General features: G+C 34.9%; 1 protein-coding gene across 1 annotated transcript; it reads left to right on the top strand.

Moving 5' to 3' along the window:
- The first annotated feature begins 18,367 nt into the window (after nucleotides 1-18,367).
- On the top strand, nucleotides 18,368-66,435 carry l(3)mbn (lethal (3) malignant blood neoplasm). The gene is made up of 7 exons (XM_074173940.1): nucleotides 18,368-18,514; nucleotides 39,290-39,410; nucleotides 50,405-50,536; nucleotides 50,786-51,223; nucleotides 51,364-51,702; nucleotides 58,891-59,229; nucleotides 65,825-66,435. Exons 1-7 carry the CDS (start codon nucleotides 18,497-18,499, stop codon nucleotides 66,301-66,303), a joined length of 1,866 nt encoding a protein of 621 aa, XP_074030041.1. The 5' UTR covers nucleotides 18,368-18,496; the 3' UTR covers nucleotides 66,304-66,435.
- The last annotated feature ends 5,654 nt before the right edge of the window (nucleotides 66,436-72,089 follow it).

The following is a 72,089-nucleotide window of genomic DNA, read 5'->3' as shown; positions in this document are numbered from 1 at the left end:
TTGTTAATTCAATCAACAAGAGATGTGAAGAAATTAACAATTTTGAAAAATTTTCGAATTATTTACGACTTGTCAGATCGGTCGCTTGGGAGATGAGATTCATTCATCTCATGAAAAAAATTGATCTACCAACTCCTCAGATTTTCTCAGGTGAGCTAACGGTTGAAGAATTTGAAAAGGCTGAACTGGAAAAGATTAGGCAATCACAAGTGAGATGTTTCTTCGAAGATATTGAGAGACTCGATCGTATGAAGATTCCTAGAAAACAAAGTCGTTTTCGAAATTTGAATTTATTTATCGGCCAAGACAATATTTTGAGACTAAGCGGACGATTGGATGAAGCACAACACCTAGATATCAATATGAGACAACCAATTGTTCTGGATTCAAAAAACTAGATGACCACGTTGATAAGACATTATCATAAACTGAATCATCATCAGGGAAGAGAAAAAATCATAAACCATTTAAGGGAAAGATTTTGGATAATCAAGGTTAGATCAGCAGTTAAAGCTTGTATACCATCCGGCATTATGTGTAAGAAGAAAAACGCCAGGGTTGTAACTCAGCAGATGGAACTAACTCTAGACTTCAGTACAGTACAACAATGCAGACCATTCTTGATTACAGGCATGGATTATTTTGGCCCAATGATAGTAACAATTGGTAAAAGTAAGGAAATGAGGTACGGTGTTATCTTCACCTGTATGTCAACGCGGGCAATTCATCTAGAACTGGCTTCTTCCCTCACTACGGATTCTGATATGATGTCAGTTCATTGATTTATTTTTAGAAGAGGTAATCCATCAGAAATACACTCTGATAATGGATCAAACCTCTGCGGAGCTGAAAAAAAAATGAAACAAGCCATCAAAGAACTAGATTCAAACTGAATTCGACTGTTTTGCTGCATTCGTCATATAAAATGGTTCAAGAATACACCATCAGCAAGTCATATGGGAGGAATATGGGAAAGAATGACTAATTCTGTTAAAAGTGCCTTAAAAGTAATTCTTGCAGAAGGAGACATCGTCATCATTGCGCATGATAGTTTTTCCAGAAACTCATGGCCAAGAGGAAAAGTTACGCGAATTTTTCCTGGTCCCGATGGCAGAGTACGGGTTAGGTTAGGTCCAAAGTGAGTGGGCCTATTCGACCCTCCCCGTAACCCGCAAGGGTTTATTGTGGCTCACACTTATTCTCACTCGGCCAAACAAACCCAGCTTCTTAACGAAACCGATTAGTTTGTATGGTGAGTGGTCTTTCAGGTCAGATGGTAAGTTGCAAGATTCCCACATTGATACATACGACAACCTTCCCATATGAGGGTTTTTACACTTCAGCTACACCTGACGATGCCTTATATTCAGCCATGCAGGGCTTTTTCCCCTCTGGTTTTAGTGAAACCTCACTTGAGCGCAAATGTTTGCTAGCCTGATAAATTTACATTGAGGTCAGTTGGAGTCGTAAACTCGACATCCATCTCCTCTGTTGACTCGCTCCTGAACTAAATTCACAGTGAGGTCTGTTGGAGTCGTAAACTCGACATCTATCTCCTCTGTAGACTCGCTCCTGGATTAAATTTACAGGAAGGTCCAGAGTACGGGTAGTCGAAGTGACTACAGAAACAGGAGTTTGAATTTCATTAGTTCGGACTTCCATTGTCCAATATTATAAGAGATTAAGTTAAGAGATTCCAAGCCAAGTTAATTCACGACATTTTGATTGTAAGGTATCCACAGTCGTCTTCGGGTTATGACTGGACCGATTCCTCCCTGAGCTGACTATTTATAGGTCATTTGAGTACTTTCACTTATCTCTGCTTTCCTTTTCCGCTTCACTGGTTTAGTGGGAGATGACCGTTTGGCGGGAGTTGGTCATTTTTCGCTTGATTATGGGTTTCCATATGTTGTGTACCTCTACGCTAGCTTGGCTGAATACATTGTTGGATAGCATGTATGCGGCTTCTTTGAATTTCCTCCTAAACCAATGTTCCTCTTTGTGTATGATCTCAGCTTGGGACCATTCGATGTTATGTTGATGGGTCCAAACATGGTCTGCTATTCCTGATTTGCTGGTTTCCCCTCGCTGTGTGTGTTTCTTGTGCTCGACAATACGAACATTCAATGGCCTCTTAGTTTTACCGATGTTGGATTTCCCGCAATCATAGGGTATCCGGTAAATGTAATTCTTGGAATGGCAGTTCTCGTTTGGTGGCCTGGTTTTCGTGAGGCTGCTACGGTTAGTGTTTCCGGATCTGAAGCAGGTTCTGATGTTGTACTTGGATCCAATTCTTCGTATCTTTTCCGATAATTCTCTGATGTGGGGAAGTGCAGGCTATGGTTGTGACGGCTTCTCTTCCTTTCGGGGCTCCTGCTGTCTTTCAGCCAAAGTTTGTTCCACCATCTCTTTGGAGTAGCCATTTCGTTGAAGATCATTTTTGATGATGTCTAGTTCTTTCTCGAGTCCTTCCTTCGTATTACAAAGTCCGAAAGCACGTTCTAATAGAGTTTTGATGATTCCTCTTCTAGTCGATTGATGATGGTTGGATTCTTGGTTCAGATACTGTCCCGTGTTAGTGGGTTTTCGGTATACAGATGTTTCCCACTTAGTGTCGGTCCTCTTCACCAATACGTCTAAGAATGGCAATTCGTTGTGGGCTTCCTTCTCCATTGTGAAAGTCTTACGCTGTTGATGTGTTTCAGAAAGGCGTCTAGTTCACACTGAAACACATCTACACCGTAAGACCTTCCATCACTTTCGAAGACGATTGTGGATACCTCACAATCGAAACGTCGTGAATTAACTTGGCTTGGAATCTCTTAACTTTTTAATTTTTATTGTATTTATATTTTTTCAATTTGTTTCAATTTCACTTGTATTTTACTTCACTAATTTTCATTTCAGGTTTTTGCTTAATATAATTGTTTTTTTAGCTATTCATTTTTATTCCTCTTCTTTAATTTTATAATTATTTCAGGGATTTCAAATCATTTTATATAATATTAGACAATGGAAGTCCGAACTAATGAAATTCATCATGAAACATTGTTAATCACCTTCGAACAAACAGGAGTTTATCGTCGTCCCATCACAAAATTCATTTTGTTGAAGCCAAAGGCATAATTTGCGAGCCCCGGAGGATGTTATGAATTAATTTCACATCTAGTATTGAAGTTGAGATTGTTTATTGTTTCATATAGTTACCAATATTATTGTTGTCAGTTTTGTTTTTGAACGAAAAGCCAAAAGTCAAATAAAATCTTATTTTGCCGAAAATAAGAAGTTTGCCTAAACAAACATCCTCAAGCCAACTCAGTGTCAAATTCATCTGAGCCTTCACTTGATCAAACAAGCAATTCAACGTTTCAAGTTTAGTAAAAGCCTTTATAGTGAAAATCATACAATACACTGCATTAATTAGTTTTATTATAGATTTTCATCAAATATAGGCCAGTTCTATTCGAATATGACGTTGACGTTGAATTAATTTTTATAGCTCATTTATATCATGACACTCGTAATCGTTTCGCAAAGTCAAGCAGATGTTCGTTTCTGTTGGGAATTAGTGTGGAAAGTTGTTGTTCAAAGTTATCAATATTTTGTCTATCACCAAATATATTTCCTAGTTCTTTCTTAACCCTTCGGTACCCGCACCTGTTTTTGGAACACGGATACCCGCACTGTATCTCTCAGATCGTATTACACTTCAAAACAAAAATGAGCCTAAAAATTAAACTTTTTATTATAATTAAATAAAAATGCAAAATTCACATTATTTAAATGATTCGGAGCAATTATTGCACACCATGAGTGAGTGTTCTATGCATAAGAATTTTTTACATTTCACACAAAAATATCTTGTAAGTCTTCTCTTTTTACAGTCTCCACAGCTGCTTCGCTTATTGTTCCTGTCGGCAATTAATTCGACGGTTTCTTCAATCTGTAGTAATTCTTTAATTCTGTCTCGAATTTGTCTTGGCACATTAACATTTGCAGCACGTATACGTAAATGTTCCTCTACGAGCTGAAAAGACAATTTTTCTAAGAACAATCTGCGTCGTAGATAGTGAGCTTCGTCAACGTTCCCTTCATATAAAACTTGACTATTAATGCCAGCTACATTGACCAAAGAATAAAAAATGACCATAGGCCACCGTTTTGTATTTCTTGCGCAATTATACGAGGTACATAACCGATCTACTACGTCCACGCCACTTTTGGTTTGATTGTAAAACGTAACAATCTCCGGTTTGGTCTTCTCACCTGTTTTAGAGTCTATGGCATCATCATGATGCATACTGGATACTAGAAGTACTGTTTTATTTTTTTTTGGGACATAAGACACTAATGTTGCCTCCTCCCGAAAGCCAAACATTGATGAAAACGGTTGCCGTATTTTACCATTTGTAAAAATGGGTGGAATTCCCATTCTGTTTTTCTTCACTGTGCCTACTATGGTTAATTTGTGGTCTTTCAACATACTGAAAACCAAATTGAAACTTGTAAACCAATTGTCTATAGTGATGTTTCTTCCAGTGCCGTGGATAGGAGAAGACAGTCTTTTCACAATTGCCTCAGAACTATTTGAAACGCAATATGGACCTTCCGGTTGTTGCCCAACATAAACTTCCATAGCTTTGGTATAAAACATTTTCGCATCTACCATGGCAAATATTTTTATCCCATATTTGCTTGGTTTGGAAGGGATATATTGTTTGAAACTACACCGTCCTCGAAAAGCCTCCAGCTTCTCATCGATAGTGAGGTATACTGAGGGACAATATGATTTTTTACAATTTTCATTGAATATTTCGAATAATTCTCTAATTGGCGACAGTTTGTCAGTTTTCAATCTCTCCACTCTTGTGTCTTTGTCATCAAATCTGATGTACTTCAATAAAAATTTAAATCTGTTCATAGACATCGTCAACCTGAAGAGTTCAATTCCCGTCCCATTTGTACTCCATAATTGTTTTGTGTTCAGACGGCCGCTTTTATTAACACCTGCTAAGTGAAGAAGACCTAGAAGAGCGAAAATTTCAGATGTATTTGTCGGCTTCACATCTCTCTCTCGAGAATATTGGTGAGCTTTGGAAGCTATAAACATATTCGTATATTCAACAATTTTAGCAACAATATCATCGCTAAATAAACATTTCCAGCATTCCAAAGGATTTCTTTTTCCTTTTGAAAGGCCCAAGTTTCCAGGAAGGTGTGATACTATATTGTGAGATCTTGTTCTGACATTCTTATTGGAGGGTAGTATTCTCCACTTTATATTTTCTTTACCTTTAGCTGCCTTGCCCAAGTAAACATGACTTTCTTCCGTAGGATCTTCATTACCAGTTTCGTTGCCATCAGATAAATCCTGTTCAGATTCAGAGTCTTCTTCACGAGTTTCAAATTCATCCAGAGTTTCACCGATAAATTCGTCATCACTATCGTCGGGTGCGTCATCAGAAAATATGTCCATTTCGTCCATAAGACGTTGCAAACGAGCCTGCTCTGTTTCATATGAGGCCATTTCATCTATTTACAACAATAATTTTGTTATTCATAAACTGTGTCGAATTATACACACAAAAACCTTACCAAAGCCAACAAAATTTCTATTGATTATACGAACACCAGTACCCGCACTGTATCTGACAGATCAAACTAACGTCTAGCTCGTAGACAAGAAATTCTAATACTGTGTTTAATTGTGTACCGGTACCTCGTGTCATAACAGGAAGCTACCGGACATCACCGACCTATATCTCTGCTACTCACCGAGTATTCACGAAAAAGGAATTGTGGTGATCTCTCAGATCAGGTGCGGGTACCGAAGGGTTAAATAATACCCATGAATTTATTTCTGTTTTTGTGCATATTAATAACTAATCCCTATCTCTAAGTTAATTTACCAGTTATACTGCCTAATATAAATTGATTCAATATGTCGTCAGTAGCACTGTAATATTTTCTATGAAATTCACGGCAATAATGGAAATTTCAAAAAGTATCTGGAAATCCTTCTAAAAATGGTTGAGCAGCTATCGCACCCCTACGAACGACAACCCTCAGAAGTCGAAACTTGTGCGAGCTAAGGATCAGCGAGGTCTTACCTTTTAACGTGTGATTCCTAACACATTTTTCTGTTCTGATGAAAGCAAATGTACTATTTGATAAGTATAGTATTGATTTGTCATTGTTGTGTAGCTTGAATTGAATTTATTCTGTTTGTTCTTAACCTACTTGACTTCTTTAGTCAGGTGAATAATTTTGATTAAAATAAAAAAATATTATTGTTTTCCATCATTCTTTTTCATTTGATTGTGATAATCGCTTTTTGGAGACCTCCACAAAATATCTATAATATAATAGAATCATAAGGAAATATTTGGAAACAGAAAAAACTTGACCTGATATAATAGTGTGTCGGAATTCCTGCATGGGTCTTCTTTTGCTATCCTACTCTCGACTGCGCCAATTAAAAGTTCGAGCCAAGGGAACCACTTTCTGAAAAGACTTCAATTGGATTACCAGACTATATTTGAGATGCAACTCATATGAAGCTAGCGAGAACTCCTGCTTCCATTAAAAATTGATGTTCATTATCTTCTAATATCTTAGAAGTTATTGTAAAATCATTCGCAAGAAATTAAATTTAAGCCGACTAATAAACCGATGCCACAAAGTCGTATTTATGTTTTGTGTTGTCTTAAGGAAGATAGGTTCTTGACTATTCCAAAATCAAAACTGATGGTTGTGAACATATTTTTGTTTGAGTTACATTTACCCAAGGTCGTTATCATTAGGGTACTTTGCAGTAGTTGAAATAAAATATATATGTTTGAAACATGTTTTACCGTTAACCAGCTGTCGCACCGTTACGAAAGACAATCCTCAAAAGTAGAAACTTGTGCGAGCTAAGGGATAACGAGGTTTCACCTTTTAACGTGTGATTCCTAACACTTAACTGAAATTTATGAAAGATAGACGGACCTTGTTTTATATACACTTACCAATGGGTAACTTCGACCATACAAAAGAAAACTTCGAATAGCTTAAAACGTTTCAAGATACCAGAAATTTGCGGTATGTTCTGCAATCAAATATTCTCTGATGTTCTATACTGTTCTAGAGGGCAACATTTTCTGTCCTCATTTCTTCAAAAGCACACCCTACTGGTACAAACTGAAACCTTCTCCTTGGCTAGAGGATAGAGGGCTACCACGCCATCTCCATTGATCATTCAATAATGTTCCTAGGCGTTCCCGAACATTCCAGATTGTTCCCAAACATTATATAATATTCTCTGCTGTTTTGGAATGATGTGGAATTATCTCGGAAATGCTCTAGTATTTTGTTTAAGGCGAATATACTAGCCCTTACGTGACTTTCATGTAAAAACGGGAACCTTTTTTATAAATGGAGCAATGTAGGCTCTCTTAATTGACTAACTAGTATGACTCTGCTCCGATCGACCGCAGCACCGAATCAAAATTATCAACAACAATACGGAACTGAAATCTCTTCGAAACAAGCCGAGATATGTGGATATTCATTAGTCTCCTATCGAGGTTAATTCGCAAGTGATTGATCCACCTTCTTCTTTTACAGTGTGGTTAATGGACTTAAGTCTTTCCGTCCCCCCAAATATGAGTTACAGTCCTTGTGGATCTGGTTCCCTTTCAATGGAAGAGCTTCATAAAGCAAGAGCCGAATCGATCCCTTTACGAAACCCTTCTTCATTTGGAAGGATCGATTGCAGCTTGAGAAATGGTTCTTATGCAGATTATGTGAAACATGTTCTTCCTTACGAATTAGTAGAGAGTTGTCCTGAAAATCTTGAGAATAAAATTGGATTAGATAATTAAGGAAACACTTGCTACATGAATAACATTTTACAAGTGTTGTTCATGACGAAGAATTTCAAGAACGCAGTTTTGATGATGAACGAGAACGAGAATGTTTCCTACTTATTCACCTAACTCAAAACACCTGTTCATGCAGCTGCAGTTTCGTAAAAATATATCATCTTTCCCTCCAACCGATTTCCTGGAGTCTTTAAAGTCCACTAGATACTCGTTAGGACAACAAGAGGATTGTTGGGGTTCTTGTTGAATACTCTTCGTGAGCGAAACAATAGCAGTATCAATACTTCTGACCACTCTGGATTGAATGATTCCGTACAGTCTATCTCGTCTTGTGTTTGTAAATATTTTGCTGGAAAAATCCTCACTTGTTTAATTTGTAGTAAATGTTCAAGAGGTAGCAAAAACTTATGTGAATTTTTGGAACATCAACTAGCGTTTCCTAATATGACTAATAACCAGTCCGTGCAAAGCTTATTGTTAAATCATCTAAAAATAGAACTTTCAACAGGTGATGATTGACTGTATTGTCAAACATGCGCCAAACTAACTGTTATAAAAAAAGAAATATAGCTGAGGTACCAGTCAATCTAATAATAACACTGATGATCTTCAAACATGACTTAATCACTGACGGAAGCACCAAACTCTCACGAAGGTTCGAAACAGATAAACACTTCAATCTAGCAGACCTTTATTATAATCTACATGCTATTATTGTTCACTGTGGTTTTGGCGTTGAATCTGGTCATTGGCCTTGGTCAAAGACAAAACGGACTGGTTTAAGTTTGACGATAGTCGTGTCACTAAGTGTTCTGGCGATGTACTGAATTTATTGGAGCCTCTGGAGGCACCTTACATTTTGTTTCATGAGAGAGAGGACATTGGCAGATCAAGATATTCAGATGATGTGGTGCTGCAGATTTTTCCGGGTTTTCCTGCATCTGAAAAAGCAAATGCGCCACTGGAATCAATGAAGTCGCCCTGGATCGCCAATTAATTTTTTTTGTTGTTATATAATTTCATGATTTGTATTTTGAAGTTGAGATAATAACAGTCAATTATTAACAAAATAACAATAGAAAGCAAAACGGCGTGGCACGCTGTTTTTCTTTTTATTAATATTTGGAATGAGTTAAATTAATTTGTTTGTTGAATTTCATTGCTACATGAATTAAATTGTTTGTTTATAATTTCCATTCGGTGCTGCGGTCGAACGGATTGTTACCGTATTATGACCAATGACATACATATTACATGCAGTTATATAGTTCCGCAAAAATACGCCCGACGTCAGCGCCGAATAAAACTTATTAACAAACAATTTAATTCATGTATCACTGAAATTCAACAAACAAAATAATTCAATCCTTTTCAGAAGAATATACTTTCTATGAGTATTTTGTAAAAGTGAATTGTTTTGACTGTTGTGTTTAGGTGATACATGACTTAAATTGATTGTTGATAACTTTTATTCGGCGCTGTGGTCGAACGAATTATAGTCGCACCAGTTCGTATTACATTTTTTTTATGGGGTTTTGTCTTTTTTGATTGTGTATAGATGGCAAGTGTTAAAATGCAAATGAGTCGATTTTTTTTTATTTACAAAATATCCGCATCAACCATCAAGGTTATTAGCGGTTGACATAGTATTTTACAAAAGTTGTTTACAATTTATGTAATATCTTTATGTCGGTTAAGAATGAGATGAGTGGTTGTGTATAACAGCTTTCCCCTAAGATGTCTTGGAGATTTTCCGCTAAGTTATGCTCCAGCCTTTCCGCACAGTACATTGGACACTCTACTAATGTGTTTTACTGAGAGGTCTGTCTCGCATATATCGCAGGATGGTTTTTGTTTTCCAGTTATTAGGTATTCATGAGTGAGCCTTGTATGGCCGAGGCGAAGTCTGGTGATAGCTATTTGATGGCTTCTGACTTTAGTTGAAGTTTTGTAAGGTGTTGAAATGATTTGTTTTATTTCAGCTAGTTTTGAGGGTTGTTGGGACCATACTTGTTGCCACGTATCAAGCACTTTGTTTTTTATGAACACTTTTAGGTCGCTGGGTGTTGTTCTTGTTTCTATCATGGCATCTGCTTGTTGCGCAGCTTCTTTCGCACTTTGATTGGCTTTTTCGTTCCCACTAATGCCGATATGGGATGGAACCCATACTATAGCTACCTGCTTTTGTCTTTGTTGTATTCGAAAGAGCTCACATTTGATAAGTTTAACAATGGGGTGATGGGTATATATTTTCCGCATGGACTGGATGGAGCTCAGAGAGTCGGTTATTATATTTCGGGTAATCTGTTTGTTGCATATAAGTGAGAGCTTGAAGAATAGAATATAGTTCTCCAGTAAACACGCTCCATGTACTGGGAAGTTTATATTTCATGGTGGTTACTGGAGTGATGACTGCTGCTCCTACTTCTTCATTCATTTTCGAAGAGTCGGTATATATTTGCAGATGGTCACAATGTTGTTTATTCTTGCTTTGTCGTATGTTGTGAGGTCAGTATTTATTGAAATGGCTTGGCTCATCCACGGCGCTGAAGTTATGATGTTTGTGTAGATAGGCGGTAAGTGGGTAATGAGTCGATTGAATCAGGAGAAAGTTGCCCATTTTAGAACTTATTTAAATGACATTGAAATTTCGGATGCATCAGTAAAGTTGTCCATAAAAATTATTAATAAAAAAGGGTTTAACGGGAAAGTTGTATCAGTTCTATGTGTATCATGAAGATATGAATAATAATCATAAACTTTCTGGGATATATCTTGCATGAAGTGTCTTACCTCTCTTTTGACGAATAAGATCATGAATGTAAGGATAAAACTGGATTAAATACGATGAAAATTATTTCAACTTCGTGGGCATGGATATCAATAAGTCGTAGATGATCGTAGATGAATACTGCCACTGAACACTGAAAATCAATGATCCAACTGCTCTCAAGATTGATGAGTGATTTCACTGAAATGTACAAGTTAAATGATAGTTTCAACTCACTTTTAAATATATTGGAGCTGAATTCACAAGAAACCTATCATTCGCAAATTTATGAATTTTTGACAATACATTGGAAAAAAGATGTTTCTAAAACTCCTCTTGACGGACGTTTCATCAACCAAGTCTTCAGGAGATTTCACTTCCTGGTTGGTGAAACAGGCGTTGAGAAGAGTAATGCATTTCTAATAATTGGGGAAAGTGCTTGTTTTTTATTTTATTCTACTCCTAAGATTCCAGTTTTACGATTTGAACCTAATGCTGTTGAGGTTGATTATGGCTACAGTTCCAAGTGGGTCTAATTATTTTACAGGTCTACAGGTCAGTAAATTGTTTTCAGTAAAACATTGCTCTCGTAATCTTATAGGAAGGCAGAAATTCTTGCAGATCGAGTCTCCCAGAAATGAATCTCGACAAGTTTAATCTTTTTCGGTGGAAAGTATTTCCAACCACCCACTCACAAATTCCACAATTCTCAAAAAATAAAAATATATATTGCAGGTCGGCAGAAATTCTTGCAGGTCGGGTCTCTCAGATATAAATCTCGTTCAGGTTATTCATTTTCGACAAAAAAATTGTCAACCCTCTTCTTTCGTGTATGAAAAAATTTCATAATTCTCGTGAAATTTTGCCATTCTTGATTCTTCCTCAATGTTTATTGTCGAACATGAATGAAACTGATTTTTGGTTGGTGATTAATTGGAAATTTCTTCCAATAAGATGTTTCCATTTTCTGAGAGCTTCAACGATTGCATACGCTTCTTTTTCTACAACTGAATGCAGTTTCTCACTTTTGGAAAGCGTTTTCGAATAGAATGCAACATGCCTTTCATTTTGTGAAAGTGAAGCAGTTACTGCAAAATCTGAAGTATTTGTTCCAACTGTGAGTGAGACGTTTTCTTCAATGGACGTAACCATAGATTTCGCGGTGTATATTTTCAGATGTTCGAAAGCTTCTAGAACTGATGAATTGGTAGGAAATTGTTTGACTTCAATGAGTGGCTGTATTTTTTCAGAATATTTTGGAATCTATTTCGCATAATGGGAAAACATTCCAATGGCTCGTTGAAGAGAAGGCTGATCTGCAGTGTTAAATCTAGGAGAGGCTTAAGACGCTCACAGTCCGGCTTTATCGTTCCATTTTTTTATCGTATATACTAGATTATCAATTGATTCTTGAGAAAATTTGTATTTGGATTAATTGATGGTGAGATTATATTTTTTCCCAACATTCATGAATCGCAAAAGATTTTTGTCATGTTCAATCGTTCCTTTCCCACAAATAGTGACATTATCTAGGTAGGCAAAATTTCCTTGTAATTCTTCATTCCTTATGATGTATCTATTGCTCGCTGCAAATTTTGAGAGAAGTTCTTGGTCTATCGAAATTAACTTCAATTGCAGAGTAATCTTCGAGATTATCGTGTCCAAGTATAACGTCATTACAAAGATTATCCAAAATTGATAGTTTGATATGTTTATATAGATAGTTTCTCATTTCAAAATCGACTATACAACTTTCTTCCACTTGTGGTACATGGTTCAAAGAAGCCATACTGATCTTCTTATCAGAAAGTATTTTTTGGAATGGAATTACTGATGAAATTAGAAGTGCTTCCGGTATCAATGAGCCCTGTAGGCTTAACTCCATTGATAGTGATCGGTAGGTACTATAGCTCCACTAAACTGTATGTAAAAACTGTTTCTTCAAACAGTTTTTACATATTGCTCTTAAAGCTAGTCATTGGTTTTATGTGTGTCTTTTATTACCACAGAAAAAGCATTCAGTTGATTAGTATTTACGAGAAGTAGCATTTACGGAAATATCAGAATAACTAGATGATGGATCTACTGAAGCCGCATTTATTGAAGAGAATGGCAATGAAAAACTCACAGAATTTAGTTGAGCCATCTCCAGAGATCAAGCTCAATCAAAAGCTTCATTTAACTCAAGAGTAAAGTTTTCGAGCAATCGCTGTCGTATACTGGCTGAGTACAATACGGCGTAGAAGGTATCTCTTAAGGTCTTTCGTCCACTGGGAGCGGAAAGCAGCGAACTGCGAAGCAACGAATTCGTGCGAACGCCGTTCGTACGAAATCGTGCGATGCACATCTTTACCGTACAAAAGTAAACAGAAGTAAATTCACTCCCGTCGGCTTCTTTGATGTTTCGGGTCCAGATTTTATGTTTTGCTGGCATGTGGCGGGGCAGGAGTGTGTCGGCTAGGAGCTGTTGGGCAGCTGTTTCAAATTCATATTGTCAAATTTCGAAGTATAATAAATTCTTACCCTTGTGAAAAGAAAAAATAAATAATCCTTAGGAAAATTATTCAGTCTCTAGATGAATGGTACTCTGCAAAAATGAATCTGGAGGCATATATAAATTTCCAAACTGTTTGGCTTCTGTATCACTGTATGCTTTGCAATAACTATATACATTTGTTTCATTCAGTGTGATACTAGCCGCCGTGAGAAAATTTGTATATACTTTACATAAATGTTTTCCTAAACATTTTTCCAAAAGATATCCATAAACATAGCCCAAGCTGTTTCGGGAATGGCTAGAGTTCTATAATCATTTGTCTCTACTCTCAAACGTTTATAGGAATTTTTTGGAACTCCTACAAGAATCTTCACTTTATTAATGTCAGCATCTGTAATATTAGATTGAATCTTACTAGTATCTTCTAGATAGTTAGTTCCTTCTGCCTGTGTGAAATACTGAAGAGTAAATGTGTTTTTGAAAGCTCTGGTAATTTGAACAGGAGTTGGGTTTCTGGTATTTCCACAAGTATTTCTCTGTTGACCAAAATAATTTTCCACACAGTCCTGATTTATATAACTTGTCAATATATAGGAGTGTCTTTCACTATGTAGAGTTTCTCAATGTTGCAGAAACGCCGAAATTGTTATCTGCCACCCCTCAATAATTCTCATTTGTCCAGTTGTGTACAGTGTGTGTACAGTTAATTTGCAGAATAATATTTACATTTCTTTGTTTTTTCTTTCTTTGTTTTGATGTTCTGAAAAAAGGTTTATTGAAATGTTTGACATCGTCAAATCGATTTGAATTCAAAATATCAAACACTTTATCCATTTTTTCAATGAATGAAGCCATCCTTAAAGCTGCTAATGGTATCTGATTGAAACTGGCATAAGTATTCATCGCTGTAGCTACCGAATGACTGAAAACTTGACTGGCTAATTTAACATTCATCCTTTGAAAGTTAATTGAAAATGAATGAGAATCAGTAAGTTTTGGTACTAGTCTATATTGATTTTCCTCATCCAAGTTGTAAAGTTTTCCAAGATGATTTTTGTTCGTTGTAAATTCATCGAATTTCAAAAAGTTATCGAAAGAATGGTTTCTGCTACATTTCAGCAGATGAGAAGTATCAAAAAAGTAAAATATTTTGTCTCACCAACAAAGAAATATGGCTGCTCTACAGTCACTTTGACATATTATCTGGCAAATGTATAAAAATTAAAACCTAAATCTGAAATGATACCCCTAACTCTTAATCCAATTTTTGATAATTGCCTAACAGATTCAATCAGAATACTTTTTATATCCAGTATTGATGTGGATGAATTGGTAAGAAAGTATGCAACAGTAGGCTCCAAAAAAGGTTATTTGTATATACATTTGATACTTTAGTTTTGCAGAGATATCAGTGGAAGTAATATTTTTCCTACAGATACATACTAGCCAAATCAAAAAATATGGTTCAACAATTATCTTCCTTTGTGGATTTCCAGTCGATCTCCGATTGTTTTGTCATTTTGGATATTGCTTGTATTTTATTTCATTGTAATTTCAGTTGTTTTGCTCAATATAATTTTAATTTTCAGCTAACCTTTTTAATTTTTTTTATTTAATTTTTACAGATTCTTTCAGGGATTTCAAATCAATTTATATCATAGAAGACAATGGAAGTCCAAACTAATGAAATGCACCGTGAAACATTGTCAACCACCTTCAATCAATTTCTAATCTCGTTCATTTTGAAACAAGCCGGAAATTGATATGAAAATTGGACACTTGAATATAAGGTCGCTGCTGCCATCATTTACCGAATTTAAATCAATCTTACTGAAATATAATTTTGGCATTTTATGTATTAGCGAAACCTGGCTGCGCGGAGGAATAGATGATAGCTTATTGATGGTAGATCGATATAACCTGTACAGGAAGGATCGTGAGTCCGTACAGGTGGATTATGTGTATATGTCAAACCTAGGTCCACTACTTTTTCAATTAATACCAGTCAGCTCGTTAAGTTTCTTGCACATTGTTTTTCTTATCTATACGCAGACGACACCCAGATATTTCTTTCAAACGTGAAGACGCTGATCAGGCTTGTGTACAAGTTATTGAAGACATCAATAATTTTGTTTATACTACAACTGATCATTGTCTAGTTAACAACCCAAGAAAGTCAAATGTTCTAATTTTTGGGCCAAAAAATGTCAGAGAGATAATTGAAGACAAAATAAAATGAAAATACTTGACAAAGATCTGTCCATTGTAGATCAAGCGAACAGTCTGGGCCTTATTCTCGAAAGTAATTCAAAGATTCGAAACCTACGTAAAAAACTTATTCAAAAGGCTGATGGAATTCTTAAGATTCTTAGTGGAAATAGGAAATTTCTCACAAAAGCAACAAGAAAAATGTTATGTGATAGTTTAGTTTTGTCTACCCTGAATTTTGCTGATTTAGTATACGGTCCTTGCTTAGCGAAAGCATATAAGCAAAATATTCAGAATTCTTGTTTACGTCTCATTCATAGAGTTCGAAGACGAGAAACTATTTTCAACAAATTGGTTGAAACGGATTGGTTGAATATGGCGATGCGTAGACGGCTGCATGCAGCGTGCTTATTTCACAGAATAATCATAACGAAGATTCCGATTTACTTATATGAAAAAAATCATTTCGAACCGATGTTCATACAATCAATATTTGATTTGAAGGTCTTTTAACTCCACCATTTCACCATCATGAATTCTCCAAACGGTCCTTCAGTTACCAATTGGATACGTGTACAACGGTATACCAAAAGAAATATAAAAAATTAATGTTTTTAGTTTTAAGTACAACTATAAGAATCTTTTGTGGAAGCAACGAACCAAACCAAACTAAAACTGGCAGTTTAAGATGTTTTCGACTAACCCACCTTGTATCTGAAGAAATACAATACAGCTATAAAACTTTTAATCCGATTATGTAGGTATTTTGAGTGGAAATGAGTGACCAGTGAGTATATGATTAAAACATTAGTTACTTTAAATAAATAAATATATTAATATTCTTAAACTGTAGGTACTGTAAACTGTATTTTTATTTTAAAAAAATTTCTTTATTTTATTCAAAAATAATAAGTTACTTGCAATTTGTAAAAGATACATTTATTTAATTAATACCTATTTTTAAATGATATAAACTACGATTACTTACAAAACTATTCAAATTCAAAATAAACAGGATCATCTTCGGAATCCGAGTCGTCTTGCAGGTTAATAATTAGCGGTTGTGTCTCTACAGTCGCATCAATTATATTGTCAAGATCCCACATTTTTTGTTCTTCTTCTATTGCATGTCTTACTGCATCTCGCCAATTTTGTTCTGTAATATGTTGTAAAGACTCATATAACAATTCACGTACAGCTTGTATTTTATATGACGTATTTTTTCTAGCCGCATAGCTTTTCATTTGTGCCCAAATGAGTTCAATTGGATTTAATTCGCAGTGGTAGGGTGAAAGTCTAAGGACTGTGATGTTTCGTCTTTCCGCCATTTTGTCAACTACGTATTTCTTGAACCTAGATTTGTGTTGCCGGGCAATTTTTAAAAGTTCTGCTTTAACCATTCCATCTTCGTAAGGCAGGGACTTATTCCGCAGCCACTCAATGATATCCTGTTTCTTCCACGCAATCGTTGGAAGTCTTTCAACTAGTCGTGAATGATAAGGTGCATTATCTAATACTATAATTGAGTTTGGTGGTATATGTTCAATCATCTGCTCAAAATACTCTTCGAAAACATCAGCTGTCATCTCGTCGTGATAGTCTTTTGTGCTTTTGGATTCAAATTCCAACAAACCATGCTTAGCAAATCCTTTTTCACTGTCAATGTGAGAAACTATTAATCTACTGCCTTTACCAGAGGGTGGGGAAATACCAGTAGACCAACCTTCCATAAAGGCTTGCCTGGAGCTTGATATATTTTTATCTGTCCAAATTTTTGTGAGAGTATGACCTGCGTTTACCCACGTTTCGTCCTGATAGTAAATTGGCCTTCCTTCAGCCCGAAATTCTTCTTGTAAAATTTTGTTTAAGTTGGGTATTTCTTTTTTGTAAAAAAATTCGTGAATTTTCCTTCGAATACCATCGTGAGCATCGTGAACGTTCAAAACAATAGTCTTCTCTCTTGGTGAATAGACAGACTTACTGACTGTACGCAACAGTACCGGTGTAAAACTTGATGATGTTGATGATGATGACGAAGCCATCGCAAGCAATCAAACAAAACAAGCAGGAACGAAAGGTACGTATATGTTTGTAGGAATATGAAAAAAAGTTACTCACGCACTGCCCAAAATTCGCAAAATGAATATTAGAGACGTTAATTACTGCCGTAGACTCCGAAACACCAACGAGTCGTAAATTAAATGCGATTAAAAAATGTACTAAACCAAAAATTATTTTCGTTCGTAACAACTTCACCCTTTCAAGGCAAGTTTCGAATATCAACTGAAGCTTTATATTTAATGAATAAACACCTCAGGAACCTCCGCCTATGATTTTACGAGTTTTACGACCGTTTTATGACTTGGGCCCTCATTTTGTGCTATCGACAAATTATGAACGGACTATAGTGGTAATTAGACAAAAGTATTTTTATTCATATCATTAAAGTGATCATGATTTACCACAAAATAAACAACTTATCAATCACACATATAAAACGGTGTATATGTATCGCAGATTGACAGAATGAAGAGACATTATTATTATATGATGGTTCCATATCAAGTGATTGTCTAACACCTGATGATATTTAATGCATGTAACAAGTTCAAGTAGTAGCTGATTGTGGACTGTTGAGAAACTAATTCAGAAGGAAAGGATTTTTTTATATTGTGCTTTCAATATATTGAGGAATAAGTTTTCTATAATCAAACCAGTCTTTCATGACTGCCAGATAATTTTCAGTATTCACTTCCAATGCGGACCATTTTTCTCCCATATATAAATTAGCCATATTGTCAAAAAAACTAATTATTTTATCAGTGTTCTCGTTTGAAAATAAACCATATAGGTATAAACAAAATATAATGAAAAAATACAAAAATACGAAACCAAAATCAGAGTTATTGAAAAAGTGCAAGATCATTGAGAAATTGAATATGTCACACAAACCTAAACAAACTTCAGGTAGCCTCACGTACATTTATATACCCCTCTATTATGGCGGGAGAATCATATAAAAGATGAAAGTGGATGTACACCTGATGATATTGTTTGATAGACAGGACGGAAAAGACACTGCCTTAAATGTGTTTATTGGTGATTGAGTGTTGAGTGATATATCCAATCTTCGCCTTTGGGATACAGTTGATAGAAATGAAGTCCTTCTTGCAAGTGAGTTTCATGCATATAAAAAAACAAATCAATATGTTTACTATTGTAAGAAATCTATTATCTCATTACCGTTCACTTACGCTATATGATCTTGGCCTGAAATGTTCAATATAAGAATAAAATTTGTTTGAGTAATTCATATATCTTGCGGATTGACAACCAACAATTGATTCCCAAGGTTTTTTCAATGTGTTGAAGTATATGGGTGGGCGAAACATATCTACAAGCCGATACGATAATCAATTATTGAAAATTGATGATTCAATGTACTCATAGAGGTTGCTTAAAATTGTTTCAAACATAAATATTGTTTTTTTGGTTCACAAAATGGAGTAATGGCTGAAGTTTTATTCGCTAGTTTTATTCAACATTGCATTTATTTGAAATGTACATTGCTATAAACTTTTAACGTTCTAAGAATCGCAGGTTAAAAGACAAGATCCAGTTGATCTTTAGCTCGTAGAAGTTTCGACTTTAGGGATTGTTGCTTATAGGGGTGCAACAGCTGATCAAGGGAAAACAGATTTTGACAGATTTTTCAATCCCTTTCGTTCAATCTTTCAATGGGCACTCAAGAGCATGAAAAACTTTGCAAATACGTATGTTTTGATGAGTTTCTTCTATTTGGCATGATATTTTACCCCCTATGCCAACACAAGCCATTCTTTTTCCACTTATCGTCATAACTTTAGTGCCATTATAATTTTCAAGATCAGTAGAGGAATTTTCGTCGTTGGTGATTTCTAGAACTCTCACAAAAAATATTTTACATTGTTGGCATTTTGATTACCATTATTTCTTCTCATGGCTGTAGCAAAATTTTCACGATGATAAAAGTGTTTTGGTTTGTAAGTTACCTTTTTTCTTGTGAATATCTTCCTCTATGACAAAGGTTCGATGGAGGAATTTTCGTCGTTGGTGATTTGAAGGATCTTGCGAATTTCGGGTTCTCCCACAAAAAACTCTTTAACGTTTTTGGCATTATGATTAACTGTATTTCTTTTTATAACCCTAGTAATATTTTTACAATAATGAAAGTGTTTTTGTAAGTAACTTTTTTCTTGTGAAAATCTTTCTCTTTGACGAAGGTTTTATATATGCAGTCGAGCCTCGTTGAAATTAATCGAGTCCTAGGTACAATGCTGTTTGGGTCGGATTTGTCCCACACTGATGAGATGTGAGGAATCTTCCATAAGTATCTGTCAGATATAATTCCATATCCAGCGTGGTATTAGCCGGGGAAGTAGTTCTTTTCCGGCAGACATTTACCATAATCTACTGTGTAGGTACATTGATAGATATGAATGTGTTGAAATTTCATCTCGAAATACTTCACACTGTCTGATGAATTCATACATTTTCGTTATTTTGCGGCTTACTTCTAGTTTCAATGCTAGCCCGCTTAATGAAAGCCTTGGTCCCATAATATGGTATTTTTAATGAAACAGTTATTTTGTATCAGAAACTACAAACTATTGAATTATGAACTTGACAATATACTTTATCATCAACTAATATTACCACAACTTTTGTTTAATCAACTACGAATCAAAACTATTCCATGAGATGCTGAATAAACAACGATGTTTCAATAGAGATTCACCTCACTTTGAGAATACCAGATTTTTCTAAGGGTTTGTTTTTTCCTTTTCTGGCGAGGTAGTTTTAACTTTATATGCCAGAGCTCTCCAATGAGATACATACCTATAAATGAAAAAACTACCTGATTTATTAGACAAACTCTGGATTTCCAATTGAATAAGTTGGAAATTTAGATTAATACTCCTTCATGCTTTCTACACATACTTAGGTGCAACTCTAACCGAAAGGTATAAATAAGTATTCAATATTTGTTTTCATCCCCTATAATGAATTTCAGGTTTTTTAAAACAACACATTTATCATTAAGTATACAAATAGTATAGGAAATAGCTTATTTCAAAGAAAAAATGGAAATTGATAGATGAATGAATGTGATACTGAGAAAAAATGAATAACTAATACCACAGTCAAAACATGAGAAAACACTTATATGTGAATGTAATAATAGATTACCTTCATATTAGTAAAAAACTGTTTTTGAATTATTCACTGAGTTGGATACGAATAGATTAGTATTATTGAGATAGGTTAATTTATTATTCACAGTGAGGATGATTTGACCCAAAAAACGAAGTTCAATGTTCAATAATATCAAATTCACAGCAAGTGAATTCATAGAATAATGATTATGGCTGCATAACATGGATATGAGAACTGAAGAGATATGAATAAACTCATTATAATGAAGTTTATAGTAGAGGAAGGCCTAGAACGTAAACATTTTTGAAACGTCTTCAGTATATCATACGTTGCAACCGAAAAATATTTTTTTGGATAGGGTTACATAAACCAGTTGTTTATCTGCATGTCTTCAGAATTGGATAATATGTAAGTATATTAGCAGTTTTCTTTTCGCCGATTCTCTTCATTCCTAAACTTCCTCAACGAATGACAAAGGAGTTTTAAAATGTGAAATATGTCAATTTTGTTGATTGACTTTGATTCGATGTTGTAGAAGGTGATTTTTGATATCAGTCTGTTGCTATTGCGCCACTTTCATTTTTTTCCTCAAGGTTCTACAAACAACTTTACATATTCAACTAACACCAACTGAACAATTATCGAGTCAACAACCACCGACACCTTTCATAACTAACGTTATAACTTACAAAACAAAAAATTCACTGAGATCAATACTCACATATACAAAACCCAACAACACAGAAAAAAACGAAAAATGGCATTTATAAGATACCTTGATCTTGTGGTAAAAGTTGTATTTGTGAAACTTCGAGACCATCAAAAGTGCGTGAAGTGAACATGGAGATTTTATCAGAAATAGATAATAGACAATCAAAATTGTCAGAACACATTTCGAATAAATATAGTTTAAAAAAACTAAAAAAGACGCTTTTAAAGAACATCGAACTGAAAAGTTAAAAAATATTTTTTTAAATAAGCTTTAAACAATAACGAACAAATAATACTAGTATTTTTCGTTCGTTATTGTTTTAAGCTTATTTAAAAAAATATTTTCACTTTTTTAGTTCGATGTTATTTAAAAGCGTGTTTTTTAGTTTTTTTAAACTATATTTATTTTTCACTTTTTAGTCCGATTTACTGTCAAAAATATTTTTTCAAGTTCTAGTCCCTAGTATTATAAATCTTTGAGGTCTCAAATTCTATGGTAATACTGAGATGCAGTAAGTCTCCAACAGAGGGCGGACAGTTGTAAAATTTGTTTCGAAGTAAAGAGAAAATTCGCAGTAACAATTTCAAAAAACAATTCAGTCTTGATGTTTTGATTTGAAGTTTCATTCAAAATATTAATGGACTAAAAATATTTTTTCAGTGACTAATTTTATTTTTCAAATCAATATTTTTATTTGATATGTATGTCAAGCACCTTAATTCTAATTTTTCGATTTTATTAAATATTTGAGTAACCGAATTTTTTAGGTGTACAATTTACGAATAAGTTTACATTGTTGAAATCCATATTCTGGTTTGCTTTCGAATAATCGAATTAGATTTTGAAATGTATCTTCCGTTTCGTTCAAAACTTTTTTCTGTACTGAATCATGGGTAATTGTGAATATTTAAATATTTCATCTGTAGTACAAAATTTCGCTAACACTAATAATTTTTAAAATATGTTCTTTATTTTGATTTTCTTTTGAACAACCTATCAAGAAGGTTACGTATAGCGGCATCTGCCCGCGAATAGCTCAAGCAATAATTGATAGTTAAGTACAGCGCCATCTGCCCGCAAACAGATCAAGCAATAATTGATAATTACGTACAGCGCCATCTGCCTGCGAATAGATCAAGAAATATCAATGAGAAATTTCACTAGTTCGGACTTCCATTGTCTACTATATAAAATTATTTGAAATCCCTGAAACAACTAAAAAAGAAGAATTAAAAATGGATATCTAAAAATAACAATTATAAAAAGCAAAATAAACCTGAAATGAAATAATAGTGAAATAAATACAAGTAAAATAGAACAATTGAACAAAAATGAATAAAAATAAAGAAATGAAAAAAGAAAATGAAAATAATAAAAAGTTGAAAGATTCCAAGTTACGTTAGTTCACGACTTTTCGATTGTTAGTATCGACAATCATCTTCGGGTGATGACTGGACTGATTCCTCCGAGAGATGACTATTTATAGGTCGTTCGAGTACTTTCACTTATCCCCGCTTTCCATTTTCCGCTTTACTGGTTCCGTAGGAGATGACCGTTTGGCGGGAGTTGGCCATTTTTCACTTGATGATGGGTTTCCATATGTTGCGTATTTCTACGCTGGCTTGGCTGAATACGTTGTTGGACAACATGTAAGCGGCTTCCTTGAATTTCTCCTGAATCAATGTTCCTCTCTGTGCAAGATCTCAGCTTGGGATCACTCGATGTTGTGTTGATGGGTCCAAACATGGTCTGCTATTCCTGATTTGCTGGTTTCCCCTCGCTGTGTGTGTTTGTTGTGCTCGGCAATGCGAACATTCAATGGCCTCTTAGTTTCACCAATATAGGATTTTCCGCACTCACAGGGTATGTCATCTTCCACGGAACCAGTGAAGCGAAAAATGGAAAGCGGGGATAAGTGAAAGTACTCGAATGACCTATAAATAGTCATCTCTCGGAGGAATCAGTCCAGTCATCACCCGAAGACGATTGTAGATACTAACAGTCGAAACGTCGTGAACAAACGTGACATGGAATCTCTCAACTTTTTATTATTTTTATTTTCTTTTTTCATTTCTTTATTTTTATTTATTTTTGTTCAATTGTTTTATTTTACTTGTATTCATTTCACTATTATTTCATTTCAGGTTTATTTTGCTTTTTATAATTGTTATTTTTAGCTATCCATTTTTAATTCTTCTTTTTTAGTTGTTTCAGGGATTTCAAATAATTTTATATAGTAGACAATAGAAGTTTGAACTACTGAAATTCATCATGAAACATTGTCAATCACCTTCAAACAAAAATATCAATGAGGTTATATACAGCGCCATCTGATCGCCAAGAGATCAAACAATAATGCCGATAATTCTGTCAATACAGATCCCGAGATTGAGAGTTACAAACAAACATACAAACAAACAAACAAACATACATACATACATACATACATACATACATACATACATACATACATATATACATACATACATACATACATATATACAGATGAAGCTTACATAAAGCGTGTAAAATCAGACGCTAAACATCAAGTTGTAAGGAACAAGACAAGAATGATTGCCAATGAGACGTAAACATAATCAGCGTATATTATTATATAAGAAGAGAAGTGTATCTATATAATTTCTTAGTTCTTTTTTGAACGGCGAAATTATTAAATACGACAAGTTACTGATGAATACAACTTTTTTTTGTGAAAAGTAATTTGACTTTACTGGGTGAACTAAAAAGTGTGCCCTTCTTACACACGTGTATAAAGTTTTCCATTTCAATTTTTATCTTTTCCAGATTATGGAAGGTGAAAAAACCCAAAGAATATCGATAAAAAAACGACCTTGTCGCATCGGTTTGTCAGGCAGCTTGAATTTATTTTCCCCGTCGATAACTATCCTTAAAAGATAAACATATCTGTCTCTGTCTCTGTTTTTCCGTTAACCAGCTGTCGCACCCCTACGAACGACAACCCTCAGAAGTCGAAACTTGTACGAGCTAAGGATTAGCGAGGTCTTACCTTTTAACGTGTGATTCCTAACACGGGTTGGACGATAGCAAGTGAAGATCGATCGTTCAGACTAGGGCTTGAACCACCGACCAACACGGCAGTCAATTCGAGTGAGTAAACAAAGCACCCACGCCGAACCGCTTGGCTATCGACCGACGAACTTTTCAGTAGATATATAAAAAAAAATAATATAAAGGGACTAGGTTGCGTTTTTGGTGAAACATTCCCTGCTTCGCACGGGTAGCACCTCCGCCCGACTTCGCAGGAATTACATCGTTATATTTCTCCCAATTCACACAAGACATTTAGAGTTTCACACATAAATATTCCTCTACAATTACCCCGTTCATTGGTTATAACCGTATGAGAATTCCTTTGGTAGTTTTTGAGTTTACTGCATTCAGATTGTCTATGAGACAATTCTCATAGACATAGCTAAACTAAAATTTAAAGAAAACAATATGAAAATAAGTCAGATATTGATAATCGTAGTGAAATTCATTATAATCTTTCAATTAAATGAACCTGAATTCATCCCGTGATACAGCAATATCAAAAAGCAATATTAGGTCACAATGAATTAGTAGCAAATAAAAAAAATTATCATAATCTACTGATGTCACATTCACCATCCAAACCAGTAAAAGAATAATATATCTATGAGGTCAACATCATATCTCAAACTGAATAAAAATTTGCATTTCTCTCTTCAAAAACAAATTTCACTTTGCTACCTTCTTTTGTACATTTCATTTCGAGAAGGATGAAATTATTTTCACAGTTCATTCGATTATTAAAAATCGTACGTTAAACGATGAGATATCGTTAATCTTCATATCGCACTAGTTTCGACTTCTTAGGATTGACGTTCATGAGGAGGCGACAACAGGTTACCGTTAGTTCATACCATATTTCAAATAGTTAAATAGTTGAAACAGTTAAATTTTGAAGAACAATTTTTTGCTTTCAATACACAGCAACTTTAAGAAATATTATTTAAGAGAAGGAGCTATGAAAGAATGAAAAATTACAGATATAAGAATTGAAAGTCTAACAGTAAACTATTACCGATATTTGACTACTGGGTACATTACTTCTTGTTTCTTGTTGTATTTTTTGGGACAAGTCTTGCTTTCTAAACGTGTTTTACCTTTTAGCATAATTCTCCTTACCATTTAAGAATTAAAAGAGAAGTCTATCCCTTGAGGAGTCAACTTGATATCATTAATCTATTGAAAAACTTTTCCCTCAACAGACCAAAAGTGATAGAAAAAGTTATGTCTTCCCAGATTTTAGAATATGTTCGAATCAATTCACTAATTCCCTTATGTCAAACTGGATTCCAGAAAAAAATGAGTACATCTAATTTTCTCATTCAGGTTCTAGATACAGTGATTGCTAATTTGGATGAAAGAAACATTAGTGTGTTAACACTTTTAGATTTTTCCAAAGCATTTGATACTATCAATCATAGTCTCTTATACGCTAAATTTAAATATTACGGTTTTTCTGATAGTTCACTTGAAACGATTAAGTCATATCTAAAGAATCGAAAGCAGAAGATAGTACCAAATGAAAGAAACTCTGGCTACGTTGAAATTAAAGCGGGAGTACTACAAGGAAGTATTCTCGGTCCACTATCCATCCATAACCGCTTGCAATGTTCAGACATATGTCGATGATACACAGTTATTAATTAGTTTTCCTAAATAAAACCTGAACGAAGCACAGAATTTGCTGAATGATGATCTTGAACTTATATTCAAAAAAGTGCCTCTCATAACTTGAAATTAAATATTAATTTTCTCACCAAAAACTCAATACGATTTCATACATATAAATTTGGCAATTGCTATCAATGATCTACCATTAATGGCCGTTGAATCGGCGAAAAGCTTGGGTTTAAGAATAGACAACGATCTCTGTTTCAAATCTCATGTAAATAGAATTCTTAAAAAAAAAATTCACTTCACTGAAAACTCTTTACAGCAACCGGTTTATTCTCAATGTAAATTTGCGTAAGACTCTGTGTGAAACCCTTGTTCTCTGACAGTTTACCTATATTGTGATTTTTTTATGGTCCTTGTCTTGATAACGAATTTAAATATAAGATTCAAAAGGTTCAAAATTTTTGGGTACGATTCATTTACGGATTACGTCGGTATGACCACGTATCTCAAAAATGAAGAGAGTTAGAATGGCTCAATATGAAAAATCGTAGACGACTTCATCTATCCATGTATGTTTATAAAATGATGAGAAATGAAAATGATAATAATTGAAGGAGATTACTTCCTAGATCTTATACACCTTCCTTTTAATGTATGGGTCAAGGGCTTACTCACGATGCCACATAATACGACAGCTACATTCCAGAGGAGCTTTACCTATACTGCTATTAAAAATTTCAATTCTATCCCTATTCAGTACAGGGACTCAAATTTGAGAGCAGTTAAAAAGTTTATAAAAGAATGCTTACTATATGCACAGTGAATAATGTAGGGAAATATTGGTCGAACAAACTTAGTAATGTCTGGTTTTTTAGATAGTATTATTTTTAATTTCGTAATTTATAGGGCCACATGGTATTATCAACTCTAGATGAGCATCAGCAACTCTCATGAGCATCTAGATGAGCAAGAAAGAGATTTTATTATATTATTCCTTCGAATTATGTAATAATTTGTAATCTCTACATAATAAAGACGATATTATTATTATTATTATTATTAATAATAAAAATGATGTCCCTCGACGTGCGTTTTGCTAACTAGGTTAGAGTCGAGAGACATCATTTTTGTTCTGGCGAGGAAAAATAAAACATTAATTTCCCGCCAGAATCTGAATATCGTTAATATAATCACTCTTATAGTTTCGTTTACACGTGGATGTTTAGCGATATTTTAAAAAAGAATTACTTATCATCGATCGTCTATTTCACAGAAAATGCAATTTGTACGTAAAGATATATGTATATTCATTTCGTGACATCGTGTTGATTTGTGAGAAAGCTTGTTTAATAGATTTACGCGATTATGGTAAATAACCGGACTTGAATCAAAGAAAAAAGGACTCATTATCAGCGTTGGAAATAATGGAAATTGATGATATAGGTAATTCTATATATTTATTACCAATTACATCAAATAAGTAGCCTGGGCGTGAAAAGTGATGAATTCAATGAAAAGGTATAGCGATTGAAAACATTTGTTTGGTTTCATCAGATCACTAAATTGTTTCTGTTGTATCTGAGAATTGATTCCTACACCATTAAAAATCTCCCACTTCAATCTCTGAACACAGAGAGCTGTTATTTTTATTTGATTGATTGACTTCAACAGATCTTCAGCGAAGTTTTTTCTTGATGTTTTTTGGATTTTCAACCTTCCACCATACGAAAAATAAATGAAACTGAATCGATAGAAAATCTGCTATAGTGTATTGAAGGGTAAACTGAAAAGTTCAGGCCAAAAAGTTACTGGGTAATATAAACCACTAAAGATTTCAATTAGAGATCAGTAATTTTCATTCACAAATCAAATAAATTACTGAAGAAATTAGATTTCAATTCTCAGCATCTTCAAAACATCGAACATTTCGAAAAGTAATCTCTTTCCATTCTCAAAAACTAAAAAAAAATCATTTGTAAAAAGCAACTCAGATGAACGCTGGTATTATTCCTTTGACAGACGTCAAAAGAATAAAATAATGTCACATTCAATGGTATATATCAAGATGTATAGAATATACCTGCTATGATCACTTAGACACCTTTTCCATGTGAAAAATTTTGTCAAGAACTCTCTACCTACGGCACTCTTGACGAACAATTAATGAACAGAACAGAGCAGAACATTTATTTCCGTGAAATACTACTTTCATGAATATACATATACATATACATTTATCATAAATATATTGTTTGCATTTGTTGCGGCATTTCGGCCTAAAAAGGCTTGAGGAAACTATAACCAATTGATATAATTTCTTTAACCTAGAGGGTACAAGATATATAACAGTGGTAAAAATAAAAACTAAAATGTATCTGTAGTATAGGGTTGGTCCCGATGATAATTGTATAATGTAATGAATGTGAATAATATCAGATAACGAGTGCTATCAAAATGAGACCCTATACATTCCAGCATTTCATTCGTGGAGGAGCTGAAAAAAACCCAAGTGACGCAGCTGATGATGTCAGCACTTTGAAATGAATTGATACTAGCTCAATAGTATATTGTACAACAAGTGACAAAAACGACATCATATTTCTCACGAGCGCAGAATCAGGCGAGTGAGAAATATGTCATTTTCTCACGCATTGTACACTGTATTTTTTCTACGGTTGCGTTGTTTTCAAATATTGAAAATTAAAATACATATATAATAATACTTGTATGTCATTAACTCATTTTCATATTTTACTAGTACTATGTTGCTGTATCGCTGCTTTTCCAATGTTTTGACAGAATCAGAATCAACGAACTTAGGCGTGCGCGGCGTTATAGAACAGTGCATTCAAAAAATTGTTCTGCAGCGAGTTACATAAAAATTGATAGCCTATAAATCTTCTCAATGAAAAATTACTTATACATGTCAAGTTTCATCACGATCGGTTGAGCGATGTAGAAGTTTATCACTTACCAAACCAACCAACCAACAAACATCCATTTTTATATATGAGATTTATAATAGTAATAATTAACAGTTATATTTTAACACTTTTGTAAAGCTAATCCTGGTAGGTTGCTTTGTTTCAACATGTTTTCGGTAATTGAAATATTAGCTGCGGTCAAAGTCGAAGTTGAAGTTGATGGGGAAACGTACTGAGCTTCCACAGCATTGTTGTGTTCAGGTACTAATGGCGCTGGCGGTTCAATGGATTGTACTATACTTTTTGAAATTTTCATTTTGTTAGCTATGGAGTTGTCGATATAAGATTCAGCAACATTGCAGGATTTCCAACCCCCATGGCTTTTAAAGTTGAAAGATCTGCCCCTGCATCAACTAAAATAGTCGCAGATGATCTTCTGAAACAGTGGCCAGTATATAATTCAGGGTTTGGTAATTGCAAAAATTTCACTATTTCTTTCGCCATGATGCCAAATTTATTTATCCCCACAGGCTGTTTCGTACATTTGCTATTTTTGTAATTAAAAAAAAACGTGTTGCATTTGTGCATGGTCGAAGCTTCACATATTTTTTGTAAATTTGGTAGAATTTCCCTGTGACTATGAAATTTCTAGAAACCTTGGTTTTAGTATCGGGTAATTTTATTAAAAGGGCCGAATTAAGATCTTCCATGTCATCATTTTTTAATTTTCGAAGTTCATCACAACGGCATGCCCCTGTAAGGCCAATAGATGAAGCAGCCTGAAATCAAAACCAAACATTCATTTTTCGATAACAATTTAAAAATTTTCAATTCATACCTTCATCAGCAAATACTTTTCATCAGGTACATCTTTTGAAAATTATTGAATTTCTTCAGAAGTTAATGAGTTTTACTGTTTTGGAGCATATTTTTCAGATTTGCGTTTTGAAAATGCACATAGTTTTACGTATTTTCATATATCAACACAGTTTTTAATAGTTAAGGTACCTACTCCTCAGCATCAAGTACTGAGACCATAATGTTGATGATTTCAATCTTCTTGACAACTCTTCAAAATAAACTAACAAGGTATTTTCGGAACAAGAATTTACCTTGGCTTTCATTTTCCAGTCCATAAAGTTTCTGTAAGCGATTTCATATTTCTCTTGATGTGCTGGGTAGCAAAATATTGCAAACATCTATTGCTTTCTGAACAATTTCTGGAGGTGTATCTATAGAGTAGGGAGGGCGAGTGTAAGCCCACGCACTTAGGCCACATGTGACCCATTGTACATCCTCCCAAGAAGTTGTCCTCCTAGGTAATCATCCATCCTGTCCTTTCCAGAAAGGTGGACAGGCCGCTGGGAGACATCTCCTTTATATCGGTAGGTGTAGGCCAAGACTCGCCGAACACACACTCTCTTATTGACGATAACTCCGGGCACTCGCACAGATGCCTGACAGTCTCATCTTCCTGTTCAACATCCTGCATAGAGGTGTGTCCACTAGCCCCATATTATGGAGGTGTTTCCTTAGTTGACAGTGGCCAGTCAGAAATCCTACTGTAAGGCGTAGAGTTTTCCTGGTCATCGCCAGATATTTCTTCGGCGCCAGCTTGCCAGGATCGCCCAAGGTGATCCTGGCAAAATTACATCCTTTGATTTCATTCCATCTCTTTAAGGATTGAGCATGGGTGTAACATTTGACTAGTTCCGCAATTGTCGAAGTCATCAGGCCGGGGGTGTCACTGGGTCCTAAAACTCTTGGTCCAGCCGCTTCCTTGGCTAAAGAGTCGGCAATGCGATTGCCTTCACTCTTGTCGTGCCCTTTAACCCACCTCAGGATAATGTTATTATCTACCGAAGCTTTGGCTAAATCTTGGTGGCAATCTATTACTAGCTCTGAGATGACACGCTGTCTGTTCAAGGCTACTAGTGCTTGTCTGCTATCAGTGCAGATTGTTATGTTTTTGCCAGAAATTCCTTTCTTGGTTATTTCTTTTGTGGCGATTGAGATACCAGCCAGTTCTGTTTGGACCACGCTGGTATTTCTTCCCATTCCCCACTTAATCCTTAGGCTTAGTGACCTGGAGTCCACTCCACATCTTGAGCCTTCTTTGGTTTTTGAGCCGTCTGTATAAATCTGTATTGCATTTGTAGCATCTGACTCTGTGTTCTGCCTAATTTGTAGGGTTTATTAACACAAATCTGGGTTCAATTGCATCACTTGTTGCCTGCAGCAGATGTTACGCAGTGAGCGCTTCACGCCATAGGCCCAGCCTCAATTGACCCATTCCTACTTCGAGGTTCACACCAGCCGTGCGCAATCGTACCATGGCCATTAACGCAACCTCCTTAACGTACAGATCCAGAGGGGTCAGACCCGTGATTAATTCCATTGCCGCGGTTGGTGTTGTTCTCATGGCTCCTGTGATGTTTAAACAAGCCAGTCGCTGTATTCAATATAATTTTTGGATGGCCGTTGCTTGTAGAACTTTCGGTCCCCATGCAATGGTTCCATACGTTAACATAGGTCTTATTATTGCATTGTAGATCCATGTGGTCACCTGTATCTACACTGCAATAATAAGACCTATGTTAACGTATGGGGTGAAAGACCCCATGCGCATCCCACTGTCCTCCGACATTGCTCATAAGCCACGTATGCTCTTTTTGCTCTACTCTGTAGATGAGAGTTCCATGTTAGCTTCTTGTCGAGGATAGTACCAAGGTATTTCACCTCTTCAGAGAAGTTTACTTTGCTTTTGAAGATTTCGGGAGGTTTTAAGCCAGTTAAACTTATTTTCCTGATGAAAAGGACCATTTCAGTCTTCTTAGGATTGATCGACAGTGAGTGTTCCTTACACCATGTTTCTATTAATTTGAGCCCATCCTGCGCACTATCGCACAGTGTGTTTACAAATTTGCCGGTCTGCAAGATAACTATGTCATCTGCGTATGCAATTGTGTAGAATCCATTTTTGTTAAGGTGATTAATTAGGGTATCCAGAACCATGTTCCAGAGAAGGGGTGATAAGACCCCTCCCTGTGGACATCCCCTCATGACCAGTCCTTTCACTGTGATGTCTTCTACATTAATACTTATTGCTCTGCTAGAGAGCATCTGGAGTATCCATTTACCTACTACCAGGGGTACATTCCTGGAGTGTAGTTGCTGGGTAATTGTTGGAAAGGTTGTTTTATCAAATGCTCCCTCGATATCTATGAATATACCCAGGGTGGATTCCATTGATCTCTCGATTCTGCCAACCACATGATGAAGGGCTGAATCAGTAGACCTTCCCGGGGTATATGCATGCTGATTTGGATGAAGTGGGTTGTTAACAAGTACTTCATCTCTTATATACCGCTCACATAGCCTCTCCATAAAACGATGTGAGACTAATTGGTCGGAATGCTTTTGGTAGGGTGTAGTCCATCCTACCTGGTTCTGGAGATGTATTTTCCAACTCTTAATCTTCGTATTCCATTATATTCAATATTTAATAAATCTGAACTGTTTATACTATAACAATCAACAATAAAACTATTTTCGTTGGATAAGTTGACAGCAATTATTATGCAGTGCTTCGAATTTGTTATGGAAACGCCGAAAATAGGTTACTTGGATATTGCACGCGAATCGTCATGTAGCGTTGTCAACATGGAGAACATGTTATATGAATCTGACATCTGTCTGTTTATCTGTTTATCCGTTAATCAGCTGTCACCCCCATACCAACGACAACTCTCAGAAGTTGAGGAACTTATGCGATCTAAGGACCAACGAGGTCTAACCGTTTAAAGTGTGATTCCTAACACATGTAACAATTAATGACTGACTTGGCTTATCATGATAACAGTGAGAAATTATTTCTCACTGTTATCTACGGAAGCTATACAATGTGACACTAGAAAAAGATATTTTTTCTACGTATTTCATACAATATGCCACTTCTCTCATCGATTTCATACGTTCAAAACGAAAGATTTCTTACGCAGTGAGAAATATCCGCCATTACAGTGAGAAATAATGTCTCACTGTTATCACGATAACGCAAGTCACTCATAAATTGTTACATGTTAGATTGATATGACACGTTCTTCATGTTGACAACGCTACACCGACGATTCGCGTGCAATATCCAAGTAGCCCATTGTCGGCGTTTCCATAACAACAAAACCGAAGCACTGCATAATTATTGCTGTCAACTTACTCAAGGAAAATAGTTTTATTGTTGATTGTTACAGTATAAACAGTTCAGATTTATTAAATATTGAATATAATGGAATACGAAGATGTAGAGTTGGAAATTACACCTCCAGAAATTGTTCAGAAAGCAATAGATGTTTGCAATAATTTGCTACCAAGCACATCAAGAGAAAAATATGAAATCGCTTACAGAAACTTTATGGATTGGAAAATGAAAGCCAAGGTAAATTCTTGTTTCGAAAATACCTTGTTAGTTACAAAAAATATGTGAAACTTCGACCATGCCCAAATGATACCGTTTTTTTCTAAATTACAAAAATAGCAAATGTACGAAATAGCCTGTGGGGATAAATAAATTTGGCACCATGGCGAAAGAAATAGCGAAATTTCTACAATTACCGAACCCTGGCCACTGTTTCCGAAGAGTTCGTGAGAAATATGTTCATGGTTTGTAAATTGAAGATTTCAACAAAATATGCGCGAAAGATCTCGAATTTTTGCACTATGTATGAACATGTGTACAGTGTGGCTCAAATCGGACATTTTAAAGGGAACCTCCTGTTTTCAAACTAGATAGATGAGAAGTGATGTCTGCGTCTGAGAGTCAAATTTTATGATTAACTCAATGGTGAAAACCGCATATCCGATATCTGTCTTCGTTTCTGAGAAGCATGTGTTTCGAAAATGTGCATTTTAGAACAACGTCGATATCCACAGTTATTGATGGAAAACTATGTTTTATTGAGATACCCTACATATTCATGCATAATTCAATAGAGCTTGAAATTACCTTTCCAAAAATGTAGCACACTTGATGTTTTGCTAGAGTTATCTTTGAAATACAGAGCTTTTAGATCTTTTGAAATGCATACTTTGATCAAGTAGACTTTGGACGATCCAGCGATAAAACAGAATGCAAATCTTTACCATTAGCTGTAAAATTTTGATTAAACAGTAAAGACGCTCTTCAATTAGTGTTTTTTTTTTCAATTTTCAAACACATTCGCAATGTATAAATCGGGACGAGGTATTAACCAACTGCATATCCGTAGTTTGCCCGATTCCTCTGAATAAGGAAGAAAAAATTTTTCTTTCTTATTCAGAGGAATCGGGCAAACTACGGATATGCAGTTGGTTAGTACCTCGTCCACTAGATAGAGTGACATCTTGTGATGTTCGATCCAACTTCGGAAGAGGAATGGAATACTCTGAAAGAATTCCGATTTTCAATTCTGGAATATCATTGACTTTAGGTCGATGATGGTCACTATCTTGCACTTACGAGTGGCTAATGAGCCCGAAACCGGTCTGCCCGTTCCAAAATTGACAGTCAACTCTTTCAGTTGTATTGCCAATTGCATACGCAGGACATTTTTTGTGAAGATTCCTGTACTGACGCCTGTCGGATATAATCCAACGCCCTTCGTGGTATTAGCCATGGGAGTAGTTGTTTTCTGATAGGCGTCAGTCCATATAAAGACTGGCTCGAACGTTTGAAATTCATTTGCTTCATTGGCAATATTTGTTTCACTCCAAATTATTGCATGACCACCAGTTAATTTTAGAATATGCTACGTTATTCTATCACCTGTCTTCTCTTTATATATTTACTTTGTTTGTTTTTTCATACATCAAGGGGCCTTAAAATATTACCTATATAACTTCTCCCACAGGAACAAAGTATATCATAAATACATAATGATTGTGGAAAGATAAATACCCAAAAATTAATAAGAAACACTGTTCTCTCCATAAAAAATGTCTGTCAAATAATACCACCGGATTTGTTTTGTTGTCTCAGCATTAGGTATATTACTGAAACGAAATATTCATCGAGAATAGATATTTTCTTCACGAGTACCACACCTTCTCCTCTTAGACATTGCCAGTAATCATATTATTCATTTTAATGATTGGTTGGACTAATGATGATCACTATGATATGGAGAGAATATTGAATTTTTCATTGTTTTATCCTTTTCAAGAATAAGCAACCTTCAATTTTCATACACGAGATAATGAAAGTTTTGGTAATCAATAGTATAATATATATATCGTATTCAGTTACATCTGTGTCAACTGCAAGAAATATTGAAAAAATTATGAGTAAGTATTTTATTCTGATATTTCATAGTCATTCAAAATTTGTTAATGAATGTAAAACCGATAAAGATTGGCATTTTCTCTAACGATTTTCCAGTAATGTTCACGCCGACCTTTGAGAAAGTGTTTTCGTTGCGATGAATAAATCTTTATTGTATAACGCATTAACACACAATCCTGCGCGAAGAAGAGAGATAAATTGCATTTGCATGAGTTATGTATTTGTATGCGTGCTGACATTTGTTTAGCTTCATGAAATCAGCTCTCATCCATTCCTTTATAAAAATGAATAATAACAATCGCTGACTGGTATCATAAAGTTTGAAATAAGAAACAATAGATATTTTGAAATGTCAGATTGTGATATCTGAATCATTGATTCATTGCTAATTTCAATATCATAAGATAAAGATCACAGATATTTATGTGATGGAATTGGCCTAAAGTAGTCAAGTAACTCTTTATTGAAAGATTTTCACTGAACACTTCACAAAACCGTCGTTACACTTATTTCATTATACAATAGCTTCCTCAGGCGTATTCATACTAGAGTTAGTATGAATACGCCTGAGAAAGATTTTGTTCATCGAAACATGTGTTTTTTTTTAAGGACAAAATACAAGCACTATAGAAAAATCCTTAAGGCGCTCTAAGAGCGGTGTTTGTACGACTTTGATTCACATTGAATTTCGAACGCTGGAGATTAAAGTCATTTGAAGAAACATTCTCTGGAAGTTAATTCCACACAAACGCAGTTCTCCAAATGGAAGAGTCCTAAATCAGTGAAACTCGAGGTGTACGGAGTTGAACCTCAAACGATGAGTAGCCACAGTACCGCTCTTGTTGGAATCAAATATGTCAAGTCTCTTGACTTTCCGTGAAAGTGTCTATAGAAGAGAGACAAATTCCAAATTTCATCATTAAATATACAAAGATGATAGAGTCAATGACGTGCTCTTGTTACTTGTAATAGGTATCTGAAATAACAAAATATTACCTGAATTATCAATAGCAAAATAACCAACTCTTTATCCAGAAATACCATTTGTGGATTGCTTCAACTACCAATAGATTCTAAATTAGTTGTCGAAATTCACAAATTTAAAAGGGAAGAGCTGCATAGTTCTAGTTAGTCATTGAGGATTTTGAAGTAGGGGTTTTTATACAATATATTCATTTCCAATGCTTCTAACAAATCTACCTCCCTTCCTTTATTACAAATAAAGAGAATTTTCATGTTTATTGTGTGATTTGTTTCTTGTAGATGTCTATAAATCGCTAATTTCTAATCTGATAATACATACTCACGATATCTTATGTTGAACTTTCTGCCTGTCTGGCCTGTATAAGCTGCTGAACAGTCACCACACTCTAGTCTATATATGCTCGATTTTTTCCTTTTGGATTTTGCGATGAATAACATGTTCCCTAAATTATTCTTACTACTAAATGATGATTATATTAATTACCTCACAACTACCTCAAATCAAATAACAAGGACTAGTAGGATTGCATGTATGTTTGGTGTCTAATTGGTAATATCCAATCGGTGTCTAAATCAAGACCAAGGGATTCGATTCAACAGGAAATTTGTGATTTTGTTGGTGCAAACTATCAAGATTACATTGCGTAATATGGATGGTATTTCCTACGTTTTCCGGAATGAAACACTACCAAAGAAGGCGAGGAATCTAACCTAATCTTGCAACAAATTGAGTATCTATCTTCCTATATCAGGATCATGACAATGATTACACCGAAAAATGTATTTTTATTAACAAATAGATGAAGATAATATGTTTAATAGTGCTCAAATCATTCCTGAGCTTCTTTTAAAGCACTTTCGAAGTCCTCCTCTTCTGGTTCAAGAAATTGATTGTTGTGTGGTATGAAGTACATGTAAAAAAATTGTTGATCAGAAACAAACTTTTATTAAAAAGTTCAGACAAAGTTTTGTCAAAATACAATTTTTGCAGGAATGCAATTGATGTGGTTTCACCGATACTAGCGATTGGTGGGACATACTGTCTTGCAGCCACACTTGTAGAGTTCTTGCGTCGCACTCCAGATGAGATCTCGGTCGGACCACTGCAGCTCCCATGCATTGTTCCAGTGAACCCTTTCCTACTTACCTGAAGAATCGGGCTTTGAACCATGTAATGATCGGTCTCAGGCCTGTCCTGTCCGCCAATTACTACGTTCTACATGTTTGATGAACGAAATCATGTGGGAGGACCATTCTGTATTGGGCAATTGAGATTCGAAAATATATATTTCCTTGCCAATGCGCAAGTCTGGTTTTCTCATCCTTTCTGTGGTCTAGGCATTGAAGAAAGACGGCTTTCCCTTCGCTACAGAAGAACGACACTGTATCGAATCTGATCAGACCGTGAAACCCACACAGAGACACGGACTTTGGATCTCCAAGTGCTGCAGCCATACTATATACCGGAATGAATCTCCTGTGTTTTTCTATGCGGTAGAGAATCCACACCTCTTCCAGACTGGCATCCTTCAAAGCAGAAAAATAAGACACGGCCAAGAAAACAACGTTAGCTTCATAGTCAAGAACGACTACCGTCTTCATCCCCGCAGATACCATGTCCATTGTATGGAGAGTAAGTGTTTCATCTGTCTCTTCCAATCATTCATTTCGCAGTGGAGAAAATGGATCCTAATTCAGTTGATGACAGAATTGATTGCCTGCTCATTTTTATTCTCACCTTTTTTCAAGTAGTCGTCCCAATTGACGAATGATTTATCTGAGGGAAAATTAGGGAGGAATGATTATAAATAAACTACGTCCTGCCACTTGGAAGTGAATTCTCCATGAAACATATATCAGAACCTATCTTTGATTAGTAGATCCTGAGGCCTGATACCAGCATCTATTTTCTCTCGAGTATAACCTTTGACACTGATAAAGAGGGACAAACCCCTTAGCAACGTTAGATCGCTGTACATGAAATGAAGAAAAGATATTCTTGATGTGAGTATCCAGATGGGAACTACACTCGTCACGCCGTGAGACTTGTCGTCTTACAGCGTGTGAGGAAATTCATTTCGGTTCGGCATCAGGTCTTTCAGTATTTCAGCAAGTTTTGCCTTGTTTCCACTTCTCATTGATCCGTTGATAGAATAGCAGGGAGTGTAGTTTGCTACCCCCAGCTACTCAAATTTTTCGCGAGAACTAGCTCGAAAGGTTATTTCTACATGAACCATATGGTATCATTCAATTACACCTTCATTCGTATTATTCAAGCATTATTCATTTATCATCATTGTATGGCGTGTTTCGCCATACAGTAGCTTCTTCGGGCGTGTCTTTACTCTGGTGTACTGTTATTATACTAATTGATAGACATTTTTATAAAAAAGCAATGCTAAAATGAATTTTTCCATATAAATATATACATATTGTCAAACAATATGAATAGTTAGGCCCTTGCTTCAAAAGATTTCGGATTGACGTCATTTTAGCTAAATTCAATTGGAATAACTAAGATAATTGGGAAAACAATGACAAGATCCTCGTGATCAAAATGTTTTTTGAGATGGGTTTAAGTAACCAACTTTCATATTTTGGATGGTTTCCTGGTTTTGCCGTGGTCTTCTTTGGTTATAATCTCCAAAGGTCAATTGAAACTTTCCCCAAATGAACGAGAAACCTCAAATATGGTAATTTGGGCAAGCTCAGCGAGAATACTAGCAAGAGTATGACGATACGCAGTGAAAACCCAACATCTCATAGTTGGGATCGAACCAACATCACAATGGCGGGGTTTTTATGAGTGGACGCTTATGAGCAATGATGATATTGATGTCATTGGTAAAACCACTTATTGTACTATTTTTCGTTAACAATTGAAACAAACGACCTCTCTTGAATTAACAGTTTCAAAACAGGAAACAATGAATATTTATTAAAGTGAATGTGAATATTTTAGCAACTCTCAATATTTTTCACGCATGAATGAAACTCAAATATTTCCTAATTATTCTCACGAATACTCATCGAATTGGTTTTTAGTATCTGCGGGCAATGCAATAAATTAGAAGTAATAAGTCCTTCACTTTTCAATTCATGACAAAATCATATTCTGTTTGTTTAAGGTGTTCACTTATACGATCATCACCTTGACTGTAATTATATGCCAAAAAGATAGCGATGAGGGAAGACCGTACGAGTTTGGATTCACAATAGATGGGCAACAACACAGGCATGAAAAAAAAGGTGAGGTCCAAAAATTTATTACATACAAAATACGTATAATCCTAATTTTGATGTGGCAATATACAGTGTGACACATATGAAATAGAAGCACCATTATATATATATTTCTTAACCGATTCGTCAATAGGTAGGTATTCGAAAAGCCTGACTGCTATAGTCTATTTCCTTGGGCAGCGTAGTAATGAATAATTTTCAAGTAGCTGTGCCATTGGCGTTAGGTGTACCTAATTGAGTTGTTCAAAGTGTTGTTGTATAATTTTATATGACAACTCTCGAAAGACTTTTTATAGTTGTATGTATCCGGCGAGTAACAAAAATATTGAAAATGAGAAATAACACTTTTTATGTTTTTTGAACACTTGTATTTGCAACTCACATTACTGCAATTTCCTCCTATAAGGATATTTTCTTATAGGACGAAACTGCAGTGACGTTGGTTACAAAAACATAGAAAGTTTTATTTCTCATTTTTCATGATGATCTCCTACTAGTAATGTATTAAAAATATGGAACAATCGCATTAATTATTGACAGTTGCTTTAATTAAACACCCAAGATTGTTTTTACTTTTGATTTTTTACTACAATCCTCAAAACTTTCTATGAAAAGCACTTTTCACTATATCATATACATGCATAGCTCACCTGATTAATCAGGCACACCGGAGATATTTTCAATTAATCAGGTAATTCATTACCTTAAGAATATGATGTTGTGATTCACTGTTCGGAACCTTCGGTGTGGTACTGAATATTACTGAAACTTTATCCCAACACCAAACCGACACGTGTTTCCATCACCAAGTGATCATCTTCATTTATATCATAGATACCTATTCTAGGTGCCTACAACTCGAGTGTCTTGAAATTAATTTCACAATATTGCCTTATCTACTAGTCAGGTTAATCTGATAATCTTCCTCTTGAAGATGATCAGGTACTTGGTGATTGAAACACGTGTCGAGGTGTTAAAAATAACGGTTTGGTGTTGGGATAGGACTCCAGTAATATTCATCACCATAGATACCTCTGCTAGGTACCTGAGTCTTAATTGTCTTGAAATTAATTTCACAATCTTGCCTTATCTACTAGTCAGCTAAATCTGATAACTAAAAATATATTATTATTTCAACAAGCTGTATAGTGAACTATTAGGTATTGATCCACCATCGTTATTCGTAATATTATTATGTTGAATTATTTCCAAGTTAACAGCAACAGGCATCTAGATGCCTATTGCTGTTAACTTGTCTAGCTAATCTTAATGAGCTAAAGTCTATAGAATGGTTTTGTTGCAAAACATTATGGGCGACTGCTGATTTTTCTGGTCTTCCATATTTTAGGTATGCTAAGTGTTCCTTGTATCTTATTTCAACAGATCTTTTAGTGTGTCCGTAATATTTTGCATTGCAGTCCTTACATTTAATTAGGTTAATTCTAGACTTTTCCGATTTCCCGACTTCGTCCTTTAGATTTCCTGAAAGGCTCTGTAGTGTATGACTTGTTTAAAATACCACCTTCATACCTTCATACAAAGTTCTTCGTGTATTGGTGGTATGGAACTGAGATATATTCATCTTACTTTTCGTCGTTTCTGAAAATTTGAAACAATCAACCTCCAACCAGGATATTCGATGAAGATTTATCGGATTTAACTGATGATAACACACCATAATTTTTGCTTGTATCTAATATCTCCTCAAAGAAGCATAATTATTTATCGTCATGTACATTATTTAGATTGAAATTTTATAACAATATTATTTGGATATATCAATTGGTAGGACGGTAGCCCGTTGGGTTGACGTGAGTTGCTCTACTCACTCAATCGACATCTGTGTGAACCGATGGTTCGAACCGCAAAGCCGAACGATCTATTTTCACTTTCTATCGCTCAACCCGTGCTAGGAATTACACGTTAATAGGTAAGACCTCGTTAATCCTTAGCTCGAATAAGTTTTCACTTTTGATAGTTGTCGTTCGTTGGGGGACGACAGCTAATATGGTTTGGTTGGTTCACCCAAATATGACAATGTCATATAACTGACGTTATGGCATCTTGAATTCGGGTAGACCAAGTCAATGGCTTGCTTTTGCAGTTTTTTGGAAAAAATGGAGTCAATAAGATCTACCTTATGACCGTTGTTAACCGCGATTTGTTTCATCAAATTCAGCTCTCTCTGGAAATTACTCTCAGACAGTGGAATATTCAGTAGTCTGTGAAGCATACCATTGAATGCAGCAACTTTATGGTGGTGAGGGTGTGTGGAATGTGCCAATTCCATCCACCCGCCAATAAAATTCACCACTGAGAGGGAGGTAAATAATTCAATAAATTTCCTTGACTTAACCATTACGAAAAATAACAATAAACATGAATTTGTAATTTTCCACAAAACATCGTACAATATCATCATACATAATTCCTCCACATACCCCCACCAGCATAAAGTTGCTGCATTCAATAGTATGCTCCACAGACTATTAAATATTTCACTGTCTGAGAGTAATTTCCAGAGAGAGCTGAGTTTGTTCAAACAAATCGCGGTTAACAACGATAATAAGGTAGATATTATAACCTCCATTCTTTCCAAAAAACTACAAAAGCCAGCCATGTACTGGCTCTACCCAAATTCAAGATGCGATAACGTAAGTTATAGGACATTGTCATTGGGTAAACAAACCAATGATATTGTCCGTTTTTTGAAGAAAGAATGCGTAAACAAAGCTTACAGAACAACTATTAATCTAAGTAAATTTATTAAAAACAATAAAGACAAAACTTCGGTGTCTGACAGATCAGGAGTATATAAGCTGACTTGTGGCTTTTGTCCAAAACTATATATTGGCCAAACAGGAAGAACATTTTCCCAAAGAATTAAAGAGCATAGAAGTAGTTTTGTAAATAGAAAGACCAATTCCACGTGTTGCGTTTTTGTAAAACTGAAGAGGTAGAAATTTGAAGTAATTTTTTCGTTAAAACTATTTTAATTATGATTGTAGTTGGGATTTTCAGAATATTCATGACATGAGTGGCGCTAGCGTTTGGGGAAAGTTATTCGAATTCAAGGTCAAATCCAGTTCAAAGTGTCGGCTATTTTCATATTTAATATTTCGACAAAAAATACTTCAAAACTCTTACTGTTTGAGATATCTGTGGACAACATCAATTATTTGAAGGAATAAAAAATCAATCAAGTTTCCTATTGCCAATCAACCCTTTTAAAATAAAACCAAAGTTTTGAGTTGTTTTCACAAATCCTTGTGGTTTCTTGTGCTGATCAATAACTAAAATAATTCATTCTATTTAATCACCGGTTTATCAGCTAAATAATAATTTCTCTCATAAATTCACAGTTAAACAACTCAAAACAAAGCAAACCCAAAAATACTAAAACAATGAACATAGACGGCTTGTGCTATGTTTCGAATTTTATTATTCCAATCAGCTGTTTATTGTTTGAGTAGCGCCATCATCCGTGACAATTTTTTCCTATGACGTGTTTCAGTTCTTAATATAACCGAAAGGTGGCAAACCTGATGTTGGTTTCGCAATCAACGATGATCATAAACTATTTTTCTTTGAATTTTAGGAATCAAGCGCTACATAAAAATATAACACATTTTCTTCAAATGTAAATGTCTTAATTTATTAGACTGAGATGTGTACATCCACACTCTCATCTATCGCCATCTATTATAAACTGGCCCCAATAAATGTGCTTCTTGAAGCTTTCTCTCGACATCTCGACAAACAGTTCTGAATACAGAAAACAGATGGCGAAAAAATTTATGGATATTGGTTTAATTTTTTCTCATACTTTTCTCATTAGATGTATTATTGAGTAATGTCCTTACTAAGAAAATGGGGACAATCAGATAATTTAATTATAGGACAAAATGTTTTACACGCGATGATCTCCCCCTACTTAGTCATGACGTTAAAGTTATATTTTTTTGTTTTACGTGCACCTGTTTGTAATAACATCATTTAGAAACGGATGACAGGTTTCAAAAATTTTCATATCCGGTAGTTTCTAGAAGTTTGCATTCATAAAAATCTTGAAGTCCCCAATTATTAATTTTTTTTTCGAATTGAGAGTTCTCAGACTTGCAGAAAATACTGCAACCTCAAGGGCTCATTACGTTTTTCCTTTCTTTTTTTTTCCATTCCAACAATCTTATTTCCTGCACAGATCCTTTCATGTAGGTAAGTCTTCATAAAGGTTTTCACGTATATGGATTCCCAGGTGTCTTTTCTTAATACTCTTCATGTTCTTTGTTGACCCATTTCTTGCCAGGGCTATAACACTCGTATCTGGAGCTGGTGATCTAAGTTTAGCACACTTCAGATTTTTCGGCTCCTGTGATTCCACAAATTATAATATGGGAACTAGGTATATGGAAATAATTCTCAGCCTTTTGTGTATCCTGTAACGTAATAAAAAAGTACTTTCTCATACATTAAATCCCTGTTTAATCAATCACTTTCAGAAAATAGAAATACAAAAATGAAAGTTATTCAAAACACAGGTCGAAAGGTATATGAAATAGCATTTTCATGTTGACAATGTGATCCAGTTCGACAATTAATAAATTAATTGATGGAGCCAGTGGAATTGTGGACATTGAAACACATTTACCTTCTTAGAGAAAACTTAATGTATGTGTTTAGAAAACACATACATTAAGTTTCCTCTTTTGTTTGAATTGCTTGAATACCTTCACCTAGATCTTCATTAAGATCTTAGGTGAGTCAGTGATGTATATTAAAAAAAAAGAGCTTAGAGACGATATAAATCTATAAAAACCGATAAACTTGGAGACAAAGGTACCCAAAAATAAACAATAGAATGATATGACGCACCTGGTCTGTATTTATTTGGAAAATTTTTCTTGACCTTTTGGGTATAAAATGCAGTCAAGGGGTCAATAAACAAAAATGATTCTCTTTTTCTTGAACAGATTGAAAGGCTTGCAAAATTCTGGTTAAAGTTCATTGATACATTTGAGAACAGGCACTTCCAGATTAAGCTTTGCTGATGTTCAGCAGTTCAAGAATTCGTAAAAGAAGACGCTGCTAAAAAGTAATATTATAGTGGATTGTTAAATGCGAATGAAAATTACTGCTGAAAAGAACGCAAATTGTACACGAACTCAAGAAAGAAACACCCGACGTTCTTCCAATACGTGCTATTTCAGAGATATAACCATTAATAATAAGAGATCCTGTACTACTAGTGCTCATATGTATATATATATATATATATATATATATATATATATATATATATATATATATATATATATATATATATATATATATATATATATGGAATATATGAATGATGTCCTACAGAGGACATCATTCCACCAAGGACTCCAATAATCAGAACAACCAGCTTGACAGAGAGAATAGAGTTTGCGGAGTTCGAAGAGAAAATCTCATATTTTATCCGTTTCTCCTCCTCTTTTCGGACGATATTTGTCTCGCCAGGAGCTGAAAACTCCACGACAAATATCGTCTTGGTCTGGTGGTCTGGTTATTATTATTGTTATTAAATATTATACTTGAGTTCATAGAAAATAACAATACATTTTAAAAAAGTCTAGGATATTAGAAACATATCTATTATTTTCAACTACCTCCTTGAGGAACTTTTGAACAGTATTGTAACTTTATTTGCTTGAGGAAAACATAACTATAATATGAACAAAGTATGATTCCAAGGTGGGGGTTCTCAGGAATATATCCAAAGTTATTGGTATTCCTCCTACACAGATCTGATCTTTTTTCAAATGAAATTTTTAAAATAAACTCCATAATCATTTTGTTCTCATTGATCATCATTCAATGAATGATTTGACTGATATATGCTATAAATAACTCTGAACTCTATTGATTTTATTCTCATCTGAATTCCTTTCAACATGCTCCACGCTCTATACTTCGTGAGAGAGGAATATCAGAATGAAATCGAAACAATGAATTATTATTTAGGAAGTGTTTTCAATTCATTATTATTCTAACCTTCTATGCCACCTACTTCAAATTACTGATGCTGAACAATGGGGGAGGCAAAAATCCTCAGCACGCTTCACGATTTCCATTTGAACAAAGCTTTTATAAACCTTTTATGAGTGCCATTCATCCCAGCTTATAGAGTTAATATTGATTTTTGACAGGATATTGTTTGATAGAAAGGTTTCGTGATGTTATGCCGCCAAATAATAATGCTTTTGAAAACTTTTCTGACACTATTGAGCACAATAACGCAATAATTAATTGAAAAAGAATGAATCTGATTTTTATCCCCGAGGAAACCATAAACATTGAAGGAGATTGAAAAACTTTACAATGAAATTCCATTATTCAGCTCAGATGTTAGTATACGGTGGACTCAAAAATTAAAGTATACCTGGTAACACTGAAAAATTTATTTGGTATTCCTTCAGATTACCTTAACTTGAGTAGCGTTATGTTGGGTTAGGTAAGTTCCAAAGGCCGCATTCCAAAGACAGGATTTTTATTCTGGTTCGCACTAGTTAGAAATAACTAGACCTATGTTAATGTTAAGAATTTTTCGAGAACTAACTTCTGGTAATAAAGATTATTAAAATGATACCTTCTTTTCAAGAATCCAATATATTGCTTTGCTGACCACAGCACACTTGTCTCGTCATTCCATTTGGGTTCCAGGACATCGATCGGTAAAGCACATCTTCACTGGCAGCAGGAGTTTGCAAATCTTAATGAGGTTCTTGAAGTGATATTGAATTGGGGTGAAAGTAACCAGTAACTAATGTCAGGAAAAACAATTCAGCTTTCTGTTTCGATAAGTTTGTTGGGGATTAAAACGGACACCAATATGTCTTGGCACAATCATGTCGCTGGAAATGCAAAGGCTGCTTCTCAAAAGCTTGGAACACTGTTCTGAACCAGAAAACTGTGCACACCTCAGCAACTTTTGATGCTTTATGAAGCTTAGATCAGACCTTCTTTGGAGTATTATTCTCATGTATGGAGCTCCGCTCCATATTTGCCAATATCCACTCTTCAAATCCAAAGTCGAGAAAATTGTGGAGCCGGCTAGCGTGTCTAGGGTGTCGTCGATTCTTGGAAGAGGATAGCTGTCTTTCTTCGTCACGTGACTCAGTTGGCGATAATCCACACAGAACCTTTTCGAGCCGTCCTTCTTCTTCACTAACACGACTGGGGAAGACCAGGGGCTGTCAGAAGGTTCGATGACTCCTTCTTTTTCCATATCGCTGACTATCTTATCTGCCTCTTCTCTCTTGGCAAGAGGAAGTCTCTAGCTGATTGCCGGATTGGTCGGGCATTCCCAGTGTCGATTCTATGCTGAACCACATTCATTCTGCCGCCTTTTCCTTCTCCAATGTCGAAGATTTCCTGGTACTTCTTGACTAACTCCCTCAGTTTTGATCGGTGAGTTGTTGGTATGTCCTTAGAGGAAATGTCAATCAACTTCTCCAACTCTTTAGGCAAGTTGTTGGCTTGGCTAACAGAACAGCGTACACTCTGTATCACAGAGGAAATGGACGAACAGTGCCCCAGCATGGTTCTTTTCTTCAAGGTCACGGAAAAGTAGTTGACAATCATGACCCTGACTGGCACAACTTTATCAACACGCCAAAGGGTCTTCCCCAGTGCGATTCCTCGTCCAATTTTCTCATCATGTATCTTGGGCTCGAACATTACCACCTTGCCGCTGCTCGCACTTCCATCCAAGCGAGCCTCCAGGATGGTTTCAGCCCTTTCCGGTACACACTCGTCTTCGGCCAACAGGACCCTGATCGTCTCTTCGCTTCTTCCATGAAGCACCAGCTCTTCTCCGCCGACACGTAGGACGCCGTCTTAGAAATTCAGCTCGAACCCTCTGGAATTCATTATGTTCATTCCAATGATTGCATCGTCCTCGATGTCCGCCACCAATGCACAATGTTTCAATTTTGTGCTGCCCAACACCAATTCAATTGGTAGTTCTCCAAGTACAGTGGCTGGCTCCCCTGTTGCGATGCGTAGCTTCCAGCTTGACGGTTCAATTATTGCCGGTGTTTTTGCAAAGGTTGGCCCAAGAATGGTTCTCGTCGCACCTGTATCTAGCAGCATGGTGCAAGGCTCGTTGTTGATGAGGCTGTCTACGAAAACACCTTTGTCTTATCGTTGGAGAACGACAACATATGCGTTTTTTACGGGGGCTTGCTGGGTACAGGCCGACGATTGCCCCTTCTCATCGACCTGCTCTAGTTTTCCTGATTTGGTGTCGATTCTTTGAAAGCTGGACATTTGCTACGCACATGTCCAATTTTCCCACAGTTCCAGCATCTTATTTGTTTCCTCTCAGGCAAAACTTCCTTCATTACTTTCCTAATGGTGGCCTCAATATCAGCAGGCACTTGTCCATCTTCCTCGATAGCTCGAACTTTGCTCTGGCTCTTGCAGGATTGTTTTGAAGCCTCAAACTCCAGAGCGCTTGCCAGTGCATCCACGAGATGTTTGGGATGAGCTAGCGTCAAGGCCCGCCTCTTTTCTTACCGTTCCATCACATTTTCGGGTGTAGCAGGATATGCCAGACGGACCAATCGAGCTATGTCGGCTTCAAACTCCTGTAGGGATTCTCCTGATTTCTGGCAGCGGTTCTTCAGCTGTGAATGGTAAACGTGCTCTAGGTGCTCTATGGTTCGTGCTGAACCATAATTAATATATAATTATATAATTATGTGAATTATAACTGATGTAAAAGAACTGAGCAGGTCTCTAAATCAAAATTGAAGCTCATTACAGGGGTACGGATATTTATCAAAAAGTCTTTTTCACGAAAATGAGTATTGTAAATTTGATTTAACAATTTTGAATTAAGGTATTCCTGAAGATGGGTAAAACTTTCCAGATTTGTTGACATTCGTTTCATTATTAACGATGAGATTGGAACCTTTGGTGTGAAAGTTGAATAACTTTTTTCGAGATCAAGATGCCCTAACACCAAACTGATATTTTTGCACTCGACGCGCGTTTCGCCAACAAAGTTAGGGCAATTGATCTCAAAAAAAGTTATTCGTTTAATTGATTATTTCAACTTGTAATGCACTGTTCGGAACCTTTGGTGTAGTTATGAATATTACTGGAGTTTTATCCCAACACCAAACTTCCACACGTGTTTCGATCACCAAGACTTTAATCTTCCTCTTAAAGATGATCACTTGGAGATCAAAACACGTGTCGAGGTGTTAAAATAACGGTTTGGTGTTGGGATAAAACTCCAGTAATATTGATTATTTTAACGTTGATGTAGAATGAGTGGTTGAAAATTAAGTTGTATCTAATTATTTGAATTGAAGGGGTTATATTTTTAGGAGTGATTAATTTTTGGGAAAGAAAGTTTTTGGCTTTCTTTACTCCATTTTGATACAAAAAAGTGTGGGAATCTTCCAAAGAAAGGAAAGAAGTAATCAATTTGACAATAAGTAACTCTATACATGGATGTGTATATCATGCAAAGAAGCAACTTTCAGACACAAACTGGAAGAAAGCCCCCTGAAACACCTACTCTCATATAAACATTGAATTACACGAAAGAAAAAAATTCTTCCGAAACAAATAATTTTATATAAAACACTGAATTATACAGAAGATACTTTACGGCGAAACATCGATGTCTACCAGTGAGGGTGACAGTGTTCCATGTAAGTCCAATTTGTCACCATTCATTTAAAGTAGAACTCTTGTAAATCATATCTGATTTTATTCCATGACGAATGTTTGGAATACAAACTGAGTAGAAAGAACGAAATAATTTTTTTCTTTCGTGTGGTTCAATGTTCATATGAAAGTATATATTTCAGGAGAGCTTTCTTCCAGTTTGTGTCTGAAAGTTGCTTCTTTGCATGATCTACACATCCATGTATAGAGTTACTTATTTTCAAATTGATTACTTCTTTCGTTTCTTTAGAAGATTCCCACATTTTTTGTATCAAGATGGAGTAGCAGAAAGCCAAAAACTTTCTTACCCATCTAATTACTGTTATAAGCTAATGAATGGATGGGTCCCGTTAATATAAAAATCTCGGTATTGAATGATGCAGATAAGCAGATCTGATTGATTTCTTCTTATTTGTGTTTCATTTTACATTATTCAATATTTCGACTCCCTTGGTATTTTTCAAATCTTAACAAACATAGCGTGTCATCATAACAGATAGAAAACCATCGCAATTCAAAAACAATAATTTGAGGAAGAATCTGTTTCAACTGGTTTATTTTGTCCAATTCACCTTAAGGTTACTCATTTCCCCAATTTTAGTTTTTGATGAGAGTTGATAAATTTCCATAATCATATTGGCAGGTAATCTGGAAAAGTTAGAAAACCAATAATTTCAAAAATCAATTGGGAAGCAGTTAAATGGTTCAGGACTTGGTTTTGACAATATTGAAACAGGATGTGATTTAGGCGTTTTGTTTTATCAAATCTTTAGGGTCAGTGCGGCTAATAAAGTGTCTAATATTATAGTAGATTGAATTTTCCGAAGCATATCAAATAACTCACAAACATTACAATTGGGTGGCTTACTCTTAATTTTTAATCTTTATAGATAACTTTGATACATTTTCACTTACAAATATATTCAAGTAACTCTTGGTTTAACGATAGATGCCCTCATCTTTGAATGACGATAATTGGGATTTCATTCGACTGATTTTCAGCTTTCATGTTCTCTCAGAATTTAGAGAAATCGCATAATTGCTACTTCAAACGACATGAAAAAAAATCACGTTTTCATGTAAAAATAATTTTAAAAACATTAACTCAATTTGAATGACATTCAACTGTTCATTTCATAAGTCTTTTGTTGACAACTGACAGGAATTATTAGGAATATGCATTGCAAATACTTATAAAAACCCTGGTATTTAAACCAGGGTTGCATAAACTCTTAATGTGTAATATTCAAGAAACTCAAATTTTTCTGTTACAGATGAAAATGGAATAATTCAAGGAGAATTTGGTTTCATCACAGCAGATGGAATCTATCACGTCACAGTGTACGCTACTGATGAAAATGGGAATTTCAAAATTCTGAGTATGAAGAATATTAGAATCAGTGCTCGTGAGTATCTTTTCTGAATTGAAAATCATTTGAAGATTTTTCACATATTTCTGGATATGTAATGACAAAAATCTTTCATATTTATGTACCCATAAAGACCAATTCCTTGAGGATTACATGAAGTACAATTTTGGATACTTTTTCAATTTTTTCCCAATGCCCCTATAATTTGAAGTAGTATTCCCTGTATTTATGTCTACAGACCGCAAATTTGCTTTTTCATACTATTTACAATATTTGCTGTTACAGCTCTAGATGGATCCCCTGCTACTGGTCCAATTTCACCCGAAGCAGGAAAATATCTCAAGAAACAAAATCGAAATGAACAACCTGAAAAACCTCTTGCACCAGTTTCGCAGCAGTTTGAAAAACCGCCATCATCAGGGCCACAATCCAACAACGTTATCACCACACGCAAACCTAGAGTCACTTACGATTTCACCACACAACCTACCATCAAACCTGCCTGCGGAGGATGTGGTTATGTGACTACTACCGCTAAACCAGTTTCTAAACAACCTGAAATAAATTACCCCTCTGTGAGCAACTTTCCCCAATTTGAAAATAGATTCCAAAGTTCCGTGTCAGATCAAAATCGACCACCTTCAGATATTAAGATTTCACCACAAAGTTTTCACGGCGACAACCCTACTCATAACAATTTTCACCAACTTCAGAATCAACAAGGTATTTATCAAGATTCACAGCAGCAAGTTTGAAAAGTGCTCTGTTATATCTCAGAAAAAATTAGTCAGTCAAAATGCCCAACAGTTGAATGAAATCGAGTCCAAAGTCTAACACCAGGTATTTCAACAAAATTGTTTTAGGTGGTACATCGGGTCTTCCTGTAGCAGGTTTTCAAGGTGGCACTGATATATCACAGAATTATCAATCTTCACAGCAGAATTCAGATACGCAGCAGCAGCATCAATTCGGTCATCTAACAAGTGGAAAACCAGGACTTTCACTAACGAATTTTCAACCAAATCTTCAGGTCAATCAGGCCCATCAGCAGTACCAAAACTCTCAGCAATACTCGCAAGACTCAGAAGGATATATTCCGGTCCAAAATTCCCTTAATCGGGATCAAAATAACAAACGTCCCTTCCAAGGTGACACAGGAATTTTAACAAATATACCTGGAATAGGGAGTATTACTAATACAGGTGAGTTTATGAAATACAACGTAATCAGGTTAATTGAAACTAAAATACTGATTACAGTGTAGAACAGAGATTCCCAATCGTTTTCGGTTTGCGGCTCCTTGAATGATCGGAATTTTTTTGCGGCACCCATCACTTTTTTTCAGAAATTTTGACTTCCTTGAAAAATTGGGAAACTTTCGAAAGCGGATTGGAAACAAAACAATGAAAGCCTCGAAAGTTGCTAAATTCTTAAAATTTCACTTACCCAACAAACGAAAATGAGTATAGGCGGAAATTCAACTTCATCAATCTAGGGTTGGACTCTCCTGATACACTGAAGGAAGATATGGAGAAAACTTTTGGGCGCAAAGGCTTTGAATTCGTTTGATACCCAATTGATTGAATGATGTCTTGAAATTCTTCTCATTCGAAATAAGGTGAATAGGGGTAATTGTGTTACAGTTTCTCTATAGTTCAACTTTGATTGGCTATACAACTGGGAAAAATAAAGGGAACGATACTAAAAATCTACAGTACACTGACAGGCTTGTTGGGCATGCGGAACTGTATTTTCGAGGACAAGATAATTTATTTTTGGCCCAAACCCCGTGGTTTGGGGCTATTGTGATAGCTAACTATAACTTCCTATTGAAATATCAGTATCGAGTGGATGGGGAATTAGTGATAAAATAATCTATAACGAAAAAAAAAATATTTTTTTCAAGGATGTATCTCAAGAAGCTGAAGAGTTTTGAAATATTTTAATGTACAAGAGATAACGTTATCATATAAAACACAAGAAATGAATTTATGAACGAACAAAACATTTAAGTAAGTATTGTTTATGCATACGATATGATTCTATCATTTGCATTATGAACAGGAACATAAAAAAAATAAAATCTCATATGGAACATAAAAAAATTATAACACCTTATATTATATTATAACCTTGGAATTGAACATTGAAAGTGAAGCCTCTGCGTCTCCTGTCAACTGTTGGATCTGGTAATACTTTAACAATGTCTTGTTCAGAAATAGTATTCACATCCTCAATAAGTGGCCAAACAAATTTACCGTTAGAGAACTTAGTAAATTTCACATTCCAATCGAGATCAATTCTCTCAATAATTTGACCAACATAATGTTTCACATATTTCTTGGAACAGTACTTGACCAAAAGACATTTGCCCACTTCAATTACAGTATCTGCTGAAGTTTCCACTAACAAGTCTGACTGCATATCATTTAAAAACTCCTCATCTTCATCGGATTCTGTGTATTCTGGAGAAAGATGTGCGTCTTCATCACTCGAGCTCCAATCCAGTATTCTCCTATATTTTTGTTTTGTTAATTTCTTTGAGGTGGTTTCATTAGTTTTTTTGGGTTGCTTTTCTTTCAAGCGTTGAAAAACTTCGTTCGTCGTCAGTACCTCTGATCCAAAACAAACCCTTGTTCTTTTTTGAGGTTTGTCAATTGCCGGAGTTTGCCTGATAGTTGCTAATAAGAGACTTTCGAAAGAAATATTTTCTTTTTGTGGTACTTCAAGCACAGATGTTGCAGCAATAGTTTCATTTTCGGTTGCACTGGTTTCATTTATTGAAAGTGAGGACGCAATAGCTTCTACTTCATTGCTGATATTTTCCTGAGTATTGTCCTGTGATGATGAGGCTTTTGGTTGGTTATTTTCACCATTTGTCCCACATGTTGTCTTTGCCACACAATCAGTTTGGCGTCCCATTTACATTTGAAAGACTTGAACACTGACAAGTCCAGTGGCTGTAGCAGATGAGAACTGTGGGGTGGAAGCTTGAGAATAGTTATATTTTCTCTGATTGCAGTTTCTATTATAACTGGATCGATATGAGTGCTGTGACCATCATATACTATCAAGGCGGGCTTTTTATCACCTAAAGCTGGGATGATAGTTTTCATGAAATAATTCCGAAATACATCACTCTCCATCCACCCTTTTTTAGTTGCTGCATAAACTGTTCCAGGGTAGCTCACAACTTCAGGAGCAATCCATTTATCCCACAGATGCCGACCCTTGAAAATTATCAAACGTGGGGCTTTCCCTCCTGCAGCGTTACACATTACTAATATGATCGTGTTTTCTTTTCCAGGGCTACTTATTGTTCTCGAAGACGGCTTTCCAATTTCACCTACCACTTTACTTTTTCTGGGATCTATTGACAAGCTTGTTTCATCCAAATTCCAAATCTGTGATGGTTTGTCATGTAGATTCAGTTCATCCAGCGTAGATTTTAGGAGTGAAAACTAATTATGAATTGTGAATGGATCCAATGCTTTTTTTCTGTAATATTCCACATTTTGTGGTACTTCGAGACTCAAATGGTGTCTCTTTCTGAATCCAAGGAACCATTCTTCACCAGGAGTACCATCCTTGAATTTGGTGACAATATCATTTTTGTTGACATAAGACCCAACAAGTTCTAGAACTTCACGCCTGCTCAACCCAAATCCCCACTTTTCAAGTGTCCTGATTCCATTCGCCAATTTAACTTCTTCATCATATGGAATCGTAGTTGGGCGCCCTTTGGCCTTACTTATTTTGCCTCTCAATCCTCTAGCTCGAGCATAAAGTGAAAAATATGGAATATTGAATGCTTTCGATGCAGCGTGCATACTCTGCCTCCTTGCTCTGACTGCTTCTAATGCATTTTGAAGATCAACTTCCGTATAAACCGGCTTAGCCCCTTTCTTTTTGTAATTGGGAACCATGATGGACACAACTGCTGAAACAAAACCATAATAATAGTACTGGAGTATGAACTGATGTAACTTTTATATAACGGGGCAATTGTGTTACTATTATCAACATTACCCCTGATAGTAAGTATCACATTTGCCCCATACTCGTTTTCACTGGGGTAAATGTAATGCAACTTCAAATAACCTTCCACATAATGATATCGGCTTAATCTTCATAAAGTATACATTGTACAGTATGAAATGAGTATATAGGCATAATAAAATGACTACTTACCAAGTTGAAACTACGAAAATACAATTTTCGAAATAAACGGTTTGTATTCGTATTTCAGGTTATGAATAAGACTCATACGCAACGATGAAATGCTCTCAGTAGTGCGCCGACTGTGGAGGTTTCTCTAGTGGAGTTTTGATGAACGATTATATTAGGATGACTGCACGCTAGATGTCGGATGTATCAAACAGTTTGAAAGAAATGTATGACTCACTATCACAATTGCCTCGTTATCACATTTACGCGCATTCACCTTATATAAAATAATTTTTGTTCTTGTATATTGTCCGAAAATATATGTTCAATATTACTTGAAACATTTCATAAATTTCAGGTTGAATCAATAAAACTGAGATTGGAGTTCATGCCTTTGAATTTCAATGTCAATGTATCTATATAATATATCTATGTAAATATAATAAACTTGATGTATACAGGGTGTTTCAAATTCGATCCTCACCATTGGGATATCGGAAACTATGAGAGATACGAAGATAGTCAAATTGAGGCAAAGTTGCGTATTTACTCGGGTAACAATATGCCGTTGAGAAAGTTCTGAGATTCCAAGAATATCCGGAGATATCCGGAAAAAACAAAGATTCCGGAAAATGGTTTTTATTTTTTTCTGGCTTAATTTTTTGAAGGATTCGAAAATAAATTGCACTCTCCCCCTGCCTGCTACATGATTGTGTTTTCAGATTTGCTATCCGACGTTTCGTCTTCCGGACACCATCATCAATTTTATTTTTTCTGTTTTGAGTAGAACCAGATTTAACCTTTTCAGTGATGTATCATAAGTTATCATTCTTTTCCAAATAATTGTAGATGCTTTGAAAAAATTGTTATCATAATAGGCTTCGACTTTGATGTTTCTAAATTTGACTTTCAATTTGTTACACTCAATGACATTTTGTCATTGTACAAGTCATTGAATTTTTGCCAAAAATTGGCTTTCTCGAATGAAGAAAAAAGAGATATGATACAAATGTATTACAAAAACAATAGAAACAGTGTTAAGACATCGGAAATGTATTTAAACTTGTATCCCGAAAGACGACAACCCCATCGAACTATGTTCAAGTAATTGGATCAAAATCTCTCCGAGTTTGGTTAATTTGAAAAGTCGAGAAAAAAATACGGAGACAGGATGGTCCAGGAAACTAAAGAAAATTTGATTTATGAGTTATGTATGAGGTGAGTTAGACATTGTCTCCTTTTCAATAAAAAAAGAACTTTGAACAAATAATAATAATTGACTAAAATTTAAAGACAAAAGTAAATCACACCAAATGCTCAAAATGCTGGTCTTGTTCATGGTAAAATAACTGTGCGCTTCTTCGAATATCATTCACTGCACGATTAATTTCCCTCCTCCTCAATCTTCTGAACTTTCTAGCAATGATGTGTTGAAGGCCCTCAATATTTTGATATTTCCTCAGACCATATACTCTATTTTTCAGTGTACCCCATAAGAATGTATCTATAACACTTTAGTCTGGAGACATTGCTGGCCACCTCACCGGCCCATTATTCTCTAATAATTTATCACCCAACCTTCCAGTCAGGTAATAAGATACTCGTCTGGTAGTGTGCGGTGGAGCACCATCATGTTGAAACTAGATGTTGTTATAGTTAGCCAAACGTAGATCATCCAAATAGTCTTGGAAAATCGTCATTTAAAAACTGATGATAGGTTTCTTCATTCAGAATTCCGTTAAATAAATGAGGACCCAAAATTATATCTTTGTAAATTCCTGCCCACACGTTAATACTAAATCGCACTTGAGGTCGAATTTCTCGGAACTACCTGGGGTTGTTTATGCTCCAAATGTGTTCGTTATTGTAGTTGAATATTCCACAATTCGAAAAAGTGCTTTCATCTGACCAAATCACATTTTCCAGGAAAACAGGAAAATCAGGTCTTCTTTCAGCCAATTACAAAATTCTAATCGCCTTCTGGGATTACCTGGATGCAATTTTTGAGATATGTGTATTTTGTAACATTTTGAACAGCTTTTTTGAGATGTCTCAAGCACTTGTAAGACAAATATTCATTTCAGAGGAAATTTGACGTGTAGATTTTTCCGGGTTCATGTTCATCTGCAAATTATTAATTTTTATTGAAAAGGACACAATGTCTAACTTACCTGATACTTACATACCTCATTCATCAAATTTTCTTCAGTTTCCTGGTCCATTCTGTCTCCGTATTTTTCTCTCGGCTTTTCAACTGAACCAAACTCTGTGAGATTTTGATATAATAACTTGAACATAGTTCGATGGGGTTGACGTCTTTCGGGATACAAGTTTAAATATATTTCCGATGTCCTAACACTGTTCATATCTTATTTGTAATAAATTTAAATCATATCTCTTTTTTCTTGATTCGTGAAATCCATTTTTCGCCAATAATGCAATGGCTTGTATAATAACAAAATGTTATTGAGTGTAACAAATTGAAAGTCAAATTTAGAAACATCAAAGTCAAAGCCTATTATGATAAGAATTAGGTTTTTTCGATATCTCCAATTTTTCGAAAAAGAATTATAACTTATGATGCATCATAGAAAAGATAAAATCTGGATCTATTCAGAAGAGAAAAAATCCAATGTAGCGCCTATAAGAAAAAATAAAGTTGAGGATGGTGGCCGGAAGACGAAATGTCGGATAGCAAATCTGAAAACATCATTATGTAGCAGGGAAAAAGTGGTAACGTGGAAGTGCAATTTACTCTCGAATCCTTCAAAAAATAAAGCCAGAAAAAAATAAAAACCATTTTCCGAAATTTCTGTTTTTTCCGGATATCTCCCGATATACTCGGAATTTCAGAACTTTCCCAACGGCATATTGTTGTTAGTCAGGTAAATGTACAACTAATTTGACCTAATTTGACCTAATTTGACCATCTTCGTTTTCGAGATTCCAATGATGAGGTTCGAATTTGAAACACCCTGTATACACATTACTGGAGTAGGTTTTGGTAAAATGCAGAAAAAATATAAAGTCAATCACTGATTGTTGAACAATAAGAGTCAGTATCTTCGCCTACTTTCATGTCATTCTTCTCTTTTCTTGTATCTCACAAATTGTTTTTCTCCAGTTTGCTTAGATCTTCTGTTTTTCCCATTCATTTTTTCTTCCCATAACTTCTTCACCTGTCTTGTATTCGCAATTTTTTGTAAATGTCCCTACAATTCAGTTGTCTTGTTTCGATAAAATCTATTACTAATTTCATATCCAGGTTGTCCTTAATTTTTTCATTCTATCTCTTTTCGTGACACTTAACACTTTTGAGATACTTCATTTTTACTTGAATTGAAGGGGTTTTATTTTTTAGGAGTGATTAATTTTTGGGAAAGAAAATATTTGGCTTTCTACTACTCCATCTTGATACAAAAAAAGAAGGATGAAGGAGTCTGTATTTTGTTCTTCTGTTGTGTTATTATCAGCACCCTTCACCGAATGTTGACTTAAACACAAACATTATTGTAAGTCCAGAAAATTGGAAACATTGGAGGTCAATGGCAATTAGACATGTTTCGGGTGGAGTGAGCCGCCCATCTTCAGTAAACCCATAAACAGCTACAAAGATTGTGATACACTATTTGGAATCTTTGGTGTAGTAATGAATATTACTGTAGGTTTTTTCCAACACCAAACCGTTATTTCAACACCTCGACACGTGATCACCAAGTGATCACCTTCAAGAGGAAGATCCTCTTGAAGATGATCAGTTGGTGATCGAAACACGTGTCGAGGTGTTTAAATAATGATTTGGTGTTGGGAAAAACTCCAGTAATATTCAGCTGCAAAGATTAATAAATATGAGACACACTAAGTGATTACAGCAAGTAGTACTTACATTATGAAAATTATGTAAATTAACATACCTAAATACATATACATTTTTGTTTTTCCAAATATTTCGAATTGAGATCCAAATCGACCACTCTCAGATGCTAAGATTTCACCTCAAAGTTTTCACGGCGACTTCCCTACTCATACCGATTTCCCCCAACTTCAGAGTCAGCAAGTTACTCATCAAGATTCACAGCAACATAGAAATATTCAGCAGCAAAGTTTGAAAAGTACTGTGTCTATATCTCAGCAAAAAGTAGTCAGTCAAATTGCCCAATATTTGAATGAAATCGAGAAAGTTCAAAGTCTAGCACCAGATCTTTTAACAAAAGTTATTTTAGATGGCACACCGGGTCTTCATGTAGCAGGTCTCCAAGATGGCACTGATACACCACAGAATTATCAATCTTCACAGCAAAATTCACATACCCAGCAGCAGCATGAATTCGGTCATCTGGCAAGTGGAAAACCAGGACTTTCCATAACGACTTTTCAACCAAATCTTCTGGTCAATCAGGCCAATCAGCAGTACCAAAACTCTCAGCAATACTCGCAAGACTCAGAAGGATATGTTTCGAATCAAAATGGCCTCATTCGAGATCAAAATAACAAACGCCCCTTTCAAGGTGACACAGAAATATTAACAAATATACCTGGAATTGGGAGTATTACTACTACAGGTGAGTTTATGAAATACAACGTAATTACAGATTCCCAGTCGTTTTCGGTTTGCGGTTTCTTGAATAGTCGTATTTTTTTTGCGGCACCCTTTATACATCTTTATATAGGTTAAAACAGGTTTTTTTGTCAAATTTGAGATTATATTAGTTGAAAATTATTATTCTCATACAGAATAATTTGACTGACTGAAGTGAATATATTAGAATCCTTCAATCAGAATGTCTTTAAATCTTATCATCCTGTTCCTCAACCGAAAACTACACGACTCGAACCTATTAAAATAAAACCAGAATCCGTAACTCAAAACCTTATGCTTTATGTTGTAGAGATTTGTGGTTAGGGCGTTTGGGCTTACTGTTTTGACGCTCAGAAGTTTGGTGATATGAGGTTAAATTAATGATATCTGAACAGATGCTTCAGGATATGATGTGTGCAGTTACGAAATTTGAGGTTGAGGTCAAAGGTTTGTTTTGATTCCAATTTTTTATTGTCCAAAGAACCGGAAGACTTATTGGTAAACCTGAAAATATTCTTCATTTACTGTAATAGTGGTACATAATGACATATATGGTTGTCCATATTGAAAAACCACCATTTTCATAATTTGTTAATTTGTTTTCGTTCACATTGTATATGTTTATAGGTAGTTAAAAGATTAATTTTTGACATAATGAAAGTGTGAGTTGAGTTGTCTAAAATTAATACATTCATTCAAGAGTTTACTTGAGATATTTCCTCTACTTCAACAGTTTAAATAGTACCAATAACATACAGAGAATATGGGGATGACATGTTTCCAATTATTGAGTTTGCTAGTTAGAAAGTTTGAGTCAATAGTTTTTTGGGTCATATGGTAGGCAATGTCTATCTCCGCATACCGAACAGGTATGCAAATTAATCATACCTTAATTCGAACAAATATCTCTAATTATTTCAAATGTTCATATCATAGGCTATTTGCTAAGCAACTAATTCTCAGATTTTGAAAAATAAGAACACTACTTGAAGTATAATAAAAACACTGAAAAAATTCTATATTGAAAGTTAGTTGAATAGTTTTCAATAATAATGCTCCAACATTTCACCTGAGGGTATATATGGATATATAAATTGTATGATTATTATAAAGTTGACCCCACTTAGGGAAAACAAAATCCTGGCTGATAGGCTATGGTCGAATGGAATTTGTACCAAATGTTTTATCTGCTCTGTTGACTGTGAGGCAATTAGTAGGAAGAGCAATGAGTAGGAAGAGGAAGAGTAAATTTGGTCGAATCTCTCATTTAGTCAATATCTACAACCCACAATTTTTCTTAAATGTGTTCCAGTATCTACAGCGATATCTGCTTTCCTCCAAGTCAATTTTGTTCTCAATCTAATTAGTTGATGAAGAGGTGGTTAGTGTTAATTCATCCAGAATAACACTAACTCAGTTACGTTGCTCGGGAAAACTGTAATAATCTTATGAGGTGACTGTCAGCATGCAATCTAATTTTTATTGTCGAAATAATTCATCATCGTTAAGGATTATCTTCTTTTAACTATTAGATAAATTTCACTTTAGAGTCTGTATGTTATTCCTGACATTACTGGTTTCTCCCTACCCTGGAATCAAAAAACCTTCTGGAATCAATAGAAAACAAATTACAAAGATATTACTGCATTTGAATGAAATTTCGGTTATGGATTGATATATATATATATATATATATATATATATATATATATATATATATATATATATATATATACAGGCTGTCCAATATAAAACTCCGCGGGCGAATATCTGAAAAATGAGAAAGAATATCCAAATTTCGTCAAAGGGTCCTCTTATTTGCGAAGAGATCCAGCAAAAGGCGTTATCCATTAGGGCGTCGCGACACCGACGCCAACTTTTTTAAATGGTTACCTAAATTTTCCGATTCGTTTTTGGATTTTGCATTAAATTCTGGTTTCAGCCATATAGCACACTTGTAGTTTTCCTTGAATACTGATGAAAAAATGCAATTTTATTGCATATTATGAAGAGGGTCATGAGTAAGTCAAAATGAATGCAATAATACGAGTTTAATAAAATGAATTCATCAGTTATGATTTCATTGTCTGTTCAATTTTATCTAGTTGCGTATTTTTGTACAAATTAAAATAAATGTTTCAAATTACCAAAAATATCTTACTCTGACCATAACTCGACTAACATGATGATAACGAAATCAATTAGTGATAAAAAAAATCATTTCAGTAAGTGTTCGAACTGCCTCCCTTCACGTTGAATACACATATTGCATCTTTTTAGTAATTGCCGATTCGTGACAGCTAAAAACGTTTCTCGCGTTATGGAAGAACAAACATTTGTGATACTATTTTTCAAATCCTCTACATTTTGTGGACGTCGCATATAAACTAAGTCTTTGATATATCCCCACAAAAAAAAATCTAGTGGAGTAATATCTGGACTTCGAACTGGCCATGGTATTGGACCCTTATTTCCAATCCATTTCTCATTAAAAGTATCATCCAAATATTGAGTAACTATTCTATTATTATGTGGTGCCCCATCTTGTTGAAACCACACATTCAGTCGAGTTTGTATTGGTAAATTCTCCAAAAGATTCGGCAACACATGTTGTAGAAAAATCATGTACCAAGTTCCTTCGAAAAAATGAGGTCCTATCAAATAACCATCAATGATACCGCAGCAAACATTAACCCCCCACACAGACTGAAATCTCGTTTCTTGCACCCAATGAGGGTTCACGTCAGAGCAATAGTGACAAATATGTTTGTTTATTATACCGTTGTTATGGAAACGGCTTTCATCACTCAATAATATTTTTTTCAGAAACTGATCATCATCATGAATACGGGTGGACAACCATGCAATGAAGTTCAATTTTCTATAGTATAGCATCTCCTGAGTATGGGAATTATATTTTAGTTATTGAAAATGAAACATGAAGATTATTACATGGATGTAGTCCTTGAACCAAATGCATTTTGTATGGATGGAATCGGTTTTTTGACAAAATACGTTGTATTGACGATTTCGAAATGTTGCAATGCATTGCTACTTGCCTGGTAGAACTAATTGGTTCCAACACCATTTGACCTAACACTGCAACACTGTGATTATCATCAGTAGCCGTTTTTGTTTTTTTTGCTTCCGTTCATTAAAACATACATTTCGTCCCAAAGATTTGGCTAAGCCAGCGAATGTTTTGTCTGACGGTAATTTTCTCTCAGAATACTGATTAGCGTATATTCTTACTGCTTCTTTTAAATTCCTGCTTGCTTCGCCATAAATACATATCATATCCAACTTATCTAAAGCAAATGAACTTTAAATATTCAGGCCAGTCTCCATATACCTACACAGTAGGTTTAATGGACTGACGCCTATCAGAAAACAACTACTCCCCAGGCTAATACCACGAAGGGCGTTGGATTATATCCGACAGGCGTCAGTGCAGGAATCTTCACAGAAAATTTCCTGCATATGCAATTGGCAATACAACTGGAAGAGTCGACCTTCAATTTTGGAACGGGCACACTTGCAGACCGGTTTGGGGCTCATTAGCCACTCGTCAGTGCAAGATAGTGACCATCATCAACCCAAAGTCAATGATATTCCAGAATTGAAAATCGGAATTCTTTCAGAGTATTCCATTCCTCGTCCGAAGTTGGATCGAACATCACAAAATGTCACTCCATCTAGTGGACGAGGTACTAACCAACTGCATATCCGTAGTTTGCCCGATTCCTCTGAATAAGGAAAGTTTAAAGTTCATTTGCTTTAGATTTGTTGCCTGTCAGTCTTCAAGCATAGCCCACTGACTAATAAGAAAGTTTTTTTTTCCTTCCGATGATGGTCACTATCTTGCACTGACGAGTGGCTAATGAGCCCCAAACCGGTCTGCAAGTGTGCCCGTTCCAAAATTGAGGGTCGACTCTTTCAGTTGTATTTCCAATTGCATATGCAGGAAATTTTCTGTGAAGATTCCTGCACTGACGCCTGTCGGATATAATCCAACGCCATGCGTTGCTTTTGCCAGGGGAGTAGTTGTTTTCTGATAGGCGTCAGTCCATTAAACCTACTGTGTAGGTATATGGAGACTGGCCTGAACGTTTAAAGTTCATTAGCTTTCGATTTGTTGGCTGCCAGTCTTCAAGTATAGCCCACTGACTAATAAGAAAGACATATGCAACTTTTCTGCATACGAAAATTGAACCATTTTTCAATTTTACGAAAAACCAACACAATACTGAATACACTTTCGTCAAATCTGACAGGTCTTCTGGCAGATCGAATTGCATTTATTTTGACTTATTCATGGCCCTCTTTATAATACGCAATAAAATTGCATTTTTTCATCACAAACTACAAGTGTGTTATATAGCTGAATTCAGAATTTAATGCAGAATTCAAAAACCAATTGAAACTACTGGGTTACCATCTAAAAAAATTGGCGTCGGTTTCGCGACGCCCTAATGGATGACACCTAGTACTGGTTCTCTACGTAAATAAGAGGACCCTTTGACACCAAAATTATCTGCTATCACGAAATATGGATATTCTTTTTAATTTATATATATATATATATATATATATATATATATATATATATATATATATATATATATATATATATATATATATATATATATAATATAATATATATATATATATATATATATATATATATATATATATATATATATATATATATATATATATATATATATATATAGATAAAGGAGTTTTTTAATCGGACATAGCACTCAAGGAAGTGGCAAACCATAGACACGTGTTTCGGGCTTTTGGCCCATCATCAGTATGGTGCAGCCAAGTGTAAGGATGGGCAACACTTGGTTACCAGAAGAAATAAATACAAATGCACGGAGCCACCAGCAGAAGCCAGCATATATATATATATATATATATATATATATATATATATATATATATATATATATATATATATATATATATATATACATATATAGACAAAACTTGACAAAATATAGACAAAACTATGTGAACTTCAAATGAAAATATACTTACAAAGTAAAAGCATTTTTCTGGATGGGAGAATTCCACGTTTAAAATATATTGACATAATTGTAACTGGCAACGCAACACAAAAATAACTAAAATTTACAGTTGCCAGAGCCAGACTTGCCTTGATTCTTCTTATATTTAGGTATCAAATGCAGTTAAAATTAATTATTAGTTATGAAATTATGAAACAACAAAAATTAATTGGCGCTCCGAGGCGACTTCATTGATTCTTGGCGCATTTGCTTTTTCAGCTGCAGGAAAACCCGGAAAAAGCTGCAGCACCACATCATCTGAAGATCTTGATCTGCCAATGTTCTCTCTTTCATAAAACAAAATGTAGGGTGTCTCCAGAGGTTCCAATAAATTCAATACATCGCCAGAACACTCAGTGATACGACTATCGTGAAACTTAAACCAGTCCGTTTCGTCTTTGACCAATGCGTAATAATGACCAGATTCAACGCCAGAACCACAGTAAACAATGACTGCATGAATATTATAATAGTGGTCTGCTAGATTGAGTATTCATCTATTTCGGACCTTCGTAAGAGTTTGGTGCTTCCGTCAGAGGTCATGTTTGAAGATCACCAGTGTTATTATTAGCTCGACTAGTGCCTCAACTATACTTGTTTCATGATTTGTATTTTGGAAGTGTATTTGTATTTATTAGTTCATTGCAAACATTAAATTGGATCACAACTCTCAAAACTCCTTCATATTTAACTTCACCAAAAAAGCATATGCTTTCATGATCGAAACATCATTTTCCATTTTGAAGTATCACATACGGGTTTCTATTAAAAATGAACATTCCACTCAAAAATATCTTTCTTATAGTTTTATTTTCTCGCATATTGATGAAAGTAAAAACTTTCCTAAGTTTATTAATTTGTACGATTACATATCTTCTCCACGTTACGGAGTATCTTCATACACATTTGAATAGCTCAATGACTATAGAAATATCAAGTATCTTTATGAGATTACTTGGTGGTTTGCTGCAAAATACTAGTTCTTCAAAGACTGACCAACTTCAGAAGAGTGACTACCTCTTATCTGAACTACACCTAAGTGTATGCTACTGTTAGTCTGGAACCTTTTCAATCCTTTCATAACGTATAATCAGTATTTTGTTTCTCATATATTGTACTAGTTGTTGCCCGCGGCTTCGTCCGCGTAGAATTTGGTAGTTGTAGTACTATTTAGTACTATGTTGCTGTATCCCTGCTGTTCCAATGTTTTGAATCAGAATCAACGAACTTCGGCGTGCGCAGCGTTATAGAACAGTGCTTTCAAAAAAAATTGTTTTACAGCGCCATCTAGTGGCGAGTTACAGAAAAATTAATAGCCTAAAAACCTTCTCTATGAAAAATTACTTATACATGTCAAGTTTCATAACGATGGGTTGAGCGATGTAGAAGTTCATCACTTACCAACCAAGCAACCAACCAACCAACAAACATCCACTTTTATATATATTGTATATAAATAAATAAACATTATTTTCGATAAAATGTGAATTTTGTCGTCCACAGGTCAACTTGCCCCACTAAGTGCTCCGGCCACTGGGTCCAACAAACCAAACTCTCTGTCATCGATTTCACAACTTCCAAAACTACCACCTGTATCAGTTTCTGATAACATCATCCATGTAGGAGGTAAACATCCCATGGACATACCTATCAAAGATAAATTTCCAGGAATGGTTGATGGTTTACCAGATGGAGTAGAGGAAACAGACGTAAAGAACATTCTTTACAAATTTAAATATACCGTTGGTTTCCATGGACACTACGAGAAGGGATTGAAGAACGGCACCAAAATTGGTGGGTACTTCGTTAATGGAAGAGATGGAGTAAGTAGGGTAGTTACTTACATAGCAGACGAAAATGGGTATAGGCCGAAATTCAAGTTCATCAATCTAGGATTGGACTCTCCTGATACACCTAAGGAAGACACGGAGAAAACTTTTGGGCTCAAAAGCTTTGAATTCGTTTGGTATCCAATTGAGTGAATAATGTTTTGGATTTTTTCTGAATCGAAGTATATGAAATGATTTTTTTGTTTGTGTACATATCCGAAAAATATATTATATATTTAAAGTATTTCATAAATTCCAGGTTGAATTAATAAAACTGAGACTGGAGTATATGCGTTTGAATTTCAATGCTAATGTATCTATACATATATGAACATAATGAACTTGATGTACGAGTATATACAAATAACTAGAGTAGGTTTTGGTGAAATGCAGAAAAAAATTGATAAAATCAGTTACTGATTGTTGAACAATTAGAGCCTAGATGGTGAACCGGAAAAATGCTGCGAAAAGTAGAACTTGTTGGACTTTCATCCAAAAGCACTTCGAAATCAGAATGGTACTTATCTATTTATCTATATCTCGAACTCAATGACAACTTTCAGTCAGTCAAAGTTACTGTCCATATGGATTCCTTTATTGACTTGTCAAACTCATAAAACAAATATTCAATAACCCATTATAATATATTTTGAAATATTTAATTCCAAGTTATTTGAAGTAGACCAGGCATTGAAGCTGTCCAAATCAGACTGAAGCAAAACAACGTCAATGTGATGCTGTATTTCCTTATGAATTTTAGATCATCTGCATGAAGGTAGAATGTGATAAATATTTATCAATATCATTGATTAATAAATTAAAAAGTATCGGTCCACAATGATAGCCTTGAGGAATGCCAGACAATACTGGTATTGCATCAGATTTAAAATTTTTAATACGTATGCATTGTTGACGACCAACTGAAAAACTTTTGAGCCATGGAACTAAACTGAGGTTAATACCAATAGAACTGAGTTTTTCAAGTAATAAGGTATGATTCACCCTGTCAAACGAATTTGAAAAATATGTATATATACCATCAACTTGAGTCTTTTTGCAAAGGCGTTCGACAGGAAGTTTTCGATATGGGTTACTGACGGTCGATTTACCTGACCAAAATCCATGTTGTTCAGGAAAGATAATATTTGAAGTTTGTATTGACAAATAGCCAGACACCTATTTATTAAACATTTCAGGAATTGTTGATTGGATACAAAACAGGCGTTATAAACTCTCTTTCCAGTATGTGGGAAAGCAGCCTATCTGCAGTGACATATTGAATATGTATGTTAATGGTTTTATTAGTGAGCAAACACATTTTTTCAGTAGAAAAGATGAAACACCTCATGTCCTGAGGACCTGAGGACCTGATGATAGCAAAGAAACGAAATATTAAATATTATTATTCTGCGTTTTGCCCCTTATCATTGCGAATTTAATCCCATTCAAATTGTTTGGGGTTGAGAAAAGGGTTTCGTTTTAAGAAGAAACACGACATTTGACATTCAAAACGTCAAAGTACTCTTTAAGGAGTCCCTAAGAAATGTCGATTCAAAAAAATGACGAAAATCTATGAAACACATTATAAAACAAGAAGACACCATGTGGAAATCAGACGATTAAGTTGAATGGAAGTGTAGAACCTGCAATCATAACTTTCGATGAAGATTCATGGGGTTTATCTGATGTTACAACAATATTAATGTATATCATACATTACATAAACATAGTTATTAGTTTCAACGAATATATTTGATTAAATACCCAAGCACGCCTCTGCAGGTAATAAAACCACCCAAACGTCCATAAAAATCTTCAGTTTGCGACCCGTTGGTGATACAGAAATAGGGAGCACTCGGTAAAGTATCATGAACCTACCCATATACGACGTTGCAAATCATAGCAAAATCACAAAATTTTGTTCGAGCACTGTGTGGTAGGAATCACACGTTGAAAGGTAAAACCTCGTTAATCCATAGCTCGCACAAGTTTCGCTTCTGAGGGTTCTCGTTCGTAGGGGTGCGACAACTGGTTAACGGAAAAACAGATTTTTTTAAAACTGCATTTAATATAAGCATTCATTTCTTTTCACTATTAGAGAACATATTTTGTTTTATAATGTGAATTGATATTGTCACAACCATGGTTAATGGATGAATTTTATGAACCTGACTTCTATTAGATTCATGGCTTGCATAATCTCGAATCTGTTTTGGATATATCGTTAGTTGATTTACATGATATATTCATGGTGATTCTGCCCTACTAATACATATATGTAATGAATAAAATGAAAAATAAATATGCTTGACAAACTCCAAGAAGTGCAAAATACAAACTTGGCTCACACAAATAAGATGCAACCATTTTGGTTAACTGTTTGACATAAGACAATGTTACTTGGCTAGAAAATGACCCATAGTCGTTCAGGAAAAACGATCACAACAATAACATCCTTTATTCATCAACAAAATTCTTAACAGCATTCAGAAGAAAAAAAGTCTTCATTAACATCTGAAAAATCAATGATACGGGAACACAATGAGACAAATCTAACAAGCCACGGCGTGTGACTTTTCATTATATTTAAATTAATTGATATTTTCGTAATGTCATTGTTGTGATATTTCTATGAGTTTTTCAAGGAAGAAAGATGATGTACTGCGGATGCAGTGCAGATGTAACCTGCTGAACAATTGAATCGATATAGTTTATTCACCGGTTTTCAAATTAGCGTACCCACATTGTTACGGATAAAAAAATTCAGGTAGGTAGATACTCAATTAAGTTAAGTACCTTCGTTATTACCTACCGTGATGTTTAGATATATAAGTTTCATTTTTCATTTTTTCTCATTTTAAATTTCATTTCCACGGTAGAAGTGGATTTCACAGGTTGTATAGAAAAATTCTAATATATTTATTTTTCTCTTATAACATTTGTATAGTTTCAAGTTATCCCCTTGTTTCGTGAAACTTACTCTTCCAGCTAAGTCAGCTAAATATGATAGAAATAGAGGGGAAAGACAAAATATTTCAAGAATAATTTGTAGAACAACCAGAGAAAAAGTTTCTTTGAGAACCAGAATTTAGACGGGTAGTTTTTCAATATGCTGTAACAAATGAAATAGTACGAAACATTGAAATTATAACTGATTGTATCATTGCAGTTGTTTTTTTTTTCAAATGATATTTCATCAAATTAGTTGCTTTCTTTCAACCAATATTTGTATTTAGGGGTCTTACCCCCTTTTTGAATAAATATATAGATCTTTGTGGAAATTTAGAGACCAAACACGACGTATATGTGATTCAACACCAGACAGCGCTGTTTCGACCCGCTGTAGGTCTCATCAGTGGTGCTAGCTGAACTATAAATGGGCTGCTGCGGAATTCAGCTATTCTGAAAGAACAAGCTTGACACAGGACGAATTTCGTCGGTGATATTTGATAATCGAGGATTTGTTGAAGATTATCGCTTTATCAGAATTTATACTGCATATGTAACGTGTATGGACTATCCATAAATCGTTGGAATGTAGATGTATAACTTCCACTTTTGTCACAGTGGATTGAAATTGGATTCATGAAATTTTTATAATAGTAGATAAAATATAAATTGATGGATGTAGCTGTTGTTACTAACTGGTAGGAAATCATCATCAAAATGAGAAACTACACTTTCTGTGTTTTTTCATCACTTGTATTTGTAACTAACGTTACTGCAGTTTCGTCCTAAAAGATTTTTGAACGAATACAATAAACTTTTTTTCTTAGGCACTCTTGGTTGATGCTATTTCATTTTCAGTTTGAAGTAGTATGTGGCTTGTCAAGATGTAATTGCTTCTTTCAATAAATTGATGGATGTAATTATTACTACGTTTTAGGAGATCATCATGAGAAATGAAACTTCAATTACTGCAGTCCTTATAGGACGAAACTGCAGTAGCGTTAGTTACAAATACAAGTGGTAAAAACCATTATTATTTATTCATTCTTCAGATAAAACATACATTATGGATGAAAGAAGTTGAAAGTAATGCCGGGCAAAAAAATTGCACAATATGGATGCGATTACACCCTTTTTAGAGAAATTATTAATTAGAATAAAAAAGTCAAGATTTCTTTACGAATTTATTTCTTTAAATTCCAAAGAACTAACAGGGAGTTCAGGTCTAGTAAACTACTCAGACTCAGTCCGGAATTAATTCATTAATACTTTCATACACCCCACTGGATAATAATTAGTGTGGCGTCATAAAACGTAGGCACACAAACGCATAATAAAATGAGTGGTACTGAACTTATAAGGAGTATGATTAAGACAACTAAAAGGCTGCTACATATTCCAAGTGGTTGTTGACCACATAAACGGCCAAGGTTGACTGTGGGATTTCGTGAGAAAACTATTGTTCCGAGTAACTATAGAATATTGAATACGTAATGGGATTATTTTCAATGACAGCTCAAAGATATGAAATGAAAATTAAAAAATAGTCGAGTACGAATCAAAATTCAACTCTGAATATGTTTGGGATTGTACAAAATTCGAAATGATCGATAACTTGAAGAATCCCTACCCTTGAGATCTTAGTTGAAGGGAATACAAGACTACATGTTGTGTGTGTGTGTGTTTATATTTTTTTACTTATTGATATGAATGTATGTGAGATAATATTTCGGTATCAATGGCATATTTCCGTTTGTCAATAGTTAATGTAGGAAATAAGTGTATCAAGAATCAGTGATAAGAACTTTGCATATAATGATTGATCTTTGGAAAGAAACAAATTGGTTAGTACAATAATCATAAAGAAAATTGTATGACGTTCGTCAATATATTTCGTATTAGGTAAATTTTCAAAGCTTACTTGAGATTTAAAATAATTGAAATACAATTGTAAGTTATGAATTTATTCATATATGATTAGCATCCAAGGTGATGAGTTATGTGGTCAACTGTGATTGGTTTGAAGTTGTGAGAACGAAAGTTGCTGATGACTTCATACTTATTATCAAGTAAATCAACATAAACATGTAGTAAAATGGTGAAAGTACCAAAAAAGTAAGAAATATTCAAAATGTATTCGAGTTAGATGTATATATGAGTACTTGGATGACATTCAAAGTTTTCTTTAAGAAAATCACTCTGTGAGGATTTTGCACATTGAGAATATGTTAGAAAATTCCACATGTTATGAAACATTGGTATTATTTCATAACCATATGAGTTTGAACACCATCAAAGGTTGGAAACATCAAACATTTCATGTATAATAAATTACATAGTATAAAATATTATTGTCATTCAACGGGTTTTTTTGTAATTTCTATAGAAATCTTTTGATTTTTTTTCGAGTTTCAGGAAATGTACAGTGAGTGATATAAGTGATCTCCATTCGGTTCTCAGTATGAGCACCTAGAACAGCCCTCTTCTGAATGATAAAAAACTATGTGTGAATGAATCAAACTCATGAACAGATAAACTCTATCCGAAAACATAGATTCGAACGATGCATGCAGTGTGGAATTAAATATTCCTCCACCCCTTTTGAATGGGACGAGACATCAAATGATATTTAAATCGGCTATGTACATAAAAATCTGTTGAAATTAAGCACGGTTCTCGTATGTTGCTAAATGTTATTTATAATGATGTTCATATGTAAATAGATGGTCGGAATGACATGTATTTTGTAAAACAGTTGTTGTTAATAAATAAGATCATAAATGTGTATCACGTATTTCAAGTTGAAGTTGAATATACGTCATAACTCTGCAATTTTGAAAAATCAACACCGTGATACCCTAGTTTTGTATTGGTTGACTACCTGTCACTATTCATACTGAAGATTCGCTCTCCTTCATATCGTTCAATTTTTCAGATCTTCAGAGGAAAAAACAGTAGAATCTTTGTGATGCACTGTTTGGAACCTTTGG

The sequence above is a fragment of the Leptinotarsa decemlineata genome, unplaced genomic scaffold (assembly GCF_025532065.1).
Source record: "Leptinotarsa decemlineata unplaced genomic scaffold, Ldec_3_MD MMD2_tig00000505_RagTag_RagTag, whole genome shotgun sequence".
NCBI classification, from domain to species: Eukaryota; Metazoa; Arthropoda; class Insecta; order Coleoptera; family Chrysomelidae; genus Leptinotarsa; species Leptinotarsa decemlineata.
The sequence above is the reverse complement of the archived record's forward strand: the minus strand, read 5'-3'. Positions and strand labels throughout refer to the sequence as shown.